The sequence below is a fragment of the Thalassophryne amazonica genome, chromosome 23 (genome assembly GCF_902500255.1).
Source record: "Thalassophryne amazonica chromosome 23, fThaAma1.1, whole genome shotgun sequence".
NCBI classification, from domain to species: Eukaryota; Metazoa; Chordata; class Actinopteri; order Batrachoidiformes; family Batrachoididae; genus Thalassophryne; species Thalassophryne amazonica.
The window spans coordinates 9,474,057-9,538,245 of record NC_047125.1 but is presented as its reverse complement, the minus strand read 5'-3'; the positions used below and the strand labels follow the sequence as shown (position 1 = coordinate 9,538,245).

The following is a 64,189-nucleotide window of genomic DNA, read 5'->3' as shown; positions in this document are numbered from 1 at the left end:
AGTAAACTTTATAAAGTTCTTCCAGTGATGTGCTTGGCCACGAACCTTCCATCATATGACTTCTGGGCAGAAGCACTTCAGGCCCTGTGTCCATACAGAATTTTTTTTTTTTTTCTGACAGAAATGTAATGAGAGAGGCTTCATCTCTGTGGCTTCAACATTTTCAGTGAGAAAAAGCCTACATGCCCACAACTTCCTTACAGTGATTAAAAAGTACTCACCCTCAGCAAGAACTAAATATCTGTCCGGTCTGTAATCTCAGATGAGATGTTTGTTTTTTTTCTTCAACTATCATAGATTGTGAGTGGCAAATCAGCAAAAATAAACCTCTCCTCAACTTAAGAGTGTGGAGCGGCTGCACAAAAAAGTGGTCTGCTTTTGAGACGGTTTGCTCTCTGTTCTCATTTCTAGCAACTGAAAAAAGATACTGGCACCCAGTAAAACAAAACAAATAAAAAAAGCTACTATATGACCTTTTGCATAACTATTTTTTCCATTTATTGTGAGTCATATCATCACAATTTGAACAGCGTTGTCGGACATCACAGGGGTTCCTCATGTCATGCAGACCCAATTTGATCCTTGGTGGTGTTGGCATTTCAGATATCGCAATATTGATGTGAAAAGTACTTAGAAGGATCATTCCTAACAAGATACAGTTCCACTTACTTGCCACTCAGCGGCCACATCAGTCCTACTTCACACTAAAGAAGTTATCGGTATACTGCGTTGGGGTTCTCCATGTACTTTTAGAACTCAAGTGTGAATATTCGCAGTGTTTCTTTGCAGCCTACATTGGTTTTTGCAGTGCATTTGATTCGGTTGACGAGGCTGCTCTGTTGGACATCCTGAGAGTTTGTGGGATCCAGAATAGATTGGTGGACATCATAGTACTCAAAGGTAGTGTGAGTGCAGTACAGAGCTTGTGACCTCGCCCCAGTGAATTCTTACATATGTTTGGTTTGTTTTCTGGCTCCTAGTGTTTGTATGTAGTGTGTAAATTTCACCATGTAGGACGAATAACAGAATATTGGGTAAGGGTATGTAGTCCAGCAACTTTTGGTCAGGTCACGCCAGTGTTGCCTTTGTCAGCAAGGACTTTTATTGACTTTTGCAGGATGAGGTGATGTTTCTAGAATCAATGGTTTTTACTGATTGGGGCATTTTAAACGCTGAATAAGGAGTCAGTGTCTTAATTTTTGATGGTCCAAATTCTTAAATCATGATCCAGGCTTTCAATAACTTCCTGAAATGTCATCAGAAGTCCATGTGTATGCAGTGAAACTGTTGAAATTGTTAAGAGATTCACTTCCCTCAGCAGCAGCAATCATGTCTTTGTCTGTGGGCTCTCTGCCTTTGAGATTGAGAGACCTCTGGAGATGGTAGGGATGGTATCAGTCCCCCAGTTGACGAAAAAAAGACAGACTATACTTTGTCAAGCCTGACTGATATATCGGCTACCCTTTCACAAACATATCAGTATCAGTGTTATTTTTGCAGATATGAAAACTTATTTAACTTAATAAACAACAAATAAAAACACTGGCTTTTGGAATTATGTTATAACCAGTGGTGGGCACAGCTAACCAAAAAGTTAGCTTTGATAACCATTAATCCGATAACTGAAAAGTTATCTTTTATGACGCGAAACCAATAAACTTCTAAAAATTTTTCTCTTTATTACAGATAACCTATAACATTTAGTATTGATTCGAATGCGGCCACATCAGATTACACTGTCGGGTTCTGATAAACTAGTTTCACTTTCACTTTTAGCTGCTGGGTAAATTCAAGGATCGCAAACACAAAAGAACGTATGAAAAATTGAATGAATTAAAAAAATAAAACCCCAAACACTGTCATCATCTTTCAAAAGCAGTAAAACACAGTATTAGAAGTCACAGTTTATCTCGGTATTAGATACACCGCTGCTGCTGCTTTTTTCACACGTTTTGAACCCTGCGGCTTAAACAACCGAAATACGTCCATTAATGCATTGATCAGAAGAGTAAAAGACATAAATTCTTACCTTTTAGTTTCAGTGGGATTCATCTGAATAAATAATCCACATAAAATGTCCTTTTATTTAAATCCAAAACAGTGTCTAAAGAGTGATGAAAAGTCCCTCTGTACACAGCTGAGCAGTGAGAGCTTCTCTCTCCTCAGCCACAAAGATATAAAAATAAAATGTTAAAATATTCCGTTTTGTTTTTGTGCCAAGCGGACGACTCACTGTAACGTCCAAAGTGAACCTGAACTACACTACCCACAATGCTCCCTGCGTCACGTTTTGCACTTGATGATGTCATCAGCAAGCGACAGGCAGTCAGTCTGCTACAACACATAACAGATGGACTAAAATATTTAATTTTAGGGTTTGCAAACATTATCGGAACTAAATTTATAAGAAGATAATTGGTCCGATGATGGTTTTAAAACTTATCTGAAAATCTGCTAGCAAAAACATTAGCTTCGATAATTATTATTATTATCTGAATTGTGCCCACCACTGGTTTGTCCAGCAGAGGACATTCCGAGGGCATTATTTGCAATGCTAGTAAGCATGGCTGGGACCTCATTACACATTACCTTAGACACATTGGCTACAACAGACGGTGGCAAAGTGAGTAGTTGCTATTCATTTTCAATCAGAGTGGGTGGTTTACAGGGCCAAGAAACAAGTGGTTGCTATGGTGCCAGCTGGGTGGAGCCAAAATAGATGAGAAGTCTGGTTTATACACAGTGACTACTAATCCCAGTGAAAACTAGGGATGCACTGATCCACATTTTTTTTTTCACTTCTGTTCCGATCCCTGAATTTGGATATTTATCACCATTTTAGTGCCGGGTAAATGATGTGAACGCGGCTCATGGCCAGGGATCCAGGGGCAAGTGCCCTGACAGGGGTCAAGGGGGGTGAAGCTTCCGAAGCCATAGGGTTTTATACCTGTAACGCACGCACACAATCACTAGCCAAGGAACGGGTCCACTAATCCTCACTCGGATCGACAGCCAGAGATCATTTTCATGTTTCACTAGTCCTCAGGTACAGATAGCCAGCCAGAGAATAATGTCCAGGTCCACTTCCTTTCAGGTTCTGATCTCGCACGCGCATTAAAATCCAATGCAGCTCTGCCTTCAACTGAAATTCTGTCACCATTTTGGCATGTTAGATTGACAGTAAATTATCTCCTGAAAATAGTGTCTTTTGAGTTTTTCCAATATGAGACATACATCTGCATGTCCAGGCAGTCTGTAAAAACAGCGTGGTAGAGACAGACATCCTTGATCACAGCAGCAGTAAACCAGCATCCTGTGACACAAACAGCACCGTCACAACACTTTTCAGTTCCAAAATCCGACAGACTGAAAAAGTTGAGAGTTTCGGGGTGAAGTGTGTCTTCTCCTCTGTAAATCTGAGCCATCACTTTCAAATAAAAGCTCAGAAATATTGTTTTGGAATAGAGCAGTTTCATTTCACTCTGTCGGCCATTAGGATTTTTTCTGCTCATTCTAATATGTACGTCACACGCCGAGAATTACCCAGTGAGACGTTTTCCGGAAATGCACTTGTTAGCTCGCTCAAGGAGTGCAATAAAAAACATCAGAGACCACTAATTGTGAGCGCATGTGTGCGGGGAGACTTACTTTGATGTTGTGTTGGTAATTGGGACGTTAAAAAGCGTGCAGCATGTCCTTTAAATTTTCAACTTTAAACTTAAAGCATGCAAAAAACAGTCATTCTAAAACGATCAGTCGGGTTGCATAAATCCAAAACATACCTCGGCACAAAAGCAGTAACGTTAAGACATCATAAATTTTCAATACAATTACATATCATTTTCAATACAATTAATTGCATATTTTGTTAAATTAATTACATATTTTGTTGAACAACCATATTATGTGGTGAGGGTTAACAAAACTACATTAAGTACATATATCTAGTAAGTTGTTAGTGTACACTGCAGGCACACAAGAAAAGGTCAGATTCAGGTCACTTCAGCTACTAATGTAAATGCAGTTCAATTTCTAAACCCAAATGTGTCATGAAAAAATGCCACCCCGGGCGACTGCCTGGTTCACCCACACCAAAAACCAGTACTGCCATTGATAGTTCAGTCCTGATACTTTCTTCAGCTGTTTTTATGATCCTCTGGAGAGCTTTCCTCTCTGCCTGAATGGTGTTGCCATACCACGCTGAGATGCCGGTGGTGAGAATACTTTCCTCTGCGCCTTGGTAGGCTTGTGAGAGGGGACAGCAACTCACCCAAGCCTTCCTGACCAGTCTGATGAAGTGCAGCCCCTCCTGAGCTTTTTTCACAGTGGCTGCAGTGTTTGAAGACCAGATCAGATGAAGCCCGAGGGGCTTGTGGCTGTCCACTCTCACCACTTCAGTGCCCTTGATGGTGAGCAGGTGCAGTTGAGGGGCTTTGATCCTGAAGTCAGTGGTGATTTCTGTTGCTTTTTCCACTTTGAGGTTGAGGTCATTTTCATCTTCATAGGCAAGTGTGCTGTCGACCACCACCCTGTACCCAGTCTCGTCCTCACCCTTGATGAGACCCAGGATGGTCATGTTGTCAGCGTATTTGATGACAGTGTTATCCTTGTCGGAAACACAGTTGTGAGTGTATAGGTGAAGGGTGAAGAGTTTGGGGCTAAGGCAGTAGCTCTGGGGTGATCCGGTGCTAATTGTGAGCTCAACGGAGACTGTTCCTCCCATCCGTACAACCTACGCTCTGTCTGTGAGGAAATCCAGAACCCAGTTGCAGGTGGCTGTTGGGACCCCCAGACTGGACAGTTTTTCAATAACCTTTTTTGGGCGGGTGGTGTTGAAGGTAGAGGTGTAGTCGAGGAAGAGCATCCTTACATACATTCCACTGTGGTCTAGGTGTTTGATGGTGTGGTGGATCACGGAGGGTTCGCCGTCACGGCCACCGTACACCGCTACCAGGAATATTCCTCTCCGTGTGTGCTCCACAAAAAAAAAAAAAAAAAAAGAATGAACTCCAGCTGCTGGTGGGGAAAGCAGAGATTTCTCTCTGGCAACATGAAGTGTGGTGGAATCTGTTTTTACATCAACAATGGCTGGTGTAACGGTGTGACAGTGATCTAACAGTATTGCTCTACTGATCTGGAACCTTTTTTTTTTTAATCAACTGAAAACCTTTCTAATCGCCCCATGAGTTCACCTCATTCATTCTAGTCGGTACTTGCGTCCCACTGCCGGCTAACGTGCACGAGGCACAACACATGCTCTCCGGCCAGATACTGCATGTGGAGCGGTCTAATCTGGGTTCTTTATTTATTGTCCTGGTAACTTTAACAAAGGTAATCTTTCCAACAAACTTCCCAAATACATACAGGTCATCAAATGTCCAACCAGAGAGGACATCATTCTGGATCACTGTTACACAACCATGAACAATGATTATCATGCTGTACCACATGCAGCACTGGGCCACTCTGACCATGCTATGGTCCACCTGATTCCCACCTACAGGCAGAAACTAAAGCTCTGCAAACCTGTAGTGAGGACATCTAAACAGTGGAACAGTGAGGCTGTGGAGGATCTACAGGCATTTTTAGAAAAAAACAGACTGGGATGTGTACAAGACTGCCAGCAAAGGTCTGGATGAGTACGCAGATGCTTTGACTTCATCTATCAGATTCTGTGAGGGCTATGGTATTCCATCACAAACCACAGTAAGGTGTAACTACGACAAACCTTGGTTCAATCCTAAACTCAGACATTTGAGGATGCAGAGGAAGGAGGCTTTCAAGAGTAGGGACAAGGCCAGGTTTAAAGAGTCTAAAGGCCCCCTGACACGAGCATGACATTGATTCACACACTTGCACGCCCGTCGTTGTGACGATCCCACCTGCTGTGATCCCAGCTAGACGCCGTTCTTTGTTCCATCACCTGCCACGTGCTCTGCGTTGGATGCTGCGTATATAAAAATAATTTTGTGGCGGGTGAATCCTTTTCCCCGCAATTTGGCCACTAAAACGGCTCTAATTGCTTCCTGAATCACAGAGGAGCCCTTAGCTGGAGCCGTTTGCGTATGCGCGCACCTAACAAGCTGCAGAAGGCATTTTGAGCCATTGAAAGCTAATTATTTGTCATGTTTACATTTGTCATGGCTTGGTAAAAAGAGTTGCATGTTCTTTCCTTCTTGCATGCAGCTGTTAAATATGTTTATGACAGATTTAACTTCTTGTTATAATCCTTCAGACGAGCTGCGCTCTGATGTGATCCGCTGATGTCACCATTCACTCTGTTCACTTCTTTTCACTTGACGAACTGCACATCATGTTGGTGATTAGATCGTGCCACGTAGCATGACATTTATGCATGAAAGATTTTTTGAACAATTCAAAATTCTCTGTACACAATAGCACGCACCAGCGCCCCTCTCGCATCCTGTCTGCACCCGTTAAAGATGAGTTTACTCTCCAGCATTAGACAGGTCGAGCTAGTGCGTGAATCAAAGTCCCCCACTCTGCTAAGTACCCTCGCTTAAGCCCCTTTCACACCAGGCGTGCTTTGAGTTGCGTCATGCGGCGTCATGACAACGGCACGTGAATACACCCCAGTGCCGAGACAATGCTGCTCAACACCAGAACACCACGAGGGACGCAAAGGATGAAGCCATTCGGACGCCAAAAATTAAACGTTTAATTTTTCTGCGTCCTGTGCTCGATGCAGAAAGCAAGTGGTTTCAGTGCAAGTCAGGGAAAAGCAACAGTACTCAATGTGACTGGAAGCCACACCCATACATTGTCCGGAATGCTGATGTTATAATCAACAGTCTAGGATGATGGCAGCACCTCCACAGCGGCTGTAGTCTAAAATGCATAACTTCTTAGTACTACAATCTTTTTGCTGTGTATATATACTGGACAAAGTACATGTGGCGTCACCCATTGATTTTCTACACAGACCCAGAAAAGCCAAAATAACCCCTTTTTCTGGGCATCGCCATTTTGAAAGCCACGCCCACACTGATTTTTTTCGATGAACTCCTTAATGCGTAAAGGGGTGGAGCGTGGCTGCCTCAGTGTATGATGAAAATCCTGAACATAAGATAAATAAATACTCCAAACAGCAGCAATACAACAGTGAGCAGCTCCGTTACGATCAGAAGCTGCGAGAGGAGTCGCCGCTGAACCCAGCTGCTGTCACTCAAAGCAACCAAGCTCACAATTATACAGATATTTATTAATCAGAACATCTTTAACTAAGAAGTTAGAAGAAATTGCATTCCCTGTAGGCATGCAACGTAAAACTTGTGGCAATTCAACGTGCAGACTCATCTTGGATCTGCTATGGCGACCCTGAGTGAAAACAGGGGAGCAGCTGAAGGGACTTACTATAAACATGCTTATTTCTGCTCTAAAGGTGGATGTTTTAAAATGGGCTTCTATGTGAATGTGCTCTGTTTTGGAGGCAGCCTCAAGCAGCCAGTCAAGCAAATGCACTTTCTGGTTCCTTCAAAATACAAGCTCAAGAGTTGCCATTTGGTTAAAAGCCCCCTGTGCCAACCCTGTTGCCCCCTTACTGATAATTATGTTAGACACACCAGAGTTGTGAAAATGTATTGTTTGATTCCAGATCAAGAATGACTAGCCATCTGTAGACTAGCTTGCTGGAGTCAGGTCATGTCATTCTGCTACTTCAGTGCAACCAATTTTGTTTGAAGTTTTATTATCAGGTCAACTACTCTTTGCAGACATGCAGCAGTTGTTGGTGAGAAAAGAAGAAATTCTCCCTGGACAGCAGGAGTGGAATCTCAGTGTTGTCCAGGAGGACATGAAAGAGGAACAAGAGCAACTCTGGATCCGTCAGCAGGGACAGCGCCCTCACCAGCTGGAGGAGACTGATACCACTGAGCTCCCTTTCAGTGCTGTCCCTGTGAAGAGTAAAAATGTTGAAAAACCACAGATGTCACACGTTCAAAGTCAAAGTGATGAGAGCACAGAGGCTGAGCCTGTAGCCAGCAGCTCAACTGTACACAGAACACTGACAGCACAAGCTGAGGGAGAGGATGATGGAGGATCACAACCAGTCAGTAACTCAGGTCCATGTAGCTATTTCCAACCAGATACTAGTGGAAGTTCAGAAAGTTCTGAAACAGAGACTGATGACAGTTATGAGTGGAAGCAAGCCAGGGAGATGTGTTCAGGTTTATGCTGTATGACAAACAGTAAAGACTCAGTGACAGAGAGCAGGTGCAACATTAAGAAGCTATGTTATGGCTCTGAATGTGATGCAGGAGTTCATACAGGAGTAAAACTGTTTAGTTGTTCAGAGTGTGGTGAACAATTTGGAGTTAAAGGCAACCTGAAGAGGCACATGAGAATTCACACAGAAGAGAAGCCATTTATCTGTTTTGAGTGTGGTGATAGATTTGAACAAAGATGTGACATGAACAGACACATGAGAAATCATGCAGTTGAGAAACCATTTTACTGTTCTGTGTGTACTGCAACATTCAGTCAAAAGAGCAGTTTGATGACACACATTAGAATTCATTCAGGAAAGAAAACCATTGACTGTTCTGAGTGTGGTAAAATATTTGTACACAGGGGTGAACTGAATACGCACATGAGAAGTCATACAGGAGAAAAACCTTTTCAGTGCTCTGCATGTGGTGAAAGATTTGGACACAAGTGCAACCTGATCACACACATGAGAATTCATTCAGGTGAAAGACCATTTGGCTGCTCTGAGTGTGGTAAAAGCTTTAGCCAGAAGGGCTCTCTGAATGTACACATGAGAATTCACAGAGGAGAGAAACCATTTGGCTGTTCTGTGTGTGGCAAAAGATTTGTAGGGAGAAGCAACCTGAACAGACACATGAGAAATCACACAGGAGAGAAACCTCATGGCTGTTCTGTGTGTGGAAAAACATTTGGGGGTAAGAGCAATCTAAAAAGACACATGAGAAATCATACAGAAGAGAAACCATTTAGCTGTTGTGTGTGTGGTGAAAGATTTGTGAAAAACAGCAAGCTGAAGGTACACATGAGAATTCATACTGGAGAGAAAACGTGCGTCTGTTCTGAGTGTGGTGAAAGATTTGGACGAACAACCAACCTTAAAGTACATATGAGAATACATACAGGAGAGAAACCTTTCAGCTGTTCTGAATGTGGTAAAACATTTGGGCAAAAAGTCAGCCTGAACAGGCACATGAGAATTCATGCAGGAGAGAAACGGTACAGTTATCAGCAATTAAGGGAACAGTCACCACCCTAAAGGGAACGTTCGTATACAGTGTTTAGGATGCAAGTGTAGACCACAGGTCTGTGGCCTGTTGCAGTCAGTTAAAAACAAATGCAAGAAAACAAAAATAGGCTCTTAGACCTAAATATGCAACTTTGCTAGATATCAATACCAATGTCTTTGTACATAGCTTTTTGTTTTGATGTTAGACATTATAATTCAGACAGTAGAGAAAGCATGTGTATTGTGAAAGTAATAAAGGTTATGGACAAAGCGCAATCTTCGGGTTTTTCGGATTTGAGAAAATAGCCTCAAATTTGATCATTTATATACATGTTTCTTCTGACTGCTTCCATTTTTGCTTAGGGTCTCTACAGTAGATCCAGTATAAATCTACAGGTTCATTTGACATCAGCTTTACACCTGATGCACTTCCTGATGCTTGTCTAAGGCCTTGCATACACCTTTCTCCAAACATGGGGTGTACGCACACTTAAAAACAAATCCCACACCATGCATTTGTTACCCTGTCCAACAGGTAGTGCTGGACAGAAGGTAAACCTCACTCCCCAACCCCAAAGGCCATTCTTGAAAGAGAAGCCTTGTTTGGAATGTTTGTCTCCCGTCTCAGTGATTGTGAATTTGAGCCTAGTGAGGGACGCTGATTACAAAAGCATACCAAGTCAATCCTGATTGTCTATGTGTAAAGCATTGCTTGTATGCCAGTAACCTTTTAGACAAGGTAACTCCAAAACTAAGAATGCTGGCATCTTATTTCCTGTCACATGTTGGTATCTTAGAGTTGATGTTTAATTTTTGATCAATGTAGGTATTAGCAACATGTTAAAATATTGATGGACTGATTTTGATAACACACACTACCAATCAAACCAGATCATCTCCCACCTATACAGATACAGAAAGTATTCACAGCACCGTTATGGACACAGTACCCCATAATGACGATGTAAGAATGTTTTTCTGAGATTTTTGCAAATTTATTAAAAAAAAAAACTAAGAAATCGCATACATAAGTATTCACACAATATGCCATGAACCTCAGAATGTAGCTCAGTTGCATCCCGTTTCCACTTATCATCCTTGAGATGTTTCTACAGCTTAATTGGAGTCTGCCTTGGGTAAATTCAGTTGATTAGACATGATTTGGAAAGGCACACATCTGTCTACCTATAAGGTCCCACAGTTGACAGTGCATGTCAGAGCGCAAACCAAGCATGAAGTCAAAGTACTTGCCTTTTAACTTTTAAGTGGTCTCCATCATCTGTAAACAGAAGCAGTTCAGTTCCATCAGGACTCTTCCGAGAGCTGGCTGCTCATCTAAACTGAGTGATGGTAAGAAGGGCCTTAGTCAGGGAGGCAAGAACCTTAATGGTCACTCAGTCAGACCTCCAGCATTCCTGTGTGAAGACAGGAGAACCTTCCAGAAGGACAACAATCTTTGCAGCAATGCACCAATCAGGCCTGTATGGTAGAGTGAGCTGACGGAAGCCACTCCTTAGTTAAAGGCACATGGCACATGAGACAAAGATCGAACTATGGTTGAATGTCAGGAGTCATGTTTGGAGGGAACCAGGTACCATCCCTACAGTGAAGCATGGCGGTGGCAGCATCATGTTGTAGGGATGTATTTCAGTGGCAGGAACTGGGAGACTAGTCAGGATTGAGGTAAAGATGAATGCAGCAATGTACAGAGACATCCTGGATGAAAACCTGCTCCAGAGTGCTGTTGACCTCAGACTGGGTTGGTGGTTTATATTTCAGCAGGACAGTGACTCTAAACACACAGCCAGAATATCAAAGGAGTGGCTTCAGAACAACTCTGTGAATGTCCTTGAGTGGCCCAGCCAGAGCCCAGACCTGAATCCTATGAACATCTCTGGAGACATCTGAAAATGACACTACCAACCTGATAAGAGTATTGAGACGTGCTGTAAAGTGGAATGGACAAAAGTGGCCAAAGATAGGTGGCCAAGCTTGTTGGCATATTCAAGAAGGCTGTAATTGAAAGTATTGGGCAAAAGATGTGAATGTTTATGCTACAATAGTGTTCAGAATAACAGAAGAATAGTAGTGCTATGTGACTACAAAGATTAATCCAGGTTTTGAGTATATTTCTTATTGTTACATGGGAAACAAGGTACCAGTAGATTCTCACAAATCCAACAAGACCAAGTATTCATGATATGCACACTCTTAAGGCTATGAAATTGGGCTATTAGTACAAAAAAGTAGAAAAGGGGGTGTTCACAATAATAGTAGTGTGGCATTCAGTCAGTGAGTTCATCAATTTTGTTGAACAAACAGGTGTGAATCAGGTGTCCCCTATTTAAGGATGAAGCCAGCACCTGTTGAACATGCTTTTCTCTTTGAAAGCCTGAAGAAAATGGGACGTTCAAGACATTGGCCAGAAGAACAGTGTAGTTTGATTAAAAAGTTGATTGGAGAGGAGGAAACGTATACGCAGGTGCAAAAAATTATAGGCTGTTCATCTACAATGATCTCCAATGCTTTAAAATGGAAAAAAATGAAAAAAAAAAAAACACGCGTGGAAGACAATGGAAAACAGCCATCAAAATGGATAGAAGAATAACCAGAATGGCAAAGGCTCACCCATTGATCAGAACTTAGTTACCTGTAAGTGCTGTGACAGAAGAGGCCTGTGTGAAGCTAATTTATTTGCAAGAATCCCCCACAAAGTCCCTCTGTTAAATAAAAGACGTGCAGAAGAGGTTACAATTTGCCAAAGAACACATCAACTGGCCTAAAGAGAAATGGAGGAATATTTTGTCGACTGATGACAGTAAAATTGTTCTTTTTGGGTCCAAGGGCCGCAGACAGTTTGTGAGACGACCCCCAAACTCTGAATTCAAGCCACAGTTCACAGTGAAGACAGTGAAGCATGGTGGTGCAAACATCATGATATGGGCATGTTTCTCCTACTATGGTGTTGGGCCTATATATCGCATACCAGGTATCATGGATCAGTTTGGATATGTCAAAATACTTATGCTGAAGAGGACATGCCCTTGAAATGGGTGTTTCAACAAGACAATGACCCCAAGCACACTAGTAAACGAGCAAAATCTTGGTTCCAAACCAACAAAATTAATGCCTCACAGATGTGAAGAAATCATGAAAAACTGGTTATACAACTAAATACTAATTTAGTGATTCACAGGATTGCTACAAAAGCAGTTTGAACATAATAGTTTTGAGTTTGTAGCGTCAACAGCAGATGCTACTATTATTACGAACACCCCCTTTTCTACTTTTTTTACTAATAGCCCAATTTCATAACCTTAAAAGTGTGCATATCATGAATGCTTGGTCTTGTTGGATTTGTGAGAATCTACTGGTACCTTGTTTCCCATGTAACAATAAGAAATATACTCAAAACCTGGATTCATTGTTGGGGAAAGTGTAGTGACACGGACCCACAACAGGGGGCGCAAATGAACGGTCAATAGATGAGCCAAAAGGTAACAATTTAATGTTGTGAATGTGCACAACGAATATACAATCTCAGAATCTGATAGCAGTCAATACACAAAGGTGATGTGTGGGCAGGCTCGAGGATAGAAGACGTCTGTCCTGAGAAGAGCCGGAACCACACGATTTCCGCCGCCACCGAACCTGGTGAATACTGGAGCCGCCAAGTCCCGAATTCCCAGGTGATCACCGTCCCCGACTGTCGGATCTGGTACTGCTGGCGAGGAGCACAAACAGTGAGATGTGGGTGTGTGCACACCCAGTAACAAAAACAGTCAGAAGGTGGAAAGTCACCTCCACCTCTAATCACACACTCGTGCAGCTCCTGTTAACCACTTACCTGGTTGGGGTGTGAAGCGAAGCCGTCGCTGATCACACCAAAATGCCAATCCCACAGATAAGGCAACACCCACAGGAAAACGGCTGCAAAGAAGTTCAGACTATAAAATCAGTGTTAAGTTCAGACACAGCAGAGAATATTACCTTCACAGGTAGATGATATCTCGGCAATGAGGTGGAGATGACGTCCGGGTTTTATGCAGTAGTACGATGAAGTGTAGATGGGTGACAGCTGTCACCCCCGGCTGTGTCCGTGGCGGCAGCGCCCTCTCGTGACTGAAGCCCGCACTTCAGGCAGGGCGCCCTCTGGTGGTGGGCCAGCAGTACCTCCTCTTCTGGCGGCCCACACAACATTCATCTTTTTAGTCACATAGCACTACTATTATTCTGAACACTACTGTACATGTGATTTCTTTGTTTTTTTATTTTATTTTTTTTAAAATTGCAAAAGTAAAAAAAAAAAACAACAACTTTCTTTTATGGACTGTTGTAGGTAGAATTTTTCAGGAAAAAAATGTATTTACTCCATTTTGGAATAAAGCTGTAACATAACAAAATATGGAAAAAGGGAAATGCTGTGGATACTTTCCAGATGCACTGTAAAATTCCATATTACTTAACCACCCTGAATATACAAAGATTAAAAACAGACACATGGTCTGTACCACTGATAGGCCTGTACATTACTTGTGGTGAAAGTGAGATGTAATTAGGTATGGAAGCAACTTTGTCTCATTAGATTTTGGAATTGAAAACTATTAGAAATTTAAAATAGAAATCCTTTTTTAAAAAAAAAAAAGGAAGAGAAGAAAACAGATTTCTGTGCTTTCTTTTTTATTTTCAGCTCTGAAAGAATGGATTCATCTACAGTCAGTTCAGTCTTTTTGCTACTTTTTTGTGTGTTTGCTGTATGCGATCTGCAGAGGAAAATCTGTTGTGTGATATGCACTCCTTGTACAATGCAGGTGATCAGACCACCTCCCATTCAGGTATAAACAGACATGTCCTGTCTCATTGACTTTGGATTTTATGTTTTATCTGCACACAGAGCTGTGAATTTTGCAGAGCGAGTTTTGGGAGTAACAAAGGTGATCCAAAGACCCACAATGTGTTTTACAAATGTCTTTACTCGTCTCCATGCTTGTGTTCAGACAAGATTGCTGATTTTGAAGTAATTCCCAAAAAATACTTTCATGGAAACATGTAAAGGTTCTCGTTCTTTGTAATCATTGTTGTCATAGACTACTCACTGCAAAGTTAAGTGTAATTTATAATTTTGAAATGAGTTTATGGTTCTAATTTTACTTCTGCTTTCCTGAGCATAAACTACAAGCAGATTTTCTTTTAAATGATGAAGTAAATAGTTCAGCAGTGAGGGTGCCCTGTATGATTTTTTCTTTCCATAATTTTTTTTTTTGTGGATTTCTTCAATATAACAAGAAGGCATCTGACATATTAACACATCATCACACAGAAAGCCTTTTTTAACAATAGTTACATTGCTTTGATACCTACTGAATATTGTTTTCAGTGCACTTCTCATTCAAATCAAATCCTCTTACAACCATGAAATCTAAGACAGACCAAATACCTTCTCCTTCCTATTTCAGAAATGTGATTTACTTTTGATTAAAACACATATGTTATTCCAGTTTGGAGAATTATATGGTCAAAATTCTACTTGCACACTTTTTTCCAATATAGGAGTAGAATGTGAATTTTACAATGATAATGGGGGGGGGGGGGGGGGCATTAGCATGGGCACATGCTGCAGTAACCAGATGTATTCCAACCCTTACAGATTGCTTGTTTAACGCAATAGGATCAAGTGCTGGAAATTCCAGACAACCATCTTGAGTGGTGACCCCTGGCAAATATCTTGGGGGATTATTCTAATGATGACTAAGGTGGTCCATTCAGTAATTAACATACGAGGTCTATCAGAAAAGTATCCTACCTTTTTATTTAAAAAAAAAACTATATGGATTTGAATGACGTGCGATTACACCAATCATGCTTGAACCCTCGTGCGTATGCATGAGTTTTTTCACGCGTGTCGTTGACGTCATTTCCCTGTGGGCAGGCCTTGAGTGAGATGTGGTCCCGCCCTCTCGGCTGAATTCCTTTGTTTCACACGCTGCTCGAGACGGCGCGCGTTGCTTTATCAAAAATTTTTCTGGACCTGTGATGAATATCCGAGTGGACACTATTCGAGAAATTAAGATGGTTTTCGGTGAAAAGTTCAATGGCTGATGAGAGATTATGGGGTGTTTTCAACCTCCGTGTTGAAAACCATTTGTAAAATTCAGGCGGCTTTTGATGGCTTTCAACAAGTGAGTAACTGAGAAATTGTTTAACAGCTTGGACATGTTCCAACTTGCCCGTTAAGGTTTCCAACGGAGGTGTTTTTCCTGTCGCGACCCCCCGCAGTCGGGTCCGGCCCAACATGCGACTCTTCCCGCACATTCTTTCATTACAAAATGTCCGTTAACAATGGAATGTCCAAATAAACTCCTCATGCCAACTTCTTCTGAAAGTTCTCTGTTCTCTGACGACTTCCTGGGTCAACAGAGCCTGAAATGTGGAAGTTTTCAACTTGAAACGGCGAGACGCTGCCGCCTCGAAGCGCAGATCGCCGTCAGGCACCGTGGGCCGTCCTTACGGCGACACTACCAGACCAAAATCTCTTATCAGCCGTTAAAATTTTTACCGAAAACCAGCTGAATTTATTGAATGGTGTCCACTCAGTTGTGCCTTACAGTTTTGAAAAAATTTTGATCAAACAAAGCAGCAGTCTCTGAGCCATTCCTAAACAATGAAAAAATTGATGAGAGGGTGGGCGACTCCTCACTCAAAGACTGCCCACAGGCGAATGACGTAACCAACAGGCGTGAAAAAACTCTCGCATGCACACGAGGGTTCAAGCATGTCTGATGTAATCACACGTGATTCAAATCCATATGGTTTTTGAAAAAAATAATAAGGTCGGATACTTTTCTAAAGGACCTCGTATAGATGACTGCAATTTGTTACATTATATTGTGTAAATTAATCATCTAGCAAACTTACCAGTGACTTGTCACTTCATGCAATACCACCAGAGAGCACTTCCATACAGATGTTTTGTGGAATCTACATCCAGTTCATTCTAAAAAAAAAAAAGAAAGAAAAAATTGTATAAAATTAAAATCTTAGATTCTGCAATGATGTCTGTGGACATCAACATCTGTGTGTTCATTTAGCAGAATGCCCTCAAATAGGCAATCTTTGAATATGTATAAATCTTCTTAGAATTCTAACAAAAAGTTGTCATTAACACGATAAATTACACTAAATACCCAAATGTTCTTAATGATTTAAAATAATTATTGTCCGGAGAGAACAACATGCTGGTGTGAACAGGCTTCAGCTGACATACATAAAACAGGAGGGCTCTTGAGTGACCAAGGCAGATGGAGTTTGACTGTGGCAGGGTTGATGACCTTGTCAACCACAAAGGGACCCAGGTATCTCTGCCCCAACTTCCTAACTTCGGCCTTGAGAGGCACATCCTTAGCCGAGAGCCACACATCCTGGCCTGGCTGATAATGAGTGGCTTGGGGTTCAGTGCCAGTCTGCATGGCACACCGTCCTGTCTTTCATCCCGAACAGAATGGAACGAGCGGTCCTCCACACTCATCGACACCACCATAGGTGGGCTTGAACAGGCGGAACAATTAAATCGCTGTCTCGAGTAGGAAACAAGGTGGTTGATACCCTAAAGCACATTCAAATTGTGATAATCTAGTAGTCGAGCGCGCCTGAGAGTTACGTGCATATTCGATCCACGGCAGATGAGAGCTCCAAGAGGACAGGTGGGAGGACATGACACACCAGAGAGTGGCCTCGAGTTCTTGATTGGCAGTTCCACCCAGCCATTGGTTTGGGGATGGAACCAGGAAGACAGACAGACCAAGACCCCCAGCATAGAGCAAAAGTTCCATACATGCGGCGAGAATTGGGGTACTTGGTCCGATACGATGTCCAAGCTATGCCGTGCAGCCTTAACACAGAAATTGTCCATGACGGTGAGAATGGCAGTCATATTGTTGAAGATATGGAGGTCTGTGACAGATAGATGTGCGATCAAGAGTAGGCAGCAGATGGAGGAGTTCGGTTGGTGAAGACTTACACAGCACAGATGTTGCAGGCCTTGCTGTAGTCACCAAGATCAACCTGGACTGAAGGCCACCATATGTTTTGCCGAAGCAGGTGGACAGTTTTTTGTATCCCAGTGTGACAGGCGAAATTGGAAATGTGAATGAAGTGAAGGACCGCGGACCAGGCAGCAAGTGGCACAAAGAGCCGCCCAGGAGGTCCACCTCCAGGATTCAGGTAAGAATTCTGGGCCTCCCAGATGACCCTCTCGATATCCCAGGTGAGGGCTCCAATCACCATTTGTTTTGGAATTATATTATCCAGGGATGCAGTGCGGTCTTGAAGCGAGAATGGACAAGACAGGGCGTCGAGTTTAATCTTAGATCCAGGTCTGTAGGTAAGTGAGAAGTTAAAACATCCAAAAACAATGACCGCCTGGCCAGTCTGGAATTGAGTCTTTTGGCAGATTGTATGCAAGCAAGATTTTTATGGTTAGTCCAAACAACAAAAGAAACAGACATACCTTCTAGCCAATGTCTCCACTCTTCCAGTGCCTCCTTCACGGCCAAGAGTTCCCAGTTCCCTACATTGTAATTCTGTTCACCGGGAGTCAGACACTTGAGAGAAAAAGGTGCAAGGGTGCAGGTGTTTGTCACCCTCAGCCTGCTGACAAAGGATGGAACTGATGTTGGAGGCATCGACTTCAACAATGAAGTGACTATCCAGATTTGGTTGAATGAGGATGGGAGCTGTGTTACACTGGTGTTTTAATAACTGAAAACCCTGTTCAGCTTCAGGAGACCATGTGTCTTGGATGAGGTGAGTTTGCTGAAGCTACGGATGTAATTGTTTGGTGTTAGTGGGAATGAGCCAGTTGGACACAGCAGTGATTTTAGAGGGGTCAGGCTTTATTTGATTATGCTGAAAGACAAATCCCAGGAACAAAACGGAGTCTTGTTGGAAAGCACACTTCTCGGCTTTGACAAAGAGCTGATTTTCCAGCAGTCTCTAAAGCATGTTGGATGTGTTCGTGAAGATATTTGGAGAAAATAAGTATGTCATCTAAATAAACAAAAACAAAACTGTTCCGAAAATCACTTAAAACTTCATTTATGATGGCCTGGAATGTAGTGGGAACATTCATGAGACCGAAGGGAATCACAAAATATTTAAAATGCCCTAAGGGTGTATTGAATGATGGTAAGCATTGCGTAGATTGAGCTTAATAAAAATAGATCCTCCATGCAATGACTCAGAAGCAGAATCTCAGAGGGGGAGTGGGTACTTGTTGCGCATGGTGATGGTATTTAATCTACAGAAATCGATACAGGGGTGTAATGTCCTGTTCTTCTTCCCTACAAAAAAAAGAAGCTTGCCCCTAAAGGAGAGGAGGACGGATGGATAAGCCTAGCTTCCAGAGAGGATGTATTGCTCCATCGATTCCCTTTTCAGGTGCAACAGGTTGTAAAGGCGGCTAGAGGGGAAGGACGCACCTGGAAGCAAATTGATGGAGCAATCATAGCGCCGGTGTGGCGGCAAACAGAGTGCCCGACTCTTGCTTAATACTTCTCAGGGGTTATGATATTGTTTGGGAATAACAGAGAGATTGAGGGAGGTGGTGTCAGGTTCCCTGGTACCCAGGACCTTTGGCTGAACCGGAAATTATAGGCACTCCCCGGCCTCTAATCTATGCTTTCTCTCCTCTGGAGTCAATTGAGCCCTGTCGAGCTGCATAGGTTCCTCGGCAGGGAGCGCAAGGAAGAAGGCTCAGGACCTAGTTGCTGAGGGATCTGAGGGGAAGATGCATGTTCTGCCCTTTGGCCTCTCTCCCGCCGTCTTTCCCTCAACCTGTCAATTTTGATGGCTAAAGAGATTATCTGACATGTCTGTTTCATCCAGGATCGCCAGTTCATCTTAACCCTTAAGCTGCAACATACCATTCAACTCGGCTTCGGCTCATTGAATGGTATGTTCCAGCTTTCACCTCATAAAATATTCGTACCATTGAACCCATAAACATTCATTATTTGTATAATATTATACAAACTGTTGCACACAGACAGATCGTGTATTTTCTTTTGGGCTACAATGAAAAAACCTTGTCTGACTTTCACAAAAAGGCAGGAGACGTGGACATCAGCACTTTTTCGGCACATTCCACTGTTACAGGAATTTTTTTCATGGAAAGAAAAGCGGAGGGACGCGCCACGGAGCCGTTCATTACGCGGCACAAAACCACCTCCATGTTGGTCTCACAGGACGGCTTTCAGGTGGATTTCAGATGGATTCCAGTTGCTTTTCAGTCGTGTGATTATCTGATTGTGATTGTGCATGAGCTGGACATTCCCCAACATGTCCTGGAAGGCTTCATCACGGTGTTGCTTTGCGCCATGCGGCTCCACCGTGATGCGCGGAACTCCTCCGCACGTCTGTCTTAATGTGCTGAAAAAGTGCTGATGTCCACGTCCCCTGCCTTTTTGTGAAAGTCAGACGAGGTCCCGGATCAACAAAGCCTTCACGTTGGAAATGATCTGGTTGTTTGAGCATGTCGATCGGCGCTGGGAGCGCGCCGTGCTCTCAGCAGTTGTGGGCCGTCCTTAAAGCAGCAGTAACACTCCTTAATCTGTATAATCCCCATAAAATCGTCCCTGAAAGCCATATTAATTTTCCGAACAGTGTCCACCTGGAGGTCTCTCACAGTTTCTGGAAACAAATTGATGCGGCAAACCTCCAAATCGTTCAGACTTTTATTCGCAATAAAAATCTGACGAGAGGGGTGGACCACTGCTCACACAAAGCCTGCTCACAGGCGAATGCAACCGACAGGCGTGAAAAAACTCATGCATGCGCACGAAGGTTCAAGCTTGTCTGATGCAATCACACGTGATTCAAATCCATATGGTTTTTGAAAAAATAAAAAGGTCCGATACTTTTCTCACAGACCTCGTATTTCTGTGATTTGGAGGTACAGTATACAACTTTTTAGGACATTTTAGTATCCACCTTTGTAGGACATTTTTACACCAAGTTTCAACATTGCAAGTCTGTTATTATTGTCATTTTTGATATACCTTTTTTATTTTTATCTTGCCAAAACAGTTTTACAAGATATGTTAGTCAGTATGTATGTATGTTTGTTGTCTGTTTTTTGTAATCATTGCAGTTTTCACCTTTGACTTGCAGTGCAGCACACAGTCTACATTGCAGACACTTGCAGCTTCACATATAGCAGCCCTAGCAAGGCACATTTCTGCACACAAAAGAATCAAGGTCAAAGGTCAAGGTCAAACACAAAATTCAACAAAACAACTTTCCTGGTCGCAATTTTTGAAATTTTGCTGCCAAATTTGGCATGGACATAGCGATTGGCCTTGCCCATAAGCCATTACCTGGGATAAGAGATTGACCTTGACCTTCAGGGTTTTGCTTGAGGTCAAAGGTCATCAAACTAAGGTCACACTTCAGATTACAGCAAAACGTCATGTAATACATCAAAATAAAGGGCTTGATGAGGGGATTCAGAAGATAGCAAAGGTTTAAAGTTATGATGTCACTTGATGACATCACCATGCAAAAAAAAGTAAAATGTGATTTTTTTTAAGGGTTTTGTTCACTCGCTGTGTAGCACACAGTTTACATCACAGACTCTTGCAACTTCACATGTAGAAGCCCAAGCAAGATACCTTTCAGTACACAAAAGGATCAAGCTGAAGGTCAAAGGTCAAGGTCACAGCAAGGTCAAACGCTAAATTCAATGAAACAATTTTCCTGGTTGCAATTTTTGAAATTTTGCCTCCAAATTTGGCATGGACATAGTGATTGGCCTTGCCCATAAGCCATTACCTGGGATAATTGACCTTGACCTTCAGGGTTTCACCTGAGGTCAAAGGTCACCTAAATAAGGTCAAAATTCAGATTACAATAAAACATATCGTGTAATACACCAAATTAAAGGGCTTGATAAGAGGATCCAGAATATAGCTAGATTTTCCTATATTGAGAGGATCCAGAATATATTGGATTTAAATTATGACATCATTTGATGACACCATCATGACAAAAACATGCAAGATTTAGATTTTTAAGGTTTTGACAAAGCGTGTAAATCATCATTACAGACTCTTATAAGTTCACATATAGCAGTCATATGGAGATACCTTTCAGCACACAACAGGATCAAGCTCAAGGTCAAAGTCACTGGAAGGTCAAACACTAAATTGAACAAAACAACTTTCCTGGTTGCAATTTTTGAAATTTTGCCTCCAAATTTCGCATGAATATCATATTTTCCCTTGCCCATCGGTCCCTCTTCATGGTGGTCGTTCCTCATGGTAGTATTTTTGTTCATATTTTTTGGCAAGCTCACTCTCAGGGTGAAAGTTTTCATTTTTTGTTTGGTTGTCTGCAGGACCACATTGGAAGTGTGTTTGATACTTTGTGTTACCCCTGTGATTATTTTTATATACATTTTGCATATATGGATTTTTACCAAAATAACACCAATCAATGCAAATATTATGTTATTGTATCAGTTTATGCAATGCCATTTTTAATAATGAATGAATCCAGTCATATTCAGAAATGAAGGATCAGATGGTACTCCTCACCCTGTTCACAAATATAACTGAACAGAATCTGACACCAATATACAAGCTGCACAACTCAAGGACATTACAACCCCAAATCAGAAAAGGCTGAGACAGTTATGGCCAATAAAAGTGACAGTGATTCTTATGTTTAATTTGACTTCTATTTCATTCCATAAAGTATGAAACCAAGATATTTCATGTTTTATGAGGTCAGCCTAATTGGTTAACATGCATCCATTACTGTATTTAAGGCCTGTGACTAATTGTTTAAAAAGTTGTGACACTAAATGGTAAATGGACTGCATTTATATTGTGCTTTTCCATCTGCATCAGCTGCTCAAAGCGTTTTACACACTAATGCCTCACATTCACCCTGATGTGAGGGTGCTGCCATACAAGGTGATCACTACACACCGGGAGCAACTAGGGGATTAAGGACCTTGCCCAAGGGCCCTTAGTGATTTTTACAGTCTGGCTGGGATTTGAACTGAGGATCCTCTGGTCTTAAGCCCAATGCTTTAACCACTAGACCATCACCTGGGACTATGGATGGAAATTTACATGCAACAATGTTCATTATTATGCATTGTCCCATTTCAAATAAACATATTGCACCTCCCATCACACTAAAACATTTACTGCTCTCTAGTGTTGCTAGTCCATCTTACATCTTACTTAAAAGATGTTTTGGCATTGAGGATACCAAGCGATAAAATCTGTCAGGTGTTATTTTGTTCCATTTCCCCGGCAAGCATGTCTTAAGGTTTGCAATACTGATTGGGCTTCAAAATTCATAATAATTGTGAGGTGATGAAATATGTGAGACACCGAAGAGGTGGAACCCCAACAATACAACATACCTCAAACAACAACACATAAGCAACCAGTGACAGCAACAGTCTGTTGTCTATTTAGTGAGCATTCATACTCTATTCTTGGACACCAGAGTCTTGAGCCCCTTGGGAACACCCAAAACCAAATTGTGGTGATGGCCACAAACACCTGACCATCCACACACAGAGACCCAGATCACAGCTAAATATCTTATCACAACTGTGGCTGGTGTGTTCGGCCAAGACAAAAGTACAGAACCTTACCATGTGACACGGACCACTCCGGCATGCCAGTAGCCACACGGGTGACTGCATGCACCTCGATGGAGGGTGCCAGAGTCTCAGGAGAAACGAGGAGAACCAGGACAATAGAAGGGCCCAGGGGGCAGGAAGGGCCCAGGGGGCACCAGATCAGCCCAACAAACTGCCAGGGGAACAGCCCCGGTGGAACATCAATGCGCCCCCCACCATCCCACAGAGGCACAGGAAACACCGCACACAGAAGGGGAAGCACACAAGCGCTGGTAGAGGCCCACAGGGGGTAGGGTTGCCATCCGTCCCTTAAAATACAGAACTGTCCTTTATTTGACAGTTAATTGTTGTGCCCCGTATTGAATCAAAACTGGACGTAAATTGTTCCGTATTTTCATACATGTCCCACACACACTCACATCCTCATCAAAACTAAATAATGAACAAAAGAAAACAGGAAATATTAAGGGCTGCCAATGTCATCTCTGTACTGTGTCGGGTCCTGTAGCGAAAACCCAACACGAGGTATAGCAGATAGACCTCAGACTTTCACGTCTGCATCTCCGTGTGCCCAGCTTTTTGGTCCTGTCACTGGTTGCCTGGCATGTCTACACCCCATACTCCACCACATCCAAAGAAGCAAAAATGTTTGCAAATGTACAGACGTGAGCAGGAAGAGTTGAACTCCTGGCTTGACAGCGTTAGTGGCAATGGGTACAAGGCAAACTGTAGGCAAACAAGTATTTTTATTTTTTATTTCCTCTTAAAGTAAAAATGTCCTCAGTTTAAAGATTAAAATGATTAGTCTGTTTTCCTTAATATTTATGTTTATTATTGCACACTTCAGTGACTGCACAGTTTATCATTAACAGTTTTGTGTTAATAAAGCACTTAAAGCTTTAAGTATGACTAAATGCTTTTTTCAAAATTAAATATACCACTCATTGGAAGGTGGTAGTGGCCCTGAAGAGCCGTGGTGGGCTTCCTTTATTTTCATTTCTGAAAGGTGGCAACCCTAACAGGGGGGCACCCCAGACCCACACCACACGGGCCACAACCCACCAAGGGAGGAGTGAGCACTGCGGGAACCATGGAACCATCTTGGGTCCTGGGTGGCAATTGCCCAGCCAGATGAACATCTATCTGACGTACACGTAGGTGTCCCCTTGGCCTTTTCCAGTCACTGGGGTCCACAACACTCATGCTGGATTATATACAGAGAAAAGGGTCACATGGCCACAATGTTGAAACTGACGCTTTGTCACAATGCAAGTGATTGTCCTCATCTTAGTCTCTCTATGTATCGCTTATTCAATACAAAGTAATTTTAGCAGTACCCAAGGATCCTTTGAAGAAACCTTGTGCCAAAGACATGCATTTGTTGCCTTAGGTCACTGTTTAGTGTCCAAGTCTCACAACCGGGACCTTAAAGACTTGGACCTTCATTCGCCTGCAAACATATCGGCATTGCCAAACACGTGTCCAGCAACCTCAACTCCATAAGTTCTTCCGAGTCATCTCCAGACCTCAAAGGCATGACCCAGAGGCATGATAATCGCTGCTGAGATAAGTGAACTTCTCTACAAGTCCAGTATTTCACCACAAACAGATACACTTTTGAAGGCTGAGTGTTGCTCCAAGGACACTCTCATACCCAGACATTCCAATTCTTCATTCAGCTTCTCAAATACAGCAGTCAGAGTATTCATTGATTCCACAAGGATCACAGTATTGTCCACAAAGTCAAGGTCAGTAAATCTTTCCTCGCCAACAAAACCACCCAAGTCACTGGTTTCCACAACCCTACCCAGCACCCAGTCCATGCAAGCATTAAACAATATAGGAACCAGAACACACCCCTCAGGAATGCCAGTTTTCATTGCCAAAACTCAAAGTCTCTGCCTGCATTCCACACAGGACTCACAGTATCCCAGAAAGCAGTCGGATCAACTGAATCAAACACTTTGTGAAAACCAAAACAGGCTGCAATGAAGCACTGCCAATATTCACACTTGCATTCTATGGAAAATCGCAGGGATAGAATGCAGTCGATAGTTGACCTCTTGGGTGTGAAGCCAGACTGTTCTGGTTGCTAAGCAGCAAGTACCTGGAAAAGAATCCTATTAAGAACAATCACAGCAAGCACCTTCCCCGGCACAGAGAGCGGTGTGATACCCCTATAGTTGTTACAAATCATACGATCATCCTTTCCTTTCCAGATTGGAACAAGTCATTTCTTTCAATCTGTAGGGCTCATACCTGTCTCCCAGATTGAAACAAGAATTGTTTGCAATGCCAGGAGAACACCATCTCAACCCACCTGGAGGAGCTCAGCTCCAATGCCACATGTCCCTGGAGCTTTTCCCTGCCCTCTGCTGTTTCTTTGCAGTCTCATCAAGATTTTCTGGTTCACAAATGACTGGAGAATCAACGGTAAGAATCCTGGTACCAGAAATGCCTAGTATCTCAGCCTTATACAACTACTCAAACTGGCTGGCCCAACATGAGAGTACAGCAGAGACATCTGTCAGGACTGAGCCATCCTCTACCACAACTGCAGTGGGACAAGGTGTATGTCACTAAACCATAGATGGTGTGTCACTTGATCAAAGATTCCTCTAACAAACAGTCTGATCTTGAAGTATGGCCAGATTTTACCTTGGGCACTGAGCAGGCAGTAATCCGTGAGATGTCAGCTAGATCCTCAGGAAAGCCACAACAAGTTTGCAGTCAGAATTCACAAACTGGGAACTTTTTGTAGACCCTACAGTTCTATAGAATTCTCAAGCATTTTCCCAAAAGGACATGGTCAATCTCCTTGGCATCACTGTTGGTTTTAGAATACCATGTCCAGCTGTGTATATGAGGACCTTGAAACCAGGATCTAGCAACTCTAAGCCCCCAACGTTTTGCAAAGTGAAGGAGCACTGCATAATTTACCACATTCATCTGGACCAATGCAATCATCATAACCAGCTCTGTGAGTGCCAGTGGTCACATTAAAATCACCTATGACCAGTAAATTGTCACCACTGAGACATTTGTCAATAATAGAGTGAAGCTGCGAATAAAATGTCTCCCCATAGAGACATCACTAATCCCAGTTGGAGAAATAACAGACAACAGACGTGATACCCAGTGAATGTTTGAGTCTGGGATGCATATACGGTCATTGACGGGGTAACATCTGACACCACTGGAAGGTGTTGTGTGTTGGGGGTTTGGCTGGACAAGGTTGGGTTGTTTTCTGTTTATTTTCCTTCCCAGGTGATTTGGGGCTGTTCTCTGAGAAAAATGTGCTGCAGAAGAGTCTCTCTCCTCTGTTACAATGATTGGCTGCACCTGTTGCATTCTCGTGCGGCTCTCTATCAGGACAATCCACGACACCTGTGATGTTCACGTGCAGATCTGAGGACTTCCAGCTGGTACCAATGTAGTGATGAAGAACTACATTTAAACCAGCAGTGAGTTGGATAAGATTGCCGGACAATACGACCTTGTGGGGATGCTGAGGGCCGTTTCAGAGTCTGACATCGCGCCTGTGAAGGAGGACGAGGGTGAGAGACAAACGTTGTCAACACACGACAGAGGTGAATATTCTGAAAAGTTTATCCGTGAATGTAAATTGCCGTCTTATACGCAGCTATAAGTAATTATTGGTGGAAAGTGTTTGGCGTGCTCCTCACGGCAGTGGCGTGCAGATTAATGATCCTCCATTAGCTGTGAGCAGCAGCCTCCTTAAATTAAGTTGGAATTCAGACTTAAACGTGTAGCTGATAAGTTTGCCTCCAAACAATATTTCGTAGTAATAGTGTTGAATAATCTCATCTGTTACTCCTTCGCAGAGTACAGTCTGGGAAAGTCACCTGGGGGGGTGTCGGCGGAACTCCTGAGTCCTGAACGTTCGAACTCCGACTGTTGAGACGCTGAGAGAGCGCACCGCCTTTTCACCTCACCAGAACTTTAATTAGTATTTCATGTATAGGCACAAAGGGAGAAAAATAAATGTTTTCTTTTTGGTACTGCTTCTGATTATTTCATGCTGGGTTCAGTCAGATACTGGACCGCTCCTCAATCCGCATCTTATCCATAACAGAATTCTCCGGCCAAACCAATATGGACCCAGCGGCAGAAGCAGTTCCAGTTCGGGAGAAAGTCCAGAAGCACCTGGAGATGATTTGGGAGCAAGTGCAGCACCTTTCGATTCAAATTAAACAGACAGACGCCCGTGTTACGGAGCTTGTAGCTCAGGCTGTTCCGCTTCCTGTGGTTGCAGCTCCGGTTCCATCGAGCCCGGTGCAGATAAATTCACCGTCCGGAGATTCGGCTCCTGAACCGGTTATGTCATCTGGAGGCTTGTGCGCCGTTTTTGATGCAGTGTTCTTTGGTTTTTGCTCAGCGACCGGCGTCTTTCTCCTCTGAGAGTAGCCGAGTCGCATATGTTGTTAATCTATTGCGAGGTGTCGCCCTGGCGTGGGTCACGGCGTTGTGGAGCAATAAATCATCACTGCTAGAATCCTTTGACGAATTTTCCCGTGAACTTCGTTTGGTTTTTGATCATCTGGTGAAAACAAATACCGTGGTTCAACGATTGCTGAACCTCCGACAGGGGCGACGAAGCGCAGCTGATTATTCTGTGGATTTTCGAATCTCTTCCGCTCAGTCTGGTTGGGATGCTGCTGCTTTGAGGGGGGTGTTTGTAGTCGGGTTGAATGACTCCCTGAAAGATGAGCTAGCCGTCCGTGACGAACCGAAGGATTTATGAGTTAATGTCCTTGGTTATTCATCTAGACGATCAGATTAAGGAGCGTGGACGAGAGAGAGGGCGAGCGTCCGAGCGGGGTGTTTCGTCTCGGGGTTTTCCCCGACATAAGTCCGGACCGCCTCTTCTTCGTTCCTCTGAGACTCCTCCGACGGGACCTCTAGCTCCTCTAGTGGACGAGCCAATGCAACTTGGAAGGGTCAGAACAGCCATATTGCTCCGGTCAAACGAGCGTCAGGAGACCGCATCATAATATGGCTCCAGGTGTTTTATGGACATTTTTGTGGGATATAAATGGGAGTTTTTGTAAACCAGTTTTTGTGTATAGCACTTGAGGTAGTTCTGGTGGGGTGAACAGGCTGGCTGGTCGGAGTTCGTTTGGACTCAGGTAAGTGTGTGTGTTTTTTTTTTTTTATTGTTTATAGTTATTTAATTTTTGTTAGTGGAATGGGTTTTTTTTATTTCCCTGTCCCCTAACCCCAGCCTCACACACTCCTGGCCATTCGTCTTTGGTGTTGTGGGGTGGTGCAGGTTGGTTGCTGAGCATTCCCATGAGGACCTCTGCACCGGGGAGGGGGGGGTGTCCAGGGCTTTTTTTTCTTAGATTTAGTTGTTTCCCGGTTCCTCTCCAGCCTCAGCGTGCCTCTGACCGTTTGGCATTGCTGAGGTGTCGGGCAGTGGGGATATACTCCAGTCGGAGCAGTGGGGCCGATCAGTGCCGTACGCCTTTTCCGCTGCCCACCCCTCCTGGTAGGCTGGAGTATAGTCGGGGGGTCCTGGGGTTGACGATGAGGTCCCCTGGGGGAAGTCGGGCTCCACATGTTAGGGGAGGGCGTTGTTTGTTTTTTCTTGACCTGTGTTCTAGTGTGTTGGGGTTTTTTTGTTGGGGTTTTTGGGTTTGTGTGTTTTTTGTTCCTCCCCAGGGTTTGATAGGATGGTCCTCTGGGGGGGGTGTTGGGTTGGGTATTGTGTTTACCCCGGTGTGCTTCCCTGTGGTATGTTTGTGGCGCTCTTTGGGGGGGCATGCTGGGGGCCTTTTTTTTCTGTTTTGTGTTTGGGGTTGTTTCGGGATGTCTTTTTTTTTTTTTTTTTTTGCTGCCGGCCAGCCTTTCTACCGCATCTCCCGGCTCTGCTGCCTGCTGTGATCTCTGCCCTCCTCCTGCTTTGGCCTTTAATGTGGGGGGTTGTTTTTGGGTCTGGTTTGTGCAGTCGCCGGGAGGCTTCCCGTTGACGGGAGGGTACTGTTGTGTGTTGGGGGGTTTGGCTGGACAAGGTTGGGTTGTTTTGTGTTTATTTTCCTTCCCAGGTGATTTGGGGCTGTTCTCTGAGAAAAATGTGCTGCAGAAGAGTCTCTCTCCTCTGTTACGATGATTGGCTGCACCTGTTGCATTCTCGTGCGGCTCTCTATCAGGACGATCCGCGACGCCTGTGATGTTCACGTGCAGATCTGAGGACTTCCAGCTGGTACCAATGTAGTGATGAACTACATTTAAACCAGCAGTGAGTTGGATAAGATTGCCGGAGAATACGACCGTGTGGGGACGCTGAGGGCCGTTTCAGAGTCTGACATAGCGCCTGTGAAGGAGGATGAGGGTGAGAGGCAAACGTTGTCAGCACACGACAGAGGTGAATATTCTGAAAAGTTTATCCGTGAATGTAAATTGGCGTTTATACGCAGCTATAAGTAATTATTGGTGGAAATTGTTTGGCGTGCTCCTCACGGCAGTGGCGTGCGGATTAATGATCCTCCACTAGCTGTGAGCAGCAGCCTCTTTGAACTAAGTTTTGAAACCAGACCTAAATGTGTAGCTGATAAGTTTGCCTCTAAACAATATTTCGTAGTAATAAGTGTTGAATAATCTCATCTCTGTTCCTCCTTCGCAGAGTACAGTCTGGGAAAGTCACCGGGGGGGGGTGTTGGCGGAACTCTTGAGTCCTGAACGTTCGGACTCCGACTGTTGAGACGCTGAGAGAGCGCGCCGCCTTTTCACCTCACCAGAACTCTAATTTAGTATTTCATGTATAGCACAAAGGGAGAAAAATAAATGTTTTCTTTTTGGAACTGCTTCTGATTATTTCATGCTGGGTTCAGTCAGATACTGGACCGCTCCTCAATCCGCGTCTTATCCATAACAGAAGGAGCTGGTCTGCCAGCAGAACTACCACTCCTTCCATACACCAACTGTTGGAACATCCAGACCAGAAGTAGGTGTATCCACCCATGGTGATTTGGCCACTTCCATGTCTTCACACTTCAGACAGTGCAGCCACTGTCTGAAGTGGCTGTGGAATTTTACAAGTTCCCTCAACAGCAATGGAAGATGGTCATCCTTACTGACTGAAAGGATGTTCCAAGTGCCCAACCTGCATGAGCTGCCTCAGGTTTGAGCCTGGGTGCTGCCATGCAGTGGATGACCCCCTCAGCATCGCCATCCTCCAAAGACAAGACTCCTGATGGGGAGTTTTGAGATGGCTTCTCCCACCCCTTTATAATGTGAGGTACCTTCTGACGGATGGTAAAGTTCTACCATGGATAGTGGAAACAAGAATCTTTTTGTCTTGGAGCTTTGTCTTTTCCACAGAGTGCTGTTCCTTCTTGTTTAATCCTCAATAGCAAATCCAGTTGTGTTCTGAAGCATCATAGTAACTTCTTGATCCATCTTGGTCAAGCATGAACAAACTTGGTATACATAGTGGTTATGGCCATCATTGGCACCAGATTTAAAACTGGGATCAAGTTTTTGAAATGCTCAAGCATTTGATCCCAATTCTCCAAATCGTTGATATTATGCGATAACTTCCAGGTATTTGTAGTCTTAATGGCTTCAATCATGTTCGAACTTCTTGAAACGTGGTATTCGTAGTGACTACGGCTTGAAACCTGTTTGATCGTGCTCCACTGGGGTAAAAATTGGAAGCCATAGCAGCCCTGATGATCGTTTGCCGTTCTTGATCAAAGTTGAACAGCTTGATCATATTTGGATGAGGGCACAAGGGTTGAGGAGGCAAGGTTGCAGCTGCTAGTTTAACCTCTGTGTTGCATGTCTCTCACTTTGCTGTCACTCCACTCGGGATTGGAACTTACAACCTCCAGCATAGGAGGCAGATACTCTTGAGTGTGGCCAGGGAGTCCTTTAGCTGTTGAGGAGAACAGAATAGACTAGAGCCTTCATTGTCATTGGCCAGCCTAATTACAGTTAGACTCAATCCAACCATTAGGAGTAGTGGGCAGCCACAATCTGGCATCTAGGGATTAACTCCAGATGTTGAGACACTGCCTTGATTAGGGGCAGAGAAAGGAGCAGACCCTAAATAAGCATGTTTTTGATTGTGGGAGGAAACCGGGTTGCCCGGAGGAAACCCATGTAGACATAAGGAGAACATGCAAACTCCACACAAAGGGCAGGAAGTGAGCCCATGACCTTCTTGCTGGGAGGCACCAGTGTTAACCACTAAGCCACCATGCTGGAGTGAGATTTATTGATTACCACATACACAGTGACTCCTGCTGGCCTTCGTCACTGTGGGATGGATGAAGCCATTTCATCAAGTGGAGTAGACAGTGCTCTGTGGAATAGCCCTGTTATGGCGGCTGAAGTACTAATCTCACAGCCATCCCCAAAGAGATGAACTGTGGACTGCTGGATCACCCACAGTTCCAAATGCAGAACCATGCCCAGGGTAAGCACAAAATAAATACACAATTATTTTTTTTTTTAAGTAGAAGAATTAGAGTTTAAGTAGAAGATGCGAAATGTTATATTTCAGACTCTTTCAAGGAGCATTTTGAAAATTACTCAATGCTGGTGGACAATGCTGATGTCCCATTTGGTTTGGGATTGGAGTTTCAAATTTATCTAAGGAAATATTTCTTGGCACCCACACCCATATGAAAGAGCATAATTTCAAGTTTATTTTGTGCCAGTTTTGGTGCTTTTAAGCCAAAAAAAAAATGACCAAAAAATTTTGACCAAAAAAATTGAGCTTATGTGCTGGACTAAAAATTCTGGATTGTCTTTAAATACCTGAGTACTGAAAAAGAAACTGGTGAGCGTTTGGCTCAATATGTTGATTAGTTAATGAAAACAGACACATCATAATGGAATTGTTATAACATTTGTCAAGAAACCGCTTGTTTTCATTGTCTATCCCCACTCCAGCCGGAAGGTGGCAGTAATGAACCTTAACTTTAAATGTGCTCCCTAAAACACAAATGAGTGGGTTTCTCTGTTAGCTTCCGAAGCTACTAGCTAGTCGGACTCCGAACAAATTAAACTTCACGCTGTAAACCTCTAATATGTTTTAAAACGGCTCCAGACCTACAAAACCGACATTAAACCGAAAGACAAATAAAAGACGAAGTTAACGAAGAAAGGTCCACCAGCTGAGAAGGTTGTTGAAACGGCGGCTAACTGCAGCTAACGAAGTTAGCATTATTATTATTGGTGTAGTTTGAGTTAAGAGAAAAATCGAGTCCAAAGAAGAAATTAATGGATTAAAAGAAGAGAAGAAACAAGTCAATATGCTGGATGTTGTTAAGCCTGAAGTGCGCTGATACAGAGCAGGTTTGTTCAGTAAACTTTATTGGATGTGGCTATTCGTACGTAGCCTTATTAAAAACCCCATATTCTGTTGGTACGTAGCGCAGCCTTACGATTAGTGGTTGTGGTCAAGTAGTTTAGGAATCTACGTATCAATAGGCGGGGGCTGACATATGGCAACTTGACTGCATCCTTTCGTAACGTAACGACCTGGCCGGTGAAAACACGTACGAGCTGCAACAGCTGTGTCTACGTGATAGCAGTTTTCATCGTCAAATTGTGTCGCATTTTCCTACAAATATGCCGAGAAGTTGTGTTGTAGTTGGCTGTTATAAACATAATTATTCCACAGACAAGAAGAGATCGTTTTTCGAACTACCGAAAAGACACAAAAGCCCGGAACGACGTGATAAGTGGCTGGCGGCGATCAAACGTGTCAATGCTGATGGTACACGCTGGAGTCCTTCGAAATTTTTGACAATTTGTTCAGATCATTTTGTGACGGGTAAGTCTAGTGACACATCAGTTATGATTTGATAGTTGCTTTTGGTTGCATTTCACAAACTGGGCTTAAAAAGTGTAACAGGATCAAAATTAATAGATAATTGGCAAAGCTTCTGGGGAAAACCTGGTCTTGTTAGGAGAGACGGCATCCATCCCACTTTGGATGGAGCAGCTCTCATTTCTAGAAATCTGGCCAGTTTTCTTAAATCCTCCAAACCGTGACTATCCAGGGTTGGGACCAGGAAGCAGAGTTGTAGTCTTACACACCTCTCTGCAGCTTCTCCCCCCCCTGCCATCCCCTCATTACCCCATCCCCGTAGAGACGGTGCCTGCTCCCAGACTACCAATAACCAGCAAAAATGTATTTAAGCATAAAAATTCAAAAAGAAAAAATAATATAGCACCTTCAACTGCACCACAGACTAAAACAGTTAAATGTGGTCTATTAAACATTAGGTCTCTCTCTTCTAAGTCCCTGTTGGTAAATGATATAATAATTGATCAACATATTGATTTATTCTGCCTTACAGAAACCTGGTTACAGCAGGATGAATATGTTAGTTTAAATGAGTCAACACCCCCGAGTCACACTAACTGTCAGAATGCTCGTAGCACAGGCCGGGGCGGAGGATTAGCAGCAATCTTCCATTCCAGCTTATTAATTAATCAAAAACCCAGACAGAGCTTTAATTCATTTGAAAGCTTGACTCTTAGTCTTGTCCATCCAAATTGGAAGTCCCAAAAACCAGTTTTATTTGTTATTATCTATCGTCCACCCGGTCGTTACTGTGAGTTTCTCTGTGAATTTTCAGACCTTTTATCTGACTTAGTGCTTAGCTCAGATAAGATAATTATAGTGGGCGATTTTAACATCCACACAGATGCTGAGAATGACAGCCTCAACACTGCATTTAATCTATTATTAGACTCTATTGGCTTTGCTCAAAAAGTAAATGAGTCCACCCACCACTTTAATCATATCTTAGATCTTGTTCTGACTTATGGTATGGAAATAGAAGACTTAACAGTATTCCCTGAAAACTCCCTTCTGTCTGATCATTTCTTAATAACATTTACATTTACTCTGATGGACTACCCAGCAGTGGAGAATAAGTTTCATTACACTAGAAGTCTTTCAGAAAGCGCTGTAACTAGGTTTAAGGATATGATTCCTTCTTTATGTTCTCTAATGCCATATACCAACACAGTGCAAAGTAGCTACCTAAACTCTGTAAGTGAGATAGAGTATCTCGTCAATAGTTTTACATCCTCATTGAAGACAACTTTGGATGCTGTAGCTCCTCTGAAAAAGAGAGCTTTAAATCAGAAGTGCCTGACTCCGTGGTATAACTCTCAAACTCGTAGCTTAAAGCAGATAACACGTAAGTTGGAGAGGAAATGGCGTCTCACTAATTTAGAAGATCTTCACTTAGCCTGGAAAAAGAGTCTGTTGCTCTATAAAAAAGCCCTCCGTAAAGCTAGGACATGTTTCTACTCATCACTAATTGACGAAAATAAGAACAACCCCAGGTTTCTTTTCAGCACTGTAGCCAGGCTGACAAAGAGTCAGAGCTCTATTGAGCTGAGTATTCCATTAACTTTAACTAGTAATCACTTCATGACTTTCTTTGCTAACAAAATTTTAACTATTAGAGAAAAAATTACTCATAACCATCCCAAAGACGTATCGTTATCTTTGGCTGCTTTCAGTGATGCCGGTATTGGTAGACTCTTTCTCTCCGATTGTTCTGTCTGAGTTATTTTCATTAGTTACTTCATCCAAACCATCAACATGTTTATTAGACCCCATTCCTACGAGGTTGCTCAAGGAAGCCCTACCATTATTTAATGCTTCGATCTTAAATATGATCAATCTATCTTTGTTAGTTGGCTATGTACCACAGGCTTTTAAGGTGGCAGTAATTAAACCATTACTTAAAAAGCCATCACTTGACCCAGCTATCTTAGCTAATTATAGGCCAATCTCCAACCTTCCTTTTCTCTCAAAAATTCTTGAAAGGGTAGTTGTAAAACAGCTAACTGATCATCTGCAGAGGAATGGTCTATTTGAAGAGTTTCAGTCAGGTTTTAGAATTCATCATAGTACAGAAACAGCATTAGTGAAGGTTACAAATGATCTTCTTATGGCCTCGGACAGTGGACTCATCTCTGTGCTTGTTCTGTTAGACCTCAGTGCTGCTTTTGATACTGTTGACCATAAAATTTTATTAGAGATTAGAGCATGCCATAGGTATTAAAGGCACTGCGCTGCGGTGGTTTGAATCATATTTGTCTAATAGATTACAATTTGTTCATGTAAATGGGGAATCTTCTTCACAGACTAAAGTTAATTATGGAGTTCCACAAGGTTCTGTGCTAGGACCAATTTTATTCACTTTATACATGCTTCCCTTAGGCAGTATTATTAGACGGTATTGCTTAAATTTTCATTGTTACGCAGATGATACCCAGCTTTATCTATCCATGAAGCCAGAGGACACACACCAATTAGCTAAACTGCAGGATTGTCTTACAGACATAAAGACATGGATGACCTCTAATTTCCTGCTTTTAAACTCAGATAAAACTGAAGTTATTGTACTTGGCCCCACAAATCTTAGAAACATGGTGTCTAACCAGATCCTTACTCTGGATGGCATTACCCTGACCTCTAGTAATACTGTGAGAAATCTTGGAGTCATTTTTGATCAGGATATGTCATTCAAAGTGCATATTAAACAAATATGTAGGACTGCTTTTTTGCATTTACGCAATATCTCTAAAATCAGAAAGGTCTTGTCTCAGAGTGATGCTGAAAAACTAATTCATGCATTTATTTCCTCTAGGCTGGACTATTGTAATTCATTATTATCAGGTTGTCCTAAAAGTTCCCTAAAAAGCCTTCAGTTAATTCAAAATGCTGCAGCTAGAGTACTGACGGGGACTAGAAGGAGAGAGCATATCTCACCCATATTGGCCTCTCTTCATTGGCTTCCTGTTAATGCTAGAATAGAATTTAAAATTCTTCTTCTTACTTATAAGGTTTGAATAATCAGGTCCCATCTTATCTTAGGGACCTCGTAGTACCATATCACCCCAATAGAGCGCTTCACTCTCAGACTGCAGGCTTACTTATAGTTCCTAGGGTTTGTAAGAGTAGAATGGGAGGCAGAGCCTTCAGCTTTCAGGCTCCTCTCCTGTGGAACCAGCTCCCAATTCAGATCAGGGAGACAGACACCCTCTCTACTTTTAAGATTAGGCTTAAAACTTTCCTTTTTGCTAAAGCTTATAGTTAGGGCTGGATCAGGTGACCCTGAACCATCCTTTAGTTATGCTGCTATAGACGTAGACTGCTGGGGGGTTCCCATGATGCACTGTTTCTTTCTCTTTTTGCTCTGTATGCACCACTCTGCATTTAATCATTAGTGATCGATCTCTGCTCCCCTCCACAGCATGTCTTTTTCCTGGTTCTCTCCCTCAGCCCCAACCAGTCCCAGCAGAAGACTGCCCCTCCCTGAGCCTGGTTCTGCTGGAGGTTTCTTCCTGTTAAAAGGGAGTTTTTCCTTCCCACTGTAGCCAAGTGCTTGCTCACAGGGGGTCGTTTTGACCGTTGGGGTTTTACATAATTATTGTATGGCCTTGCCTTACAATATAAAGCGCCTTGGGGCAACTGTTTGTTGTGATTTGGCGCTATATAAAAAAATTGATTGATTGAAATGGTCATTTTTTTCAAAATTCATTATGTAAACTATCCACATGTATCCCTTTCAAATGCAACCTTCTGGATTTAATTAGTTAGAGAGAGACAATTTATGTGACATAAATTAATGGAAAATGTATTGGAATTCAAAACGTTTTTGCCGATTTTCTTGGAATTGGCCTTTTTGTTTGCAAAAAATAGCATTATCCAGTCAATTTTCATGAAAAATCTATGGAACTCGTGTCAAAATGTTTTGAAAACCTGTTCTTTCATATTATACCATATTTAAAGACATCTTGGCAAAAAAACAACTGTATATTTATTGAATTACCACCGCTGAGTCCACCCCTGACACAATTATTTCAACAGACCAGAAGTTCCTTGATTTATGTCCAAATATTATGAAATACATATCACTGGAAAGAGACCATCCTAAGCTTTAAAATGACACCAAGATTGTCTTGATGGGTCTTCTCCTCTCCAAGAAATTACATCTGATGTTCATAAAAATTAACCAGAGCGTTACAAGTACACCCTTTTTGATACACCAGTATATGAAATGTGACCTTTTATGAAAATGCCCCAGAATACGTAGAACTTGGTGGAACAAGTAGGCCAAGATTAAATGGGAAGGACAAAGCTCCGGGAACTGCTCATGCTTTCCAAATTGATCAATTATGAAGCTTGTATTTTTGAAAATTCTGGAATTTTGCTGTTCTAACACATGTACTTGTTGATGTTGTAATTTTTCGGCAGACTTTTCTCCTGTTTTACAAGGTCAATGTTGAGGTGATAATGCATGTATATGTGTAGTGATGTACACTGAACAAATATACAAATGCAGAAAGAAAATTTTTACATTAAGATACATTATGGTCAAGGACAGCCAGATTTCAGCAAATTAAATTAATCATTCAGGTACATTACAAAATTAATTTTTGGCTTGTTCCATGCAAGGTCAGTTTAATTTAGCAGTTTTTGGTTTGTGTGTTTATATTTTGGTTCACTGTACTATGTGTTACTTGTACTGATGAACTTCATTGCATGATTAGTACATTGTAAAGTAGGGCTGTAAATATTCTAAACCTTTTTCTTGTTTTATCCCCACTGCCTCCTTCCCCAGGCCGACCAGTTAAAGACCAGCTTCACCCAGATTATGTACCATCACTATTCCCCCATAAGCCAGCAGTCCAAGATACAGCAGGCAAACATCTGAAGCGCTACAAACGTTGCACATCTTCATCATCCAAGCGCCATTGTGCAAAGCAGTTGGCATTCAAGGCTGAAACTGGTAGTGGTGGCAGTGAAACTGACAGTGTGCACAGCAATAGTGACAACCATCAGCTGGCTCCAACATCTAGGTCATTCAGCCCTACAGATGAGCAGGTTCTACAGCCTCTCCCAAGTATGCCCCAAAGACCAACAGGCTTATTAAAATATGCCACATGTACATGCATCACACCACCAGGCATATACTATCACCCACACAGTTTTTTAAAACCAAACAAGTCAATTAAATCAATCATATCAAGTTAATTTTATATGGATGTGCCCTCCGAAATGATTCGAAGACCATAACTCAAGCTCAGTACTGTTACTGTTTGTGGGGGTGATTGCTTTTTGACACAAAAGAATAGCATGCCTGGAATGTCATGGACTGGCATTTGCTATTATTTTTATTAAAGAAAAATAAATACATTTTTGAACTAAAATAAATTTTAACTTCTTACCCTGCCATGCAAGTACAAATTCCCAGTAAGAACTTCTCCATCCTTATTATAGCTACCCATGGTTGATGGCTGGGATCATTTGCGCTTTGCGATGGTTATACCTCTGCCCAAAATGCCACAGAATTATTGGCAGTTGTGTGATGATGAACTTGACCAACAAATCCTGCTGTAAAGTAACTGCTTTGAGTGACTGGCAGTTTTTCATGGCTTGATGAGTATAGGCCCTGTCAAAAAAAAAAAAAAAAAAATTGTAAGAATCTAGCTACAAAATTATTTTTAAAAGTATTAGTATGCAATGTATTTCTCAATAGTTTGATTCTACTTAAAACGTACCTACTGATATCGAATACATCACAAGATTGGGCAACATCGGGCCACTGTGTTGGTTCATCTAAACAAGTGTCAACTAGTAGACGAAAGGAACATTCTGTCAGCCCTACAGCCACTAATTTCACCTTATATCTCTTTCTAGCATCTATACTAAGGCTATCGATATAACCATACAACATTCCAAATTTTAGGAACAAAAATCCACAAAAACAAATTGCTAAAACTTCGATAACAAGCAGATGAAAATTTGCTACGCTTAACATGGTGATCAAAATGGATGACGGTGAATGTGATGCTTGTTTTCAACGGCACACTGTGGTCATGTGACAACTGGGCAATGACATAGCTCCGCCCACAGCGATAGCAAATGCATTTACAATTACGTAGCCTCATGATCACTTGACCTATACTAATCAATGACAGAGACGCTACATACCGATAGACGTTCACTATTTATTTTAGACCAACACTGGAAAATCTTTCCAAATAGATTTGTCTGATTTGGCCACATATCTAAATTCAAGACAAGCTAACTAAAGTAAAATTTCAGTAAGATATAATTGCTTTTTTCCCCAAATTAAAAATACCTTGTAACAAGAAAAGCAATCTGTCAATAGAACAAGTCAAATGAGATTAGCAAAGAAAACAAGTGTTACTATTATTATTAAGAAGTCTTACAGCTTTTACAACCAACATAGCAGCTTAAAAATGTTATGGTGAGTTGAAAAAATGCTTCCCCCCCCATCTCAGATGCAACTCAAATCAAGATATTTCCAAGATTCTGTCACTTAAGATTTTAAAGATTTCTTTTTCTGGAAAAACAAGTAATTGTCTTCCTGAAATTCTACTTGTGATGTGATTTTTGTCTTATATTAAGTGCAGTTAGATAGTTTGACTCCAAATTAGACAGATATACTGTACTTTGACTTTTTTGCTCTGAAGTCCACCACATCAAATTTATACTTGTTAGTTTATGTTAGAGTTATAGGGTCAACATCATATGTCAGGAAAAATATTCAGGCAAACTGTTTTAGAATGACATTCAGGGTCCTCAGTGTTGAGAATGTGAGCAACTGCAAAAGACAGAGGACACACCCAAGTATCACCTACCACTAGATGTTTAATTTTTAGAGGTGGTGATGGAGTGGTGGATGCAGCAACATACTACTCCAGCACACGCACCCAGGCATTCTTTATTCAGGGCTCACACACTCATTACTATCCCGCTTTATCTTCATTATCATGAGCTTGCTCATAGTTTAATCCATTTAAATTCTTCCTTGCAGACATGCAGCAGGTGTTAGAGAGAAAACGAGACATTTTCCATGAGCAAAAGAAATGGAATCTGAGTCTGGAACCAAAAGGCTCGGAGCGTCCAAACATTAAACAGGAATGGGAGGAACTCTGGGTAAGTTAGGAGGGGGAAGCAGCTTTGTGGGCAGGGGGAATATTGATATGACAAAGTGCATTTTAGGGGGTCGATTGATATGGATTTTAAGGGTATTATTATATTTGAGGCCAATATTTGCCTGCAGTAAAAAGTGTCAAAATTTAGTAAAACACACTCTTAACACAACTTTCTTTAAAATGTTTTGCAGCATATTTTTAAGTCACAGAACATTTCAACATGACCTTCACACAAAAAGTGCAAGGAGCAGGGTTCTCCTCAGAAAGTGGAATAATGGCGCCACACCATTACACTGCCATCTAGCGGCACTATACTGTGGCGTCATCTCGTGATGTTTACGCGCAAGACATGGTGGGAATCTGACTGTGCGCAAACCTATTTTTGCGTGGAAATTTCGCATAAACAACTTAAGCTCTTTATTTTATCCTGTTTACATCCAAACAACGTAAACCATGACATAAAGCAAGAGTTACATGAAGCCCGATGATCAGAGGGCGATCTCTGCGGGGTTTTTTTTTTTTTTTTTTTTTCCTCTCTCTTCTTGGCTGTGAACACAGCCCATGTATGGTGCTGCGATCATTGGTCCATCCAGGGAGGGGGCACGGCACCGAGTGTCACGGAGGCCGAGGGCAGTGCACAGTTGACTGGATCGATGCTGTCTGCTGTGGGATCAGTCAGATCGTAGGCTAACAGCAGTGCTGCAGCCCCTGTGATAGTAAACAGGGAGGCTTTTATGAAGAAAACAGCAGAAAGGAAGTCAAAATTCTTCAGCTACAGAGACATTCTTTCATTCTTGAGATTTTGGTGCATTATTTCCAATCTTCTATGTTTTAGAGGGTATGTTGCACTGAAATCATAACATTTCCACCGATGCAAGAGGCATGATGATATTTGTGACAGCGATACCACACACAAGGATCAAATCCAGGGTATTTCAACAAATGTGTGACGAACCCTGAATGCATTGCTGGAATCCTTATACATCCATAAGTGATTTGTAGAGGGGGGAAGAAGGTTTATTTATATGAATGTTTAAGTCACCAACAATCAGAACGTTATCTGCATGGGTTTCAAAGTTAGAGAAACTCACCAAATTCATCTAAAAATTCATAATATGGGCCCGAGATCAATTGGTTAAAGCTCGCACTTAATCTGTACGCTGGTGGGCAGGCTTCATTTAAGGGGGAGGACAGCAGTAGGTTTAAGCCAGGTTTCACATAAACCAGTCATCTCTAAGTGGGTTTCCATAATTAGAATGTTTATCAACAGGGATTTTGAGGACAGTGACCTTATGTTGCCATTATCAGCATTGCCAGATCACTTTCGAATGAAACCTTAGAAGCTTCGTAATTGGACGTAGCAGTGTTCATTTCAATGTCTGTCAGCCATCGGGATGTTTCTGGTTTTCCTAAAATGTACATCACACCCTGAGAAATGCTGAGTAGGATGTTTTCTGGAAATACACTTGCTGACTCGCAGAGAGAGAGGAATAATTAGCAATAAAACACATCAGCGACCACTAATTATTACTGCATGTGCTTGGATACTTAAAATCAAGAATACTTTGATGTTGTGTTACCAACTGGGACATTAAATAATGTGTGACATGTGCTTCTTTTGTACTTATTGTGGCTTTTCCATTCCACTTTTCCATTCTTGCAAGAAGGAAGGCATAAGTACTTTTTAGTCTGTGTAAATTGGTTTTGCGTTGCAAGTTCATCATTAACACTTATATTTTTTCCAGGAGGAAAGCTGGACCTTTTGTTTGTGTGTGTGTGTGTGGACAATATAGAGGGGTGTCAAAATCTGAATCACAAGGACAACATGAGATTTTCACACTTTGAAGTGAATGCCCCCAGACTGGTGATATTGTGACTTGGGAATTCAAACATTTGAAATTGAAAATTATGCAGGGGAAATGTTTGGTTTTTTTTTTGTTTTTTTTAAATCTGGAATCTCCCACATTTTTTAATAGTCTTTCTGTACATTCTTTTTTCTTTCAAATAAATTTCACCAATCAACAATTCAGCATAAAATCAGTAGTGAAAGAGTTTCATTTTTTGTCTTAGGACTTCAGAACACAATGTTGGGTAGGACTCCGAGTGGAAATATTGCACGCTGCTTTGGGTGATAGTTGCCATGCTAAAAATTTCTGGGGAGAACCCTGAAGGAGCTATAAATAACATTATTATGATGAACAACTGAATAAAATAAATAAATATAGCTGAGACAGCTCCATTCTGCACACTATCTTCTTCTATTCCAGTCAGTGGGACAGCAGCCTTCAGCACTAACAGGCTGAACTTGTGACATTTAATAAATGAAGTAGTGTTGAGGGAGGGACTTTGTTACAAACCAGAAAGCAGTGATTCATAATTTGAAAGAGTGGTATGGGCTAATACCCCTTCTGCCTGAAGTCAGGGACCATTGGCTTGATATGATGGACCTTTCACACACATCAGTGCACAGGATAAAATAAAGTAATTCAAGATTTTTTTTTTTTATGATTTGGAACCTACTGTAAAAGACACATTGCAGGGTAATTTAACTTAAATATGAAGCATATTTCTGTTATGTTTCTTGTCATTTTATACTATGTGTATGTTATAAATGATGTTTAAAAAGGTAAAAAATATATGTATTTGATGGGCATAGCATTGCTTCCTTCTACAAAAGTGACTAACCGTACTTTAATCCAGTAAGGCAGAAATTTTCTTTCATCTGGACTTTTTTTTTCTTAACAATATAGCTCCTTTAATTATTGTCGTATTTGAACAAGAGCTAAACTGGACTAATTGATTGTCAAACCTGCTGTTGTAAGGACGAAACCTGGAAGAAAAACCTTCTGAATCAGTTTTTCACACTTTCCTGTTTCACAAAGTGAGGCGGTGTGCTGAAGATGATTGTTTATGATCGTTAAGTTGCCTTGCTACTTTAACGAGCGTTTAGCAACAGCGAACTTTACATTGAAGTTTGCTGATCCCATGTGATCAGCGAACTTCAGTGTAAAGTTCGCTGTTGCAAACAACCACATGGGATCATGTGGTTGTTTGTAACAGTAAGCAGTTTGTAAACACTTCCATTAAAACTATTAACTTTTATTTTCATGTGAAAATCAATGAGCCCCCCCCCGTAACAGAGCGTTTGCAGTTTCCTTCTCCTTTGAGCAAACATGGAGCTTTTTGGAAACATGAAACCTGTAATCTGTAAAATAATAATCGGTTGACCCCTAGCTAATTTTCTGTTTCCGTGAAGAGTGAAGATGAAGAAAAACCACAGTCTTCACAGCTTCTTCAAAGCCAAAGAGGTGAGAGCAACTCAACTGAGCATAGAATGCTGAAAATAGAAGTTCCTGGAGGATCAGAACCAACCATGAACTGCAGTCATTTACAACTAGATACTGATGGTAAGAATTGTGGCTTTTCTAACACTGAGAATGATGACACATGGCATTAATATAATGTTGAAATTCAAAAGTTTGGAAAGGTGTTTCATGTTTAAATGATTAAAATGCATTGACTGCCTGGAGTTTTCTTCTCTGAAAATGCAGCGCTCTCTTCCCCCAGTGTATTTTGTTTTCAAGGTTTGAAACCTTGTGAAGATCTGAAAAAAGTTTTAGTTTTGAAAGTTTGAATCTTTAAAGGATTCAAAAGAATTTTATTGTCATATGCACAAAAGAACATGTTCCCTGCACAATGAAATGTGTCTACTGCATTTAACCCATCCTAATTGCCAGTTGGGAGCAGAAGTCGCCATTAGGCGCCCGGGGAATCTTTATTTTGAAAGTACACCATCTGTACATTTGCACTCGTGTTTTCAGTTGCTTCCATTGGTTCCATCTCACCCTGTGCTCTGCATCTTCCTCTTTCACACCAACCACCTGCACATCTTCTCTTATCCTCCCTAACCCTTACACATCCATAAGCATCTTTGGCTCTGCCACCTCCAGCTCTTCCTCCTGTCTTTTTTGTTAGTGCCACCGTCTCTACGCCATACAACATAGCTGGCCTCATCCAGCTCATCAGTTAATCCTCTTCATGCAGATCCATCTCGGACCTGCTGTGGCAACCACAAAAACAAGGGAGCAGCCTAAGGGACTTGCCTATCTGAACCGATTACCTTTCCACTCTTCATCCTCTTCATAGCTGCCCTCACTTCATCCTTACCAGTCTCTTGCACTTCCTGATTTACTCTCCACATCATCCAGCCTTTTCTCTCTTCATTTATCAGCTCCTCAGAATATTCCCTCCACCTTCTCAACACACTCTTGTTCCTTCTCAGCATATTACCATTTGCATCCTTTACCACCCTAACCTGCTGCACATCCATTCCAGTTCCAGTAAGGGCTATCCGGTCCCTGTACGACCACAGCAGGAGCTTGGTTCACATTGCCGGTAGTAAGTCAAACCTGTTTCCAGTACACGTTGGCCTCCGCCAGGGCTGCCCTTTGTGACCGTTCTGTTCATTATTTTTATGGACAGAATTTCTAGGCGCAGCCAGGGTGCAGAGGGGGTCTGGTTTGGGAACCACAGAATCTCGTAAGTAAATCCATAACAGAAAAATGAGTGATTCAGGTACTTTTTATTGAGATATAATGCAAAATGTACATCAAGTAGGCTTTTCGATATTAAATTCAAATGTCCACAATTGGGTGAGATTCAGATCAAACTTTTTCAGGTGATAGTGAGTGCCAGGCTGCACCTCACTTTCAGATATGAGAGTGATTGGGGCACGTTTGATTAACATGTAATGTAAAATATACATTAAATGGGGTTTTCAATGTTGAATTTAAATGGCCACAAAATCTGTAATATGGATCAGATCCAGACCAAACCTTGTCAGCCAATAAAGGATACCATCTTACATAATACTATCAACTATGAAAGAAATTTGATCTTTTTTGACAGTTATGATTTTTTGAAAATTCATTCAATGTTAAAGATGTGGATTTTTCCTGCTAAATGGGTTATATAGTGCAAAACTAGTAAAACCATGATATAATAGTCACCATACAAAAAGTGAAAAATACCATGGCATTAATTTTAGGTCATATTGCCCACCATATTATCGATTCAATACCATGTTAGCAAAAAACTCAGGCAAACATCTGTCTTTTACAATGACCTTTACATGATTTTTGGGTACCACTGTTTGACATTCTGAGAAATGAATGGTTGGTTTGTGTAGTGAGCGCCTTGTATGGCAGAATCCTGACATTGGGGTGAATGTGAGGCATTATAAAGCGCTTTGAGCATCTAATGCAGATGGAAAAGCGCTATATAAATGCAGTCCATTTATTTATTTAGTTTGGGAGACTCAAATCACCTAGATGTCTACTTTTTAGAGGTGGTGATGGAGTGATGGGTTGTCTACATTTTTTTTGCCAACTAGCACCCAGTGCAGTTCTGTCATGTGACAGTTGCAGCAGGTTACATCACCCAGACATGCTTTATCTTTATAAATACTGAATGTTGGCCATAATTTTACCCATTTAAATTCATCCTTGCAGTCATGCAGCAGTTACAAGAGAATAAAGATGTTCTCCATGAGCAAAAGAAATGGAACCTGAGTCTGGACCACAAGTTCTCAGAGCGTCCAAACATCAAACAGGAACGGGAGGAACTCTGGGTAAGTCAGGAGAGACAGCAGCATCATATAGATAAGTACTTTGTCATTGTAACAAAGTACAATGAAAAGTAAGGTTCAAGCCTTTCAGTGCAAATGTAAACCACATGCAGACTTTAAAGGTCTGGAGAAGAAAAGAAATGTAAACATAAAATTTAACTTGAATGAAAGCGGTATGTACGCAAGTTAAAAAAGAAAAGAAATTCTAAGAATGTAGTAGCAAAAAAGAGATAAGTATATACAAAACTGTGGATATTGCACTCAAGTGTGGCATGTGACATGGCTCTTTGGTTCCAGTGGCATTCAAAGCTCTAACACCAGTTGGATAGAAATTGTTTTTCATTCTACTTGTACTTGCTTTAATGGCCCTGTACCGTCTGCCTGATGGCAGTCGCTCAAGCAGAGAGTGGCCAAAGTGGGGTGAGTCCTTTTAGGATGGTCTTAACTCTCCTGAGACAGTAAGAGCCATGAAGGTCCCCCAGTGTGGGTAGAGGGCACCCACTGGTCTTCTTTGCCATTTTGGTAACCCTCTTGAGCTCTTTCCTGTTTGCCCCTGTGCAGCTGTCAATCCACGTACAGAGGTGGGATGGTCTGGGCGGAGGCTGATCTCACTAAGTTCACTTTTACTGTTTTCTCTGTGAAGAGTGATGATGAAGAAAAGCCACAGTCATCACAGCTTCATCAAAGCCAAAGAGATGCCAGCAACTCGACTGAACACAGGGCACTGAAAACAGAAGGTCACGGAGACGACTGTGGAGGATCAGAACCAGTCTGCAGCTCGGGTACATGCAGACATTTACAACCAGATGCTGATGGTAAGAGTTCTGACTTTTCTCGCGCTGAGATTTATGGCATATGCAGGGTTCTCACCAGTTTTTAGCAGAGCAATGGGATGGAAAAATCACCTTAAAAAGCTGTGGGTTTGGGGGGCCACTTAGACTGAGATTGGTATTTATCAACCACTCTTTTTTTTTTTTTTTTTTGGCTTGTTCCAGTTTTATGGTATTGCATAAAGTCATCCTGCATGTATCATGGACACATTGTCCAGTGGGACCTTTATTCCAATCGACAGTTGTATAAACATCTCCAAACTTGACACAACAGGGCCTTTTTCTTGAGGTTTTCCCACTTCTCAATTGAGCTAATGGAATCAGTGGTTTCATCACAAAATCTACCACACTGGAGGACACACGGAACAGTGGACATTGTCATCAAGCATCAGGAAGAGGCGTCAACATCACCAAGAAGTCAGGCACCTGCCTTTTATACTCATATTAATCCCTGAAAAAAGAAGAAACATCTACTACTACGACTACTATCAGATGTATGTGATATGAAATTATACAAAAAAGGGAACAACTAATTAACCTGAAAGACAAGTGCACATAGTTAAAGCAAACAAGACACTCTTCTTCTTGTCTCCGTCTCCTGTCTGTCTGGTCTCTTTGTTCTCTGGGACTTCTGCACTTTGTCCGGGGACCATCGTGGGTACCCACATACTGTGAGGGCTTTCCGGACACGTTGTTGTTCTTTAGCCCTTCCGTCTGCAGTTGTGGGCACCTGCAGTCCCAGAGAACAAAGAGACCAGATAGACAGGAGACAGAGACAAGAAGAAGAGTGTCTCTCCCTTATTTAGCAGGATTAGGGGAAAAACTACAGAGGCTCTTCAGACAGCACAAAATCCCAGTTTACTTTAAACCGGTTAACACCTTGAGACAGAAATTGGTTCACCCTAAGGACATGATTCCTAGTTACAAACAGAGCAATGTAGTGTATTCTATCAGATGTCAGGAAAACTGTAACGAACACTACATAGGTGAGAGTAAGCAACCTTTACACAAAAGGCTATACCAGCACCGCAGAGAGGGCGCCAGTGGACCTCAGTCTGCGGTTCATCTCCACCTTAAAGACACTAACCACACGTTTGAGGACAAGGAAGTTAAAATATTAGCCAGAGAGAAGAAATGGTTTGAGAGAGGGGTCAAGGAGGCATTCTTTGTGAAACGTTTGAAACCCAGCCTTAACCGGGGAGGGGGTCTGAGACACAATTTATCCCCTGTTTACAATGGGGTACTCAGGTCAAAGGAGTTTCAGTCTTTTGTTCATGGTAATGTCATTCACGTCATCAAGGGAGCCATCAGAAAGGCATCCATCCCATCATTAGAGGGACAGCTGTCCTGTCATTAGGTGTGCTAACTAGAGCACAATAGTTGCTGACTAGAGCTATTGTTTAGTCACTAGCCTATAGCAGTCTGCCTCTCAGTAGGAGGGGTCTGGTTAGGTTTAAAACTCCAGCTTTTGTTGGCTTCTGTTTTATTCTTCTCTACAAGGGTCAGACAGAAGTCAGACTACCAGAGCAAGAATTTTAGCTGAGGAAGCTTCTGTGATTTGAAGCGAAACGTCCTCGCGTCAAGCAACCCAGTCCAGTCGAAGATTCAAGCTTCTCTACTCTATTATATGGCAACCTTCTTTAATTTCTGGGTCATATTTATATAATGTGAAAATGATATGAGAATCAGAATCCTCATGTCAGACTACCCAAAAAAGGGTCTTCATTCATGATTCTAGGTGTTCTCGTTCAAAAGTTAATTTTTTAAGATGGCGCCAGTGGCCATCTCGGATTTGTCCTTCTAGTAAAAAATGCTGAAATTTTTGGGAGGGACCTGGGAGCTAAATTATTTATAAAAGGCCCATAGAAGTCAGATCAACCCTAGAAACAAACTAGCCAGAGAATGGTCACGGAATTGAGGTTCTTGACCCTACGACGTTCACATATCGCGTCAATGGCGTTCATGTGTTTTGGACCTTTGCTCAAGAGACTCATAGATAGGACTGTCAGTAGGTCAGTGTTTCCACTACAGCAGTGGTTCTCAATCTTTGTACAATGAGTAGCACTGCACTCACAGAGCACAAACCTCAGCCAACACTAGTTCCCAATTCCACAAATTTTTACCTGGGGAAAAAAGTTTCAAGGTCAAAGTCCTGTTAGAAGTGGCTTTTCACAAGCTAAAATATAATACAAAATATAGATCAAAAGGGCTTTTCAGTGTTAAACTCAAATATCTGCCATACAGATCAGATGTGGCTCAGACTTGGTCTATTCATTGAGAGTGCCAGTTTGCACGTCATTGTCACAAATGAGAGTGATTGAGGAACTGTACACCAAATTGGCATTTAAATTCAAATGTCGACAAAATCCACAATCTGGATCAGATCCAGATAAGTCTTTGTCAGGTGATAGTGAGTGCCAGTCTGCACCTCACTTTTTAGTATGAGAGTGATTAAGATATAATGTAAAATATACATTAAATGGGGTTTTCAATGTTAAATTTAAATCCAGATCGAACTGTCAGTTGATAAAGGATACCATCTTACATAATGTTCTCAAATATGAAAGAAATTCAATCTTTTTTGACAGTGTTATGAAGTTTTGAAAATTTGTTCAATGTTTAAAGATAAGGATTTTCCAAGATTTTTCCTGACTTTGACCTTGAAAATTGAATCGGTTCTTGCTTATCAGAATATGAATCCTCTGTAAAAGTGTCATAAAGATATATAAAAAATTGTGGGTTGCAGACAGTTCACAAACAAATTGGTGAAAACATAATCTGTGAGGATACTCTCGGCATCACACAGATTAAGGAGCATTACAACCAGATTAAAGACGGCCCACAGCGGCGGAGGGTGCGCCATCGACAAAATGAAACGACCAGATCATTTCCAAAGTGAAGGCTGTATTGATCCGGGACATCGTCTGACTACCAGAGCAATTGCAGAAGAGGTGTACATCAGCACTTTTGCGGCACATTCCACTGTTACAGGAGATTTTGTAATGAAAGACTTGCGGAGGAATTCGCGCGTCGGCATGGAGCCGCAATGGCGTACAACAAGAAGCACGTCCATGTTGGAAACCATTCGGAAGATTCAGATGGCTTTCGGTGGCTTTTCAGTTGAGTGAGTATCGGAGAAATTGTGTAACAGCTGGGCATGTCACAACTTGTCCTGTGAAACTTCCAACACGGACGTGCTTTTTGTTGTGCGCCATTGCGTCTCCGTGCCGACGCGCGAATTCCTCCGCACGTCTTTCATTACAAAATCTCCTGTAACAGTGGAATGTGCCGCAAAAGTGCTGATGTATCCTCACCGAAAGCCATCTGAATCTTCCGAATGGTTTCCACCTGGCTGTCTCTCACAGTTTCTGGAACAATTTGATTCAGCGCTGCTCCAATCGCTCAGCCATTTCCCTGACAATGAAAATCCGACGAGGGGGGTGGACCAGTGCTCACTCAAAGCCTGCCCACAGGCGAATGACGCAACCGACAGGCGTGAAAAAACTCACGCATGCGCATGAAGGTTCAAGCTTGGCTGATGCAAGCGCACGATTCAAATCCATATAGTTTTTAAAAAAAAAAACTAAAAAGGTCGGATTGTTTTCTAACAGACCTCATATGTGTGTGTCTTCTGATGTTGGTTATATGCAGTGGTGGGCACACTTCCGATAATCCGATAACAGATAATTATCGAAGATAATGTTTTCATTATCGGATTATCTTTTTAGATAAATTTAAAAACCATCATCGGAGTAATTATCTTCCGATGAATTACCGTCCGATAACTTTTAGACCGATAACGTACTAAACTAAGCTGAACAGTGAAAAACATTTTTAAAGCTGTTGAGACCTACCTGTTAAAAGTTTCCTAATAGGCATGTTGTTCTACCCTCTGCAATCTGAAACCACTCTATCGTCTGTAAGCAAAGGAGAACTGGTGACCAAAAAGTCATTTCCTTTAACACCATACTAATATAATCGCAATGTCACCAAGTCATCCAGAGGCATACATGTTTAACTTATGGTTCAAATTTTAACCACTCATTTTAGACAAGTTATTTAAAATTATTGTCATGTCTGAAGTTTAGAAAGTGAAAATATCAGATATATGTTTTCGTTTTAAAAGTAATGTGCTAATTTTTAAGGTTTTGTGAGCACATGCTGTGCCAGGCAGCAATGCATTATGGGTAGCATAAGGTAATCTCAGACGTTCACGACAGGACAAATGCATTTCAGACACTCTGTTCAGGGTCCACAGATAACAGCATTAAACTCTAGTGCCTAAAACTCGTGAATACAACCCCTGGCAAAAATTATGGAATCACCGGCCTCAGAGGATGTTCATTCAGATGTTTAATTTTGTAGAAAAAAAGCAGATCATAGACATGACACAAAACTAAAGTCATTTCAAATGGCAACTTTCTGGCTTTAAGAAACACTATAAGAAATCAAGAAAAAAAGATTGTGGCAGTCAGTAACGGTTACTTTTTTAGACCAAGCAGAGGAAAAAAATATGGAATCACCCTGTAAATTTTCATCCCCCAAATTAACACCTGCATCAAATCAGATCTGCTCATTGACATTGACCCTATGCCATGACATTGACCCTATGTGTCTTTTTGCAAGGAATGTTTTTGCAGTTTTTGCTCTATGGCAAGATGAATTATCATCTTGAAAAATGATTTCATCATCCCCAAACATCCTTTCAATTGTCCAAAATATCAACATAAACTTGTGCATTTATTGATGATGTAATGACAGCCATCTCCCCAGTGCCTTTACCTGACATGCAGCCCCATATCATTGACTGTGGGAAATTTACATGTTCTCTTCAGACAGTCATCTTTATAAATCTCATTGGAAAGGCACCAAACAAAAGTTCCAGCATCATCACCGTGCCCAATGCAGATTCGAGATTCATCATTGAATATGACTTTCATCCAGTCATTCACAGTCCACAATTGCTTTTCCTTAGCCCATTGTAACCTTGTTTTTTTCTGTTTAGGTGTTAATGATGCCTTTCGTTTAGCTTTTCTGTATGTAAATCCCATTTCCTTTAGGCGGTTTCTTACAGTTCGGTCACAGACGTTGACTCCAGTTTCCTCCCATTCGTTCCTCATTTGTTTTGTTGTACATTTTTCGATTTTTGAGTCATATTGCTTTAAGTTTTCTGTCTTGACACTGTCTTCCTTGGTCTACCAGTATGTTTGCCTTTAACAACCTTCCCATGTTTTTGTATTTGGTCCAGAGTTTAGACACAGCTGACTGTGAACAACCAACATCTTTTGCAACATTGCGTGATGATTTACTCTCTTTTAAGAGTTTGATAATCCTCTCCTGTTTCAATTGACATCTCTCGTGTTGGAGCCATGATTCATGTCAGTCCACTTGGTGCAACAGCTCTCCAAGGTGTGTTCACTCCTTTTTAGATGCAGACTAACGAGCAGATCTGATATGATGCAGGTGTTAGTTTTGGGGATGAAAATTTACAGGGTGAGTCCATAATTTTTTCCTCAGAATTGAGTGATTCCATATTTTTTTCCTCTGCTTGGTCTAAAAAAGTAACCGTTACTGACTGCCACAATCTTTTTTTTTTCTTGATTTCTTATAGTGTTTCTTAAAGCCAGAAAGTTGCCATTTGAAATTACTTTAGTTTTGTGTCATGTCTGTGATCTGCTTTTTTTCTACAAAATTAAACAACTGAATGAACATCCTCAGAGGCCGGTGATTCCATAATTTTTGCCAGGGGTTGTATATTCTCTGGGTTTATAGACGTTAGTGTATTTGCGTTTGTTAAATTCCACGCATCTTAAATGTAGCAGACACGGATTATCTGGAATTTTGTTTGACATTTTTTCCAAGGCCGCTACTGCCATCTACTGGCCAGGAGTGTTTATGGCAGTATTAAACGTCTGGGTACATGGCTGCTCTCAAAGTGTTGGTATTGTCCATTGTCCAGGCGCTTTTTGTGTGCATATATGTTAACTTTGTATTCTAAAACTATGGTTAGAAGTAATTCCGACTCCTTATTGGTCCACACGAACGAGGTTGGCGCCATGTTTTTAGTTTTTGTGGAAGTGACGACAAGAGAATAAGGCTCCTGATTGGATAGCATTTTAATCAGTACCGCCACCCAAAGGTTTGGCAGACTAATTACAACACATCGATGTGGATGAATTTTTTTTTTTTTTTTTTTTACGACGTAGTATGGATGAAGTTTTTTCCCCATACTGAAAGGGTAAGCTGTTCGGTTTTACAAATACCCGACAACATGTGAAAGGCACTATATAAATAAATTTACTTACTTACTAATACTGAGTGCACGTTTTACAACATCATAAAAGTTTTAAAACATGCAATTGCGATGACACTTCCAGGGCACCGTAAAAATGCCTGTTTTTATAAATAAAAATGGAATATTTTACAAAAGCACATTTATCTTTAAACCAACACACGTCACATTAACGTGTTGGTTTACATAATGGATTACTGAACCAATCACTGTTTAGCACTTTTACCCAGAATGCTTTGCGGTCTGTGTTTGTTACAAAACCTCAGAATTAGTGCCTTATTCAACATTAAAAGATATGTTATATTTTAACTTTGTACAAATGACAGAATTGACATTAATGGAGTTATTCTATCAGTATTTTCAAAAAACCATAAGTTAGTATGACTTTATTTTTCAAGACCTCCGCCTGACCGGAGTGTTGAAATTGATAGGGAGCTGGCCTTATGGCTGCTCTTGGTGTGCCTCTGTGGTGGGAGCACTGTTGTAAACAGGAGCTTCCAGCAGGGGCAGAATGTTGAAAGAAAAATGATTCTGATTAGTAAAGAGTTGATTTCGTGGGTGCTCTCAGGATTTGTCTGTGCTGCTTCCTGCAGGGGGCAGCATGGTCAAACATTCTTGCTTATTCTTTAGGTCTTTTACTGCTTTTGATGCTTTCAAAAGCGATCGTGTTAATCAATTTCAGCTCTTTAGTAACTGCAAATGTCCCATAGACAACACCGGAATTTATCAGTTATTGATTATCTGCAACTTCCGATACATTTTTGGGTGGTTTATCGGTTTATCTTTATCAAAGATAACTTTTCAGTTATCTTATCTGTTATCGAAGTTAATTTTTTGGTTATCTGTGCCCACCACTGGCTATATGTAGGATCTTGGCAAAGCAGAGTGTCAAATGTTCAAACAAATTATATTTTAGACCCCCAAGAGCCAGTAAGATGAACCCAGATTTATGAATTAGAGCAACACCTCCACCTCGCCTTGTGATACAAAGCATGTGGCTTCATTTAAGGGCAGGACAGCAGTAGGTTTCAGCCATGTTTCAAATAAACCAATCATATCTAGGCGATGTTCCGTAATTAGATCATTTATCAACAGTGATTTTTGAGGACAGTGACCTTATGTTAATGAGACTCGAACTAAGGGCTTCACTAGGGTTGGCATTTTGACTGTTGGGATTTGGGGTGGTTCCAAAGATGCCTAAGGGTTTGTGAAGTTCCGCACAGGATGAAGGTAACAGACACCGAATATTTGACATTGCAGAAACAGCCAGTGGGGCACCCTCAATTTTACTGTTATCCAATGTAATAACAGGAACTAAATTTGCACAACTCTCTACTCTCTTTATGGGTACATCTGCAGAAACAGCCACAGTCTCAACTTGAAATATTTCCCTTCCTGTCCCATAGACTATACTGTCGCCATATTGGATTTCCTGCACTAATTTCCCCACTAAGTCGACCGAACGCTCCCCCCCCCTTCAAAAATCAGTCCGCCCTGCCTTCACTGCGCATGTGTCATTTCTGTGCGTCAGCCACGGTTCACCGATTATCACCTCATTTCTGCTTAAAACTACACTTCACTCATCATCTATCTCAGCGACAGATATCTGAAGCTTTTGTGCAACAGTCATTTCCACATAACTTAAGCATTATTTCATCATAAAAGACGGGGGAAGCGATCAGAGCACCACAGCAGCTAGACAAGCGGCTGCTGCGTTCACTGTGCCGCCGTCATTTCAAAGCGTCAGTAGCGACTCATTTCTGCTTAAAACTGACTTTAGAATGATTTAAGAGGTTTTACCTTGTCATCTGATGGTTAATAATTACATTATTCCCTTTGATCACTTTGGGTGTAGACTGTCTCAGATGAGCTGCTGTGGTCCCAAATGACGCATGCACAGTGAAGACAGGGTGGACCAATTTTTAAGGAGGGACTGTTCGGTCTCTGACACAGGCATCACTCCAAACAGTTGCTGAAAAAACGTCTCCCAGCAGAGTGATATACCAGTGATGAAAGTTTCCAGAAATTACCAGAAATCTGGGTTTTTACTCAGGTGGTGAACATTTCCATGTTGTTTTTTATAACATACATCAGAATACATTCCTTCAGTTCCACGCCCAAACAGTTGGTGGCAGTAACACTGCATGTTGGTTTGCAAGCCACCAATAAGCTCCAAAGAAGGGTTATTTTTGTTTTCGGTTAAGGGAATCTATTAAATCATATTTTTGGGGACTGCGCAGTGGTTCTCCTAACGGTTTACTTTGTTGTGGACATTTAAAAGTTATGAGCTGTGTGTTTTTTTGTTTTGTTTTTTTTTCCCAGTAATCATACATCAAGTGGAGTTAATGGGTGCTAACACCGCTAGCATACAGTTGAGATTTTAACTGTAGTCTGCGAGTCATAACTACAAGATTGAGTTTAATGAAGCTTCTGCAAATTTGTCTGAGGTGAGTGAGTAATTAAAAAAAAATTATACATGACGTTAGTGCTCTGCTGAAGTTTGTCAGTTAAACTTAGCCGATAGCTGCAGGATGTGGAATCAATGTCGAGCTGAGTGAACATTTTATATTTGCAAATTGTTCAACCTAATTTTATTTTTACAAATTAAAGCTACACAGTTTTTTAAGTGTTAATGTATACCTGCAAGAAAAGTCTCAACTTCAAATAATGTAGTTTTTGTTTTTTTTTTGAACTATCGAGTAATCACACAAAGAAAATAGCACAGCGCGGTTTTCCTATTTCCTTATATTTTCAGGAATATATTTCTTGTCTAATATCAAAAACATTTCAACATTTGCTATGAATATTCATTCATTCATTCATTCATTCATTGTGCCTCTACTGGTGGTTGTCTCTCACTGCGGTATTGTATCACTTCCTGTTCCAGAGCACAGCGGTGTTTTGCTGTATCTGTTAGCTGTTTAATCTGCGTAGTTAGATTGATCTAGATAACAATTTGTTTCACAGTGTAATCTTCACGTGCCTTAACTAAAGCACTCCCTCTGCTGAAACACTTCTAAATTATTTACACATTATTCACTTTGTGTGTTTTTAGGAATCCGCTAGCTTAGTGCAGCTACTAGCTCTTAGCCGGTTTAGCATGGCAGCTTCTCCTGTCTCTCCCGCACTTTTCTGCTCTGGGTGTGAAATGTTTAGTTATTCCTCGGCCTCCTTTAGCAGTAATGGTACTTGTAATAAGTGTAGCTTATTCATAGCTTTGGAGGCCAGGCTGGACGAATTGGAGATTCGGCTCCACACCTTGGAAAATCCTACAGCTAGCCCGGCCCCTGTAGTTGGTGCGGACCAAGGTAGCTTAGCCGCCGTTAGCTGTCCCCCAGCAGATCCCGAGCAGCCGGGAAAGCAGGCCGGGTGGGTGATTGTGAGGAGGAAGCGTAGTCCTAAACAGAAGCCCCTGTACACCACCAACCCGTTCAGCAATCTTCCACTCCAGCTTATTAATTAATCAAAAACCCAGACAGAGCTTTAATTCATTTGAAAGCTTGACTCTTAGTCTTGTCCATCCAAATTGGAAGTCCCAAAAACCAGTTTTATTTATCTATCGTCCACCTGGTCGTTACTGTGTGTTTCTCTGTGAATTTTCAGACCTTTTGTCTGACTTAGTGCTTAGCTCAGAGAAGATAATTATGGTGGGCGATTTTAACATCCACATAGATGCTGAGAATGACAGCCTCAGCACTGCATTTAATCTATTAGACTCAGTTGGCTTCGCTCAAAATGTAAATGAGTCCACCCACCACTTTAACCATACTTTAGATCTTGTTCTGACTTATGGTATGGAAATTGAAGACTTAACAGTATTCCCTGAAAACCCCCTTCTGTCTGATCATTTCTTAATAACATTTACTTTAATGGACTACCCAGCAGTGGGGAATAAGTTTCATTACAGTAGAAGTCTTCCGGAAAGCGCTGTAACTAGGTTTAAGGATATGATTCCTTCGTTATGTTCTCCAATGTTGTGTTGAATGTGTGTAATCGGTGATCAAATGCTAATTCACTCTTCACATGCAAAATTTTCAGTTTTGCAAATGCTTTTTTTTTTTTAAAGAAATAAACGATATATTTACAACTACACATATATTTGTAAAAAACAACACAAGTTACAAATCAGAAATTTGTTTTTGTTGATTGCAAAACACGTGTGCAAATCAAGGAATAATTGTAGATCACCCTCTGTGCATTTGCAGGTATTGAGACAAATTTAACTCCATATCTGACAGCTGTGTGATGTTAAACACTCCCCCTGCTGCCCAAATCAGTGCAGTCAGGGCTTTCAGTAGAAGGTGTGAGTCATCAGAATCTGAAATCTGCTCCAAATATATTTTTGTAATGTACATTTTTCTTGAAAGTGTGCATTCCGTTGATGTCACTTCAGTAAGTCCCGTTTCTCACCGGGCATTGGCGCTGCTAAAGCCAAACTGTCATTAAAAAAGGTATAAAACTTTGATTCTTAACATGAGTGGTGGTTCGTGGGACAGCAAGTCCGCTGTTCTGCAGCACATGAATGAGGGTTACTGAACTGGTGCCCTGCAGGCCACGTTTGACCTGTTCTCCTCTTCTGTGGGCATGCTTTACCAGGATGTCTGGCCTTAAACTTTGAAGAAAAGAGTGGGTGCACATGCACCCTGTATGTGCCAGTGTAGAATTTCGCTTCGACCCAGGGGTGCACATAATTGGTACCATCATGCTCATGTGTACTAAACATTATTGATGCACAGCAGGCGGCACAACACATTTTCTACAATGTCATTGCTTTCCTCCTATGAAGTGCTTCCATTATGTTTTTTGCTGCACATCATTTATTTTTACCACACACAAGCACCATGAGTACTAGTTATGTGCGTGCCTGCTTATGCCCAAACATATTGTCTGTACCCCTGGTTAGTGAAGGTGAATCTGAATGGTCCTTGTCTTTGGTTCTTCTTTAATATCAGTTATACTTGTGTATTGTGTGGTGGAAATCTGAAAAGAGGCTTGAAACTGAGAGTTGTGTTTGTGGGGTTATTATTTAATAGCTTTCTGGAAGGTGATGATCTAGTGGTTAAGCATTGGCCTTGAGACCAGAGGGATCCTCTGTTCAAATTCCAGCCTGACTGGAAAGTTACTAAGGACCCTCGGGCAAGGTCCTTAATCACCAAGTTGCTCCTGGTGTGTAGTGAGTGCCTTGCATGGCAGCACCATAACATCAGTGTGTGAGTGTGTATGTTTGAATGGGAGAATGTGGGGCATAATTGTAAAGCGCTGTGAGCATCTGATGCAGATGGAAAAGCACAATATAAATGCAGTCCATTTATTTACCATTTTCTAGAAAGGCTCAATGCAGGGACAACATTTGTTGTCATCTGATAGTATTTAGACTCTGGACTAGCGGTGTAACCATACGCTGGCACCCTGATACAATACATATCACGATTCAATACTTATCATGATGCATAATTCCATTACTGGTTCACACTGTCGAATATTATCTGGTGAATGTTTAACAAACACAAGTAAACAAATTATTCTGAAATATTAATTGTAATCCTTGACGTTATCTGGTTCCTATTTGTACACTTGTTTGTTTTTTGTGCAAAAGGTCATTATTTCTTCCATGCAGTAGTTGACTTTGTATGGTATCACCATCACTCATTTAAAACAAAGATTTGACAGACTTTGGGAGATGATCGCAATTCAAAATGGACAGACTGTATGTCTCCATCACAGTTTTTCTGGGGGCCAATTAAGTTTTTGGTTTTATTGGGTTTTGGGTTTTTTTTTTAACCACGGATCGGGTACGAGTTGTACATTGACCTTATACCATCTTTGAGCAAGTTTTCCATGTTTTTTTCTCCTTGTAGTTGCACTTTGATACAGCTGCTCCTGTTTTACTTTCCATTACTTTACTTACTTAGCCACTCAGGCTTCTAATTTCATGTGCATGCTCATTTCCTGTTTGAGTCACACACTATGTAGGCATCCCAGTCCCTCATTTTAGTGCCAGATTGTCTGTTTCCTTATGTGGTTTTCCACGGCTGTCCTGTTGCCGACACCCACAGCCTCCTTATGTTTCCCAAACCTTGTGTGCTGATAATTGGACTGTTTGCTGATGTGTTTAGTGACTGTGCTCTGCCTGCAGCTCTGGTTAGCTTAATTGCTATTTCTTATGGACACTGATGCCTCATGGGCTGTGTTCCTGTGGTGTTTTGATCTTCTGCTGTTAACCCACCAGCCTGCTCCCACATGGACATGATTTGTGAATGGACAGCTACTGTACTGTGTGCTGAACTCTGTAATGAATTTAAAAGGAACTCACACTACACGCAGCTGTGATAAATCAAATCACTTCTGTCCAGTTGGATTCTGTTAAAGTTTTTGCCTGTGTTGGACTCAGTTGGACTAATCACCAAAGTTGCAAAAATTCTAAATTCAGTTGTTGTAGTTCAAGAAAGTGTGAAATGGAAAACAAACGCTGCTGGTGTATATTTTAATCCCATCAGCTCCATCCGTTCTCTAATTTAATTTAAATTTTGCTCTAAACTTTATCAGTTTAATTACTTTGTTGTTGTTGTTTTCAGACATTGAACAGATGATGTGGACTAAAGAAGAAAGTTTCCCTGAACAGACGGAGTGGAATCTGAGTGTTGATCAGGAGGAGATGAAAGACAAACAAAAGGAAGTCTGGATAAGTCAGCAGGGAGAGGATCTTCACCAGCTGGATGAGGATGATATCATTGAGTTCTCTTTCAATGGTGGACCTGTACTGACTGAAAATGATGTTGAAAAGCCACAGTCATCACAAGCTCATCACGTCCAAAGTGATGAGAGCAGACATCTTGAGCCTGTCGCCAGCAGCTCAACTGTAAACTGCTACAGGTGCTACAGCTCAGATGTACCACTGACAGAACAAGCTGAAGAGGACTATGGAGGACCACTATCACCTATCAACTTAGGTCCATGTAGTCCTTTACAACCAGATACCAGTGGTTGGAGTTCAGACTGTTCTGAGACTGATGACAGTTATGACTGGAAACAGACAGAAAACCTTTCATCAGGTTTTAACTGTAATTGCTCTGAATATGGAAAACCATGTCATCACATAAACCCTTTAAAGCAACAAACAGGAAAGCCAGCAACGGAAAAACAGTTTAAATGTTCTGAGTGTGGCAGTGGTTTTGGACGAAAGAGCAGCCTGGTCACACACATGCAAATTCATACAGGTCAGAAACAATTTAGCTGTTGGGAGTGCGGCAACAGATTTGGAAGAAAGAGCAACTTGATCAGACACGTGAAAGGTCATAGAGGACATAAACCATTTGCTTGTACTGAGTGTGATAAAAGATTTGGACACAAGGCCGATGTGGTCAAACACATGCAAATTCATACAGGACAGAAACCATTTAGCTGTCCTGAGTGTGATAAAAGATTTGGGAGAAAGTGCCATCTGAATACACACATGAAAATTCATACTGGAGAGAAACCATTTAGATGTTCTGAATGTGGTAAAAGATTTGGAGGAAAGTGCACTCTGAACACGCATATGAAAATTCATACAGGACAGAAAGCGTTTGCATGTTCTGACTGTAATAAAAGATTTTGTCAGAAGGGAAATCTAATCAGACACATGAAAATTCATACAGGTGAGAAACCATTTGGCTGTTGTGAGTGTGATAAAAGATTTAGGAGAAAGAGTCATCTAATCACACACATGAAAATTCATAAAGGAGGGGAACCATCTTTAAGTCAGGTGTGAGATTTTTCTAGTTTCAGCAGAATTCTAACCTTTTCCTTTTCAAAATATCATTTCTGACATCAGCATCATAATGTCATAGCAAGCATAACAGGACAAGTTGAAAATATTTTAGCTGAATGACAGAAGTGGGGGTTAATAAATTAATCAAACATAAATTGGTAACTGAATACAAGGTAACAAATTAGTCTATTCAAACGCATATTGTGTAAATGACACTTTATACTTCCTGCCCATCATGTTGAAGTGTTTTTTTTATTTTTTATTTTATACTTCAAATAGTCAAGTAGAACAGTTAATTTATGTTGACGTGTCTTGCGCTCAGAACCACTGCAAACTGGTCCGGTCATTCTTTACCCTGCTGTGATGAAATCTCACCGCTTGCTCCAAAAAAGAAAATATGCATCGTTTTTATATTGAAGTGGCATCAAAACAAAACAGCCGAATTAAAGTGCAAAGCAGAAATAATTTATATCTCGATGCACTAAAGAAATAAAAAAATATGTAAAATTTAATTCTTCACAGCCCTAATTAAAAACCTCAGGCTACAAGACATTCTGCAAGTTTGAAAACTAAATAAATTATCTGGCAGACCCTTTAAAAATGTCTTATTTTAAATCGAATTGACTTATCCTAAATAGTTAAAATCCCTGATTTCCCTTTACCCAAGCTTTGCTGTGCATCTCAAGTTAAGGTCAATCAACCTGTAATATTTGCTAAGTAAATATTGTGAATAACAGAGAGAGAAGCTGAATGAACATAGAACATAGAACTGAGAAGAAATGGGTTGAAAAAATAAAATGTGTTCCAACACTTGCAATATCATTTTGCATCTTAATCAAAGAGCTCCTTATACATTTCTGATTTATTACACTGCACGTCTGCGAAGTGATTGCAGGATGTTATTTTCATTTGTCTGTCTGTGGATAAAATAACTCAAAAACGGTCATATGAACTTCCTTCAAACTTGGTAGTAATATTGCCTGGATAGATATTTAGAGGTTATTAGATTTGGGACTAGTTTGATCAGATGTCAAGGAAAACGTCATTTTAAAACAACTTTTGTGCGTCTCAACAACCAAGAAGCCAAGATAAAATTTCTTAATATGATTTGATAGATGTAACTAGAGGTGATTACATATGTATTCAAGTAATTTGGTCACAGGTCAAAGTAAAGGAAAACACATTTCTGAAAAACACCTTTTTTTCCCCCCTTTTTTTTTCTTTTGCTGTTAGTGCATATCACAAGCAAGAAGCCTATTTAGATCAAATTTGGTGTGTATATTATTTGAATGGCTAGCTACAGATCTGATTAGATTTTGGTCATGTGATGAATTCATACATAGTCAGAAACATTAATACAGACATAGATATATTTACTTGTACATCCTTCTGATGCCTTTCATTAAGTATGTATGTTTTCTATTCCCAACTTTCCACGTTGAAATACTTTGTTTTATAATGTTCACGCAGTTGAAATTCAGGGTGAAATTGTTTGTGAAAAATACAGAACAATGCTTCATTTCAGTGTTGAATTTTTAAAAAATTGCATAGTTGCACAAATTACGCACTATGGACTGAAATTATGCACTTCCAGGCTGCAAGCTGGTTGTCGCTGTAGTTGGTTCAAATAAATATGGGCAGCCATCAGTTTCAAATGGCTCATCTGTTCTTTCAACATTATCCAACAACAGGTGTTATACAGCTGGTTACATCCACAACTGCAATTCTCTTTCAGGTCCTTTTTGTAAACCTTTGTTATTCTCTAAATTGATCTTCTGAGTAGAGACAGGGACATTCTACAGATTTAGAACCAATACAACAAACGTTTTATTGAAAAATGATCATGACTGACATATTGCAAGTTATCAACCATTAATAGACTGAAGTAACAAATTTAGATGCATTTACAATGACTGAGGAATCAAATAAGATGGTCTTATTTATAACTTGTACTGTATAAGCACAAAACAGACCTACATGAGATTGTCTTGTCCAACAACACAGACAGGTAGCATGAGTGGGATGTGAAGTCAGGTTGACTAGTTCCTCATCCACTCACGTACCTGGGTGATTCTTTAACTACGGGCACTATTGGCCTTGTAAATGTAATTTCCACCACACCATTGCCTTACAATATAAAGCACCTTGGGGCAACTGTTTGTTGTGATTTGGCGCTATATACATGTGCTCTGATGTCACTGTTTATCGCCATAGAAACTACCCAAACAATCTTTCATACAAACTGTTTAGGGACATTACAGTGTTGTGGAAATTACGGCAGTAGTGTGGGACAACTACATTTTGTTTAAAAAAAAAAAAAAAAAATCACAACAGTTGTATGACATTGAATACCCCAATTATGTTTTGATTATTTTACTGATATTTTATTCAGAGAGATTTTAAAACAGAAGAAATGTTTCTTTACCATTCATTTTTATCATTGAAGATCAAAAGTCTGGGTGTGGGACAAGCACAAAACGGCAATATTTGCATATAATGATGCTGAAAAAAGGTGAAAAAGTCATCATAGACTACTAGAACAAATTTCTTAACACACTTTCATTGTAAAGATAACTATAAAAGTGTGAAATTTCCCCTTTTTTCTGTTTTTCATACAATATGATCAAAGGACATAAGTGCCCGTAGTCTAAGAATCACCCACCTACTCTCCATGTGATAATGAGCCATAGTTATTCTGTAAGGACCTTTCAATTGTGATTCCATAATTTTTTCCTCAGAATTGAGTGATTCCATATTTTTTTCCTCTGCTTGGTCTAAAAAAGTAACTGTTACTGACTGCCACAATCTTTTTTTCTTGATTTCTTATAGTGTTTCTTAAAGCCAGAAAGTTGCCATTTGAAATGACTTTAGTTTTGTGTCATGTCTGTGATCTGCTTTTTTTCTACAAAATTAAACAACTGAATGAACATCCTCTGAGGCCGGTGATTCCATAATTTTTGCCAGGGGTTGTATAAGGTGACTCCAATCTTAATCCAAACTGCAATTTAATATTTCAGCAGCACTGTCTTGCACTGTAGTTGTTGAAATGTACTGTAAATACATTGGTGGACATGACTGGATTAGGACAAGAAAATTGTTTCCCTTCTGTGACTTTTTTTTTTTTAATTAAAAATGGGCCCACATAATTTTCACTGCTCAAATTTCATTCACAAAGATATCCTAAGAAATAGAGCAGTATTAAGGATTCTGAGTCACCTGTAGCAATAAATAATTGTATACTTATATTGTTAAAAGGATTTTATGCTGATTCTTGTGATGAGCTTATTAAAGTTATGCCCTTAAGTGATTCTTCTTTTTTCTCCTTTGTCTTTTGGCTGTTCCCGTTAGGGGTCGCCACAGCAGATGAATTGTTTCCATCTCACCCTGTCCTCTGTATCTTCCTCTGTCACACCAACCACCTGCATGTCCTCCCTCAGCACATCCATAAACCTCTTTGGCCTCCCTCTTCTCCTGCCTGGTGGCTCCATCCTCAGCATCCTTCCCCCTGTATACCCTGGGTCCCTCCTCTGTACATGTGCAAACCATCTCAATCTCACCTCTGACTTTGTCTCCAAACCATCCCACTTGAGCTGTCCCTCTGATATGTTCATTCTTAATCCTGTCCATTCTTGTCACTCCCAAAGAGAATCACATCTCCAGCTCTGCATCCTGTCTTTTTGTTAGTGTCGCCATCGCTAAGCTGTACAACATAGCTGGTCTCACAACCATCTTGTAGACTTTCCCCTTCACTCTTGCTGATATTCTTTGAATATCAGAATGTTGTGGTATGTCTGTGTCACGGAGCGACATTGGACAGAGGGAAAATGG

General features: G+C 41.2%; 1 protein-coding gene across 1 annotated transcript; it reads left to right on the top strand.

Moving 5' to 3' along the window:
• The first annotated feature begins 7,888 nt into the window (after positions 1-7,888).
• Positions 7,889-60,510, top strand: LOC117505375. Its single transcript, XM_034165019.1, has 9 exons — positions 7,889-9,261; positions 17,353-17,495; positions 32,545-32,697; positions 37,520-37,801; positions 39,743-39,864; positions 43,120-43,270; positions 45,374-45,492; positions 46,133-46,304; positions 59,187-60,510. The coding sequence occupies exons 1-9, from the start codon at positions 7,946-7,948 to the stop codon at positions 60,359-60,361; spliced, it is 3,633 nt and encodes a 1,210-aa protein (XP_034020910.1). The 5' UTR covers positions 7,889-7,945; the 3' UTR covers positions 60,362-60,510.
• Positions 60,511-64,189: the final 3,679 nt, after the last annotated feature.

Coding starts and splice junctions, on each gene's coding strand:
- LOC117505375 (XM_034165019.1), top strand. CDS start 7,946: ATGTCACACGTTCAAAGTCAAAGTGATGAGAGCACAGAGGCTGAGCCT. Junction 17,496..32,544: donor TGACCCTCTCGATATCCCAG/GTGAGGGCTCCA, acceptor ATTATTCCACAG/ACAAGAAGAGATCGTTTTTC. Junction 37,802..39,742: donor GGTTCTACAGCCTCTCCCAA/GTATGCCCCAAA, acceptor TCTTCCTTGCAG/ACATGCAGCAGGTGTTAGAG.